Source organism: Mastigoproctus giganteus, chromosome 14 (genome assembly GCF_048544385.1).
Source record: "Mastigoproctus giganteus isolate SK-2022 chromosome 14, ASM4854438v1, whole genome shotgun sequence".
Lineage (NCBI taxonomy): Eukaryota > Metazoa > Arthropoda > Arachnida > Uropygi > Thelyphonidae > Mastigoproctus > Mastigoproctus giganteus.
Genome location: NC_143588.1, coordinates 110,830,364 through 110,902,452, shown reverse-complemented (window position 1 = coordinate 110,902,452; position 72,089 = coordinate 110,830,364). Strand labels below are relative to the sequence as shown.

The following is a 72,089-nucleotide window of genomic DNA, read 5'->3' as shown; positions in this document are numbered from 1 at the left end:
AAGGAAGCCACAGACTTCTGTTGCACTGGCAAAAAAAAACAAGTAGATAAGAAAACAAATTATATGCTTCCCTCCTCACACAGGTAAGTATCCAGTTAGACCTTTGAATTCAAACTGTCAGCCTGAACTTCCCTTGCAGGTAGTTCAGGCTGAACTACCTGCGAGGGCAACTTATTCCAGCTATTAATGACTCGCTTCCTACAACCTAATCTAAACCTCAACCACTGTAATTTTCAATTTATGACCCCTAGTTCTGGAATTTTTTAGAACAGTGAGAATTCCGCCTTCATTCATTTTACTGATCCCGCTCAGATTCAGAGCCTTATTAACCTTAATCAGGTCACCTCTGAGGTTCCTGGTTGCCAAACACTGTATGTAGCCCACGGAGTCTTTCCTCGTATGTAAGTCTCATTATATCCAATATCCAATTAATTAGTTTCTTAAGACTTAAATCTTCTTCAGCCTTAAACCTTCTTCAAAGATCATTCACAAAATCTTTTGTGCATGGATAGACTGGACAACATATTGTTGCTCCCAACCAATGATATCAGAGGAAGCAGCTGGCAAATTTCCCATTTCACATTGGATAAAACTTCACTCAGTAGTTTTTCAGAAATGCACATTTGATGTTCATTGTTTGCATCACGTGCAATCCTAAGGTACAGGAGTCTCGTAAGCACACTGGTGCTGGAGACCTCTTAACACTACTGGCGAAAGTGTATATCTCTTTCTATATATACTGAGCCTCTTCCCCATTAAATAATGGGTTACATGCCTTTCACCTCAAGGACTGGTACTGATTCATATGCCTCATTCCTGAGGCATTCAATCAGGAACTGCATCAAAAAAAAAAATTCCTTTCACCAGTCCTTGAGGTGAAAGGAATTTTTCTTTTTTTTTTTTTTTATGCAGTTCAATCTGCTTTTCATTGTTTGCTTCTTTTTTTAGGTGTATCAGCAATGTACACCATATTCGCCACCAGTTTTTATGTTTGCTGTTATTTTTTGTGAGTTTTTTTTAACTACCTTTTTTGTTTTCCTTTTCCAGAGTCAAAGGAAGACAGGACATTCAGCTTATTCTGATGCATCACTTATACTGGTCTCATCCAATTCATCCTGGAAATGGAAAACATAAAAAATTTATCAAAATTTTAAATAAATAATCCTCATTTCATAATCAATTAAACACTTAAATTTAATGATAGCTTAATATTAATTAGAAAAACCAATGACATCTTAAGATTATATATATATACTGTATATTATTATTTTATTTTTTTTTTGTTTGTTTCAGTTTCCAAGAACAGATGGAGTGGCTGAAAATAACTCTTGATTTGGAAGAGAAATAAAACTCTGTTTTGAGTTCAGTGGATGTTAAACATGTCAGGATTGGACCACCACATGATAGTGGTCATACTACTGTACCTTATTTGACATTGTATAATTTTGGAAGCGTGGTTTATATTTCAACAAATATTGTAAATTAATTCATTTTCACAGTTCAGTGTTGATAGCTATGGCAAATGCAAATTATGAATTTATAATTTTTGACCTTTAGAACAAATGTCCATATATCAGATGGAAACGTGATAGAAAATACTATATTTTATGAGAATCTGCTTAGCCATAAGCAGACTCTTCATATACCAGTACATACAGAAGCCAAAAATATTGAAGGTGGAAGAAAACTTGAATGTTTTTATAAGTGATGAGGCCTTCTCTTTCTGCAATGAAGTTTTAAAGCCTTACAGAGAGAACTAAGAAATGAGAAAATAATTAACTGTAACATAGTTGAAAATGTTTTTGGTAACTTTCCAGATTTATAATATTTTACTCATAGCAGTTTAAATCTAGAAGATTCCAAAGCTGGCATGTCGGATACTACACAGTTTCTTCGAAGTCACAATTCATATATAGCGCCTCCGTAGCCAGGTGGGAAGGATCAGCAGTGCGTAGCACACTCTTCTTGATTAGACCGGGGTTCGAGCCCATCACCACCAAATACGGAGGATGCAGAAAGGTCAGGGAATGACCACCGCATTTTCCGGAGCAATTATTACCTTAGTTGCTAATGCTCCTAAAAACCAAAAAACAAACAAACAATTCATATACCAGTACATGTGCTTACATTGCAAATGAAGGTTTAGATGCAGATGGCTGATTTCATCTGGATTAAGGATGAGAGCCAGCTAACTGAAAAAAGTGGTCAAAACGGAATCCAGGACTCCCAAGGAAACATACGAAGAGAACAGTTTGGTACATATTTCAGAGGAGGAGAAAAAATAACCTGGCAGTACAGAATGTGTAATATTAGTTCTCCAAATGCTGATTGAAATAATATGGTGTGTAAATAATGCAGTATAATTAATAGAAATTATAATAATTTTTATTTGAGGTGTTATTGGCAGATTCACCTTCCTGTAACTATCAGTCACTTCTGAGCATTACTTTGATCAACTGTCTGGTCTCCATAGACTGCATGGAGTTTTCAATGGAGAGATGTAGCTGACTAAGCTCTCGATTTGAATGGGAACTCCATCATACACCATTGCTGGAAACAGCTGTCACTTTGTCAATTCATATCTTCAAATCTAAAAATGCCAGAAAAGTGATATTAAGTGTATTAATGGATAATTGTTAGTACAAGTGTACCTCATAAATTCTTCCCTCTCCCATTTGTATATGCATGTGTGGGTAATTGTGCATTGCTTATTGATCCACTCTTGTAGCTGGAATATTGTTAAAATCAACTGAATTTACAATGAAAATGAATGCTGCAAGGCATTCATATCGAAAACTAAGTGGTGTTTGTATTTGAAGAAAAATCAAACTCAGTAATGGAGAACTGGAAAATTACAATACTCTTGACTTCAGCATGAGACTGGTATTTGGGAGAAGTGCCAAATAGTCTCAATTTTCATCAGGATAATGGAAGGCCACATTGCACCCCATCTACCCTATAGCCTTGACTTTGCCCCATCAGAATTTTTTTTTTTTTTTTGTTTATTTGGTAAACTGAAAGAATACCTGCATGGTAAGGTGCTTGAGAGTGACATGGAACCCATTTCTGACATTAAACATTGGTGTAAATGTGGGCCTTCTGATTTTTAACAAAGTGCATTCATTGCCTTCAAAGAACAGAGAAGAAAATGCAGCAGTTGTGGTGATTCTCACATGTTTTTTTGAATGTGAGCTGTGGATGCAGTACCTCAGATAATAAAGAAGTTACAACTTTATTGCATTACTTATTGATCTGCCTTTGTACAAGTGAATCATTTTCCTATACCTTTAAAACATTCTCTCCCAGCCTCTGGAGAATTAAGTGACAACTAACATGTTTGGCATAGCACAATGCCCCAATCCCATATGACTGAAAGTAATTATCAAAGTGGAGAAAACATAGAAGAATACTGTTGCAAAACCACTCGCACCACAATCCTAATGAATGTGCCTACATTCACGTTACATCTTCCCTCGTGGGTAGCACAGTTGGTAGGATCACAATCCTCCCCACACTGGATAGAAAGACCGACTTCGAGTCCCGTCAATGACGGGAGAATTTTTTTGCAACATGGCTGAGTTAGTCTCAAGCGAGGGTAGCATGGTTTTTCTCCTGGAAAAGCGAGTTTTTCATCCGAAAAACAGAAAATCGACCTCAGAACATGCAATTTACAGTCAATATACACAGCAATGTGATCTTGGTAGCTGATGCTCCTAAAATACAACAGCTACATCTTTCTTCCACAGTATTTTTGAGTTTGTGTGGCTGCCTTTCATCTTGCTCATTCTCACTGAATTGTATGCATGTACTAAGTGACCCACTTTATTAGGTACATCTGATCTTTTTGTAAAAGGCAGTTCTTTAGTAACGTGTTTATATCATGCAAAATAAAGCATTTGTACAGATGTGTAGGGATGCTGTATGTGTAAAATTCAGTGTGAGAATAAACAAGACAAAAGATTTAAGTGACAACGTGGCATGGTAGTTCCCACCAGATGTACTGGTATGATTATTTTGGAAACTGCAATCCAGCTGGGGCTTCATAACTATCTCAGGTGTATTGGATTGATTCAATAAGAGAACATGCCAATAGCAGTTCAACAGTTGCACAGCTTAATATAAGATCCAATTGAAGCTGACAAAACTTGAGCATGGTAACAGAAAGGTTAAACTGTTATGTTAGGGTTATCCAAGAACAACATCCATCCATGGCCATAAATGTAATTTGGTCATAAATTGAGTGTAGTCTCTGGTCTTTTGTTTGTTGAAACACTCGAATTTTCCTGGAGAAAAAACAATTCATCACCTAAGACCAACTAACTTGTCTACAGAGTGAATAAAGCACAAAAGTTTCTGGCATCATTGATGGGACTCAAACCTAGGCCTTTTCCACTTAGTGTGCAGAGGACAGTGATTATGACCACTGTGCCACCTCTGAAAACATACAAAGGTTAGCCAGTCAACCTCATACAACTGGTACCCAATGTGGCATTTCGGAGCACCCAACTTGTATCACCGGTGTAATATCACAGCCAACAACAATTGGGTTTTCCTGTCAGCAAAAAAACAAGTTACAGTTGAATTGGTCTCAGGAACATCAGTGGAAAATCTGAAAAATGTCTGGTCTGACTGAATCCTGATTTTACTGTTTCACAGTGATGAGAAGACCAGAATATGGCTAAAACAGCATGTGTTCATCCTGCCCAGCATCAATGTAAAAGTGAAAGTATTGGGATTTTTTGTGGCACATTGGGGTCCTCTTTAATACTAGTGGAGTATCATTTAGATGCCACAGGTTATCTGGAAATCAGTTCTGACCAGGAGCATCCCTTAATGGCTGCAGTATATCCATCTGGAAATGGATTCTTCCAGCAGGATAATATGCCATATCACATGGCCAGAATTGTACAGAATTAGTAGGTTCCAGGAACACGAGTGAATTCAACTTACTATGGTACCTTCCAAATCCAACTGAGTACCGTAGGATGAGATGAAACAAGCTGGAGTAGAGAATCTCGAACCACCCAATTTACAACTGTGGGAAGCAAGTCAGTGTGGATCAGCATCCTTGTGGCACACTTTCAATGCTTTGAATCCAAGCCACTAGAAACTGCTGTTTTGAGAACAGGGGGAGCTGCTCACTATTATGTGAAGTATCTAATAAACTGCTCACTCAGTGAATAAAGTATCTGTACAGTATTGTACTGCATTTTCTTGCTAATTCCATGCTGTAATAAAAATAAAATATATACAACAATAACATAGTATTCTCTGAGGGCCACACCATCCTACCTACCCTTCTGTAGGAGGTGTCACTTCATTCAGGTTCCTGCTCTTCCTTCAATCTCTTTTCTATCTTCACTGCTTTAACTATTTTGTGCAATCCAGTCCGTTACCAGACCACCTTTGATTTTGTTCTTTTATTATTTTTTAAAAATAATTTCAGTACAATGCCAGGGCCAAAGAGCTAGAGACATTGGGAGGAAATACCTGAGTGGAAATTTAAAAATAAATAGGTATTTAGCAAAGATGTCCAATGAAACAGGTCTGAGTCCTGCAGAATTTATGAAACTGGAAGTGAAAGAAAGCAACACAACTGAAGAATCAGTTGTTAATGTAGAAATGTCTCACTCTGAAGTAACAAGTCAGAGTGACAAGATCATCAGTAACGGAAAAGATCAAGAAAATGACCCAATAAGAGTCAGAGTGAAGAGATAAACAAACGAGACTTTGAGGTAACAGATGTTGACTTAGAAATACTTCAATCTGATAACTAATCAGAGCAAAGAGTCAATCAGGAATCAAGAAAAGGAAGATCTAAACAATTCAAGCCTAGAAGGTCATGACAGATGATCCAATCACTTGGCTAAAACGAATTATCCAATGCGTAAGATACTATTTTGTGAAGAAAGGACCAAAAATTCTTTTGGAAGACTCCACGGAATGAATAGGGAATGCATTTCTCAAAAATTCATTGCCAAAGGAAGTTTCTGAATGTGGAAATCATTCTTTGCCCTTGGACACTGTACTCTGAATCAGCTAACGGTATTTTGTTTGTTCTGTCGCCTTTTTGGAAATGATATGAAAAGTGCCTTGGTTACTGACGGATTTGACGATTGGCCCTATATTCATACAATATTATCAGAGCATGAAAAATCAAAAGGACATTTTGGAGCTATGGTAAATCTGCAGAGAATACTGCTGAAGAAATTATCGACAAAATTGAACAGAAATAGATCGAACAATAAAAAAAAGCGATGGCGTCCAGTTTTTTGAAAAATTAGTGGCTGTTCAATTTTTTATCAGTGTAAGTTCGCTTTTCATCCCTCTGTTGAACAACTGGGAAAGTCCAACAATGAAAATTTTCTTGGTATCATAGGATTATTGGGAAGATTCGACCCTATTATTCAAGAACATCTTCGACGAGTTTCTAACAAAAATGTTAAGGACTACTACCTCAGATAACGAATTCAAAATGAGCTCCTTGGTATCATGGGAGCTGCACTACAAAACAATATTGTTAAGGCGAAAAAAATCGGTCATGTATTTTGCTATTATTCTAGATTGTACACACGATATCAGCCATCAGGAGCAAATGTCCCTGACAATTAGATATGTCTTCGACAGAACATTGCCCAACATGCAGTCGGTGTGTATAAACAGTTCATAAAATTATCAATGTAAAGAGCAGTACTGGAGAAAATTTGTACAATGTGCTGAAACAGGAGCTCAAAATATTAGACAAATAATATCCGAGGTCAAGATTTCGGGCAATGGAGCTAATATGAGGGGAAAAGTGTCAGGTGTTCAGGGATGACTTTTACAGAAAAATTCAAAAGCATTTTTTACACCACGTGCTTGTCACAATTACAGCCTAATTCTAGGGGATATAGCCTAAACCTGTCCTGATGGAAGGACCTTTTTTGGGACACCTTCAACGTCTGTACATGCTCTTTTCAGCATCAACAAAGAGATGGTTAGTTTTCCAAAAAATATGTTAAGGGTCTTTCTGCAAAGCCTCTCTGTGGAACAAGATGGAAGCGATGAATGCAAAGTGTGAAGGCTTTAAGGTATCAAGTTGATTTCTATGATGCACTTTTGGAAATAGGGGAAACACAGAAGATACCCAAACAAGAAGTGAAGCTAAATCACTAGCAAACCCGATCAAGGAATATAAATTTCTTGTTTTATTAGCATTTTGGCATGATTTGTTGTTTCTAGTAAATTTTGTTACTAAAGAACTGCAAAGCGACTCTAAAGATCTTGCTACAGCTCTTTCTTCATTTAAAAAGCTGCGCTGGATTTCCAAGTACAGAGAGACTGGCTCTAAAGAAGTATTAATTGGTTCCACAGGACTTGTAACAGAATTGGAAGTATCTCCAGCATTTCTTCCAAAAAGATTACAAAATAGTAAGAGGCACTTCAATTACGAGTCGGTTAAAGGACCTATAACCAATCTGAAGGAAGCTTACAATCTAAACTACTATATAATGAAATCGTAAACATGGCTTTGCAGTGTTAGAACCTCGTTTAGAACAGTTCGAAAAGCATAATAATTATTTTAGTTTCTTGGGTAAATTTCTAAGAATTCCAAAAGGACGAGTTAAGAAAACACTCTGCAGACTTAGAAATCGCACTTTCAGATTCCAAAGTCATTGACGGCAATGAATTGGTCAAGTCTGTGAAGGCAAAAGATATTGATGGCCGTATTGATGGCTAGTGGAGGAAGTGAAAACACTGAAACAAATTCTTCCAGAATCGTGATTCGCAAATCCTTAAAATATTTTAAAATTATTCGCAAGTAATGAAAGAGCCACTGGATTTCAGAATTTATTCATATGAATATTTTTAACGATTCCAGTGACAAAAAGCTTTTCCCGATTAAAGTTAATTAAAACATATCTGAGGTCGAAAACGTTTCGAGAGAAACTCAACAGCCATGCAATTTTATCCAAAAGTGAAAAGCAAAGAATTTAAATTATGAGATTTTTTCCAATAAAAAAGCAACAAAATATTCTGATTAGTTTTGTTTATATTATCAAAATGTCTGCTCAATTGTTAACAAATATTAATATAAAAATAGTATAGTATAAAAAAATAAAAATAGAAGCAGTGCAAGAATTACTTTCACCTCTCCCAGTGGCTATTGTTAATCCATTAGTCCTTGTATCCCCCAAGCTAGCAGTTTTCCGACCCACCTAACACTGCCTCGATAGCATCAGCAAATATTCTTGCACCCTTTCTATTAAGTGTATCCCATCCCTGTAGAAGCAGTCTCTCCTGTTAACAAGTACAGACCAGGCTGAAAAAAATGCTACCCCTTGAGCCTTGCACAATCTTTCCAGGGCCAAATTGATTGACAAGGCTCTCATCATATACTCCCTCCTATCGTGTCTGGGCAGAATTGTAGACACTTTCAAATTCAACCCTAATTCACGGCTTTTTTTTAACAGTGACCTGTACTTGTTAAGTAATTCTGCCGGTCTCCTACTCTTAATATTATTAGTGCCAACGTGTACAACTATATCACCTTTTGTGCCCTTAAAAGATGATATCTGCTCTACAACGTCATCAACCTTTGCCCATAACAACGCTGAGTTGTCGCCTCATTTCCTCACACTCCTTACATCGCGCGTGCACACAAAGACAACCCCCTTGGCAAATCATGTCCCGTACGTGATTGCTCCACAAACATCAAGCAAGCAGTGTATTTTAAATGGCTGTGATTCAGAGGGCAACTTCCCCCCTCAGTATAAATAAATAAATTTTTATTTGTTTATTTTTTCTATTTTTATTTTTATTTTTTATTTGTTTATTTTTTCTATTTTTATTTTTATTTTTTATTTTTCTATTTTTATCGCCATTAGTGATAAAAATTTCAGTACTATCTATAATTAATGCATCCATTAAAATTTTCTACGCCATCTGTATTTAATTTATCCCTTAAAATTAAGCACCACCTGTAATTAGCGGTTTTCAGGAGGGGATTAATTGGGGAAAATTTTAAGATATTATTCGTTCTGAATTCCCTGATAATTGTAGATATTCTTTTAGGTTTTACGACTTGCTTTGCCCCTCGAGCAACAACACGAGGGGCAAAGTTTGCTTTGTTCAACAAACAAAAAATCGACTTCAGAACACATACATACAATTTACAAATAGTATACACGGAGCAATATGCCTTTGTCGGTTTGGTTTTCAGGCGGATCGGCAATTAACACCATGTTGCTCCATGTACATCGTAAATTGCGTATGTTCTGAGGTCCATTTTCTGTTTGCTGGACAAAAAACCGGAGTTTCCTGAGAAAAAACCATGCTGCCCTGGCCTGAGACCGACTATCTTAGCCACCTTATGAAAAAAAAAAAAACACCACCCATCATCGACGGGATTCGAACTCGGGTCTTTTCCATCCAGTGTATATAGGACTGCGTTCTTACCAACTGTGCTACCCACGAGGGAAATGACCTTTGTACCTGATGATTCTAAAACCCTGTTACAACAACAAGGACTGGTTCTAAATTATCTGTTGCTAACCATGTGTTTTTCCAAGCAAGAAACTATTCCTTTTGCACTGCAGCAGTCCAATCATAGTGATCAGCTGAACTTTTTTTATGCTTTGCAATGATCTAGTGGGTGGGAAAATGAACACGAAAGGTGAGGTGAGGTCAATGAATTAAATGTGCTAATAAATTAATAAATTAGTTCAATGAATTAAATGTGATTACAGGTACTAGTGTGCCATCAGCGCAAGCGCTAGGCACACTAGTACCTGTAAGCATATTTAATAAGAAATAAATACAGTATCAATTTAATTATTGTTGATGCTGTAGTAGGGTTTTAGGAGCATTAGCGACTATGGCCATATCGCTCCGTGTATACTGTTATTTGTAAATTGCGTGTAATCTGAGGTCGATTTTCTGTTTGCTGGAAGAAAAACCCGAGTTTCCAGGAGTGAAAAAAAAAAAAAAAAAACATGCTAGCCTCACCTGAGACCGACTAACTTCACCACGTTGAAAAAAAAAAAAAAATCCTCGTGTTATTGAGTAGATTCGAACAGGGGTCAGTAGTTTCCATGAGAGGACACAAGTCGTATAATTACAGTTGTTTCCACACCGGGTGGGAAGAACTGTAATTATAGTGTTTTATGCACAAATGTTACCAACTGGTAGTTACCCATGATACAGCTAGAAGAGTACAGATTGAGGCTGAAATTACAATTGCATTTTTTTCAGTAAAAACCAGAGAAAATGCTGTTGATAATCTACGATTGTATTTAAAGAGCTCATTACAAATAATTATTCTAAAAATTTTGTCTTTAAAGTTAAAATTTGAGCCTAGGAGAACATAGAGACATATTATTCAGGCACAGCTCATTTAGAATGATCTCCAGAGGACTTGTAATTGATGTCAGGGAAGTTCCTGGGGAATGTGGTGCCCGGGTAAAAATCGCAATTTTGTGCTTCCTTTAAATTTTTTTCATATGTGTAAGTTTCAGGTTTTCAGGCACCCCTTGAACGTTGGCGCCTGGGTGTAGTGCACCCCTGGCACCCTTGGGATGACACTCCCCTGGTTGACATAGTGTGACTGTACACTAATTACAATTGTGGGTTGCTCATGTGCTGATACGTGCCTTCAGCTAATAAAAGCCAGGCTTGTACCTCACACACCAGAAAGGTGGGTTTTAAAATTGAATCTGGAGATATATTTTTATTAGTATATGCACCTTGTTCTAGCAGTACTTATGTGCATCATTGCAGTGTGTTGAATTGATGGAGGTTGTTTGCAGGGCCGACGCTAGGGGTACGCAACTGATGCACTTGCCACAGGCGCTGCTAGATGCGCTACTGCATATATATGAGTGTTAAGGTATGAGTTAAGTGCCATGAAAAGGTTTTGCGCCAAGTGCCACAACTTTCCCAATCCCCTACCAATTCTCATACTTCTCCAACCTAAATACCTTTTCTATTCTTCTTTTATTGCATTTGCTTGTGACTTGTCCTAGGTAGACGCAGCAAGACGATAATCGAACCTGGCCGCCTCCACGTGGCGGGGATGGGGGTGGTATGCGGTGGCCAGGTGTTGCTGCTTTCCACCGGCTAAGAGCCAGGTGCCAGCCAACAACAGAATATATCATACACTTACACACCCAACACAAGCTTCTTCACAAGATGTACAACAGCAGCTAATGGGAGAACCCCCCCCCAGGCGCCACAAACACTAGTGTCGGCCCTGGATGTTTGACGGAAACATGTTTCTGAGAATAGCGAAGCTGTTTAGGCTATTGTGCAATGAGAAATGTAGGTTATCACTTGTTCTCCCTTCTGTCTTAAGTCTGGCGATTATGATTGAGATTTGAGCGCATTTATAAAGAGTTAAGGGAGGGTGCACAATTTTCTGAGTTCCATTTTCTGTCTCTTAAGGTAACAACTAGGTTCGTTTCAAGCGGATGATTCTTTGTAGGGTTCTCTTGCCATGTTCTGTTAGCTTCGGAGGTCTTGTGGATTGTTTTATTACGATTTCAGAACAAACCCGTTTCTATTTGCTGAGCACATCACCAATTGTCGACCTACGGGTCTTTAATGACGTTGAACAGTTAATTCAATTAACTGTTCAACAATTAATGGCAAAAATAAAATCATTAGGGCCACCGAGAACGCTCTCATGTGTATTATGTCCATCAATTGAGTATGCTCTCTAGTTGAAGTGCATAAAACTATTTTGCATCATTGACTGGATTCGAACCCAGGTGTTTTCCACGCGGTGTGAAAAAGACCGAGGTTATACCAACTGTTCCCCCAATTAGGCTTTTGTCTCAGAGATGTTATTGTTTACACAGACAATGCAATATATGCATCGTGTTTGCTGTTTTTAAAGATAATATATGCTGCGCAATATGGTCTAAGTCGCTGATGCGACTACAACGACGACAACAAAAAAAGCATTATTTGAAAATATTTTAATTAATTCTAAACATTGGTTGTAAACATAGATTCCAAAGTACATTTCGAAGAACCTGACTGGCTACCAGTTGCACAGAATGATCACAAAAGTCATCATTTGATGTCATTATCGGAGTACCGAAATTACACAATCACCATACTTTATAGTAGAGTATAATACAGTGCACCAAAAGAGAAATTTAATTTGAAATGCTTTTCCTTTATTTAATATAAACGTGTATTTAAATTTATACATACTGCACAATTTTATGTCCGTTTTTTTCTTCTTTGGAAAGTGTTTCTAAATCTTTCTTCGTATTATAGGTTATGTGCTTTTACTTCTGTTGTGCGTGTATATTTCAAATTGAAGTGTACATTGTGATATGACCCCTCCAACCAGCCCCATTTCTCCTCCAGATTACCCCTCCATCCAGCCCCGTTTCTCCTCCTGCCTTCTGTTCTCAAGAAACATGACGCTCAAGAAACCAAGAAACATGGTTGGTTCCATGAGGCAACCTTGGTTCCAGAAAACGGAAAGCCATTCAGCCCCTCCACCAGCCCACAATTCCGGCAGCCAGCTTCATGCCAATTGCGAATCTCTCAATTGATCAAAAGATCAACTGGCTAGACTAGCCTGGCAACTCTTTATATACAATAGCCAACAGTTCAATAGTAACAATACTACAGTTCATCATTCAGACACTTCATGGCTGCAGTAGCAACAGTATGTAGTGGTCTCTTGATATCCTGTAGTTGAGATGTACATAATGAAAACAATGGAAAAGAGTTATCATTTCCTTCATTGTGTAGACAATGGAAAATATTTATCATTTAGCAAAATACAGAAACTCATGTAGCACAGTTGGTAGGATCGTCATCCTTCCCATACCAGGTTGAAAAAGACCTGACATTGAGTCCCTTCGATAAAGGGAGGAATTTTTATGGTCTTTTTCACAACGTGGCTGAGTTGATCGATATCACTAGGGAGGAGCCTGTTTTTTTCTCTCCGAAACTCGGCTTTTTTGTCTAGCAAACAGAAAATCGACTACAGAACGTCGCTGACGCTCCTAAAACCCTATAACAACAAAACAACGCTTCGTTATATCAAGAAGGGCTTACCATGAACAGCATATTAAACTTAAGCGGATCATTTATTACTGTTTCTGCAAAGGAATATTTATTTTCACTAATTACAAGTACACCAGGGTTTTCGTCCTAAAGGAGTATACAATTCGCTGTTTCTTTTATGAAAATTAGAGCAAATATTCGCTGCTTTCCCCCTTTTTTCCTTCCACGAAATAATCGTGTTATTGCTTAGTGCTGGAATGGTGAATAATCGTTGACCATTCCATTAAAGTCTACATCCAAGGATGGACGTAAGATTTTAATGGAATAGTGAGTTTGAATTTGATAGCTTGGGAATGCAAGCATTTTCGAGTGTGGTTGTTTGATGAGGTGTGCTAGGACTGGTGAGGTGAGTTTATTAGCAATTCTTTGTTATTGCACGTGAAATAGTCTAGTAATGTACGCGCGAGAAGAATCAGTGGTTGTATGTGGTGTTAATTTTTGCTAGTTGTTTAAAACAAATTGCCGTTTCTTTTTCTTTATTTCAGCTCCGACATATGATGTCACATGACATCCCCCAGTAACGTTCAGGCGAGGAGGAGAGGGAGAAAGCAGTGAGTGGGAGGAATCTCCAGCGTCACTCATAGCCTTCTTCCTTTTCTTGCCGATAGCCTGGCGTGTGCACCCTGTTCGGAATTTTACCAAGGAGTTAAGTGCTTTCTATAAAATTTGAAGTTTTCTTTATAAATGAGATAGTTGACTTCCATAAAGTGCCTGAAGTGCCACTTATGACAACTGGCACAAATACTCATTTCATTTAATTCAGATTGAAAGAGATCGAAAATTACGAATATTTGAAAATATTCCAGTTAAACATAACAGCATTAAAATTACGAATATTTAAATAAAATTATTGCGTATATTTAGTGCTGTAATTTTTGTGCTTTTAGTAAATTCAGTTCTGCTTGTTATAAAATAGGTTCAAAATGATGTTTTACCCAATTTTTTTACAAAAAAAAAAAAAAAGTTATTTGTTAGCCTACCTTAAATAAATGTAAGCATTAATTTTTTTTTCTATTACGGTAAAAATTTACAAAATTAGCGTTAGCAAAAAAAATTTTGGTCACTAAACCACCCAATGTTTTTACTATGTAAGAGTTACGGGGGGGGGGATATTGATTCCAGTAACCCATGAATATGCACATAGGTGGCACGCAATGCACTTTCAAAAATGTAGCAGGCAGCAAAAGATTGGCCACTACTGGTTTGCATATCCAAGAAAGGTGTTTCACTTCTCACTAAAATTCGTCCTGCCTTTCCATACAAAACAAAATAAATTTTTAAAAAACTTCTTTCTAGAAACTTTCTGGAAAGGATTACCCTTCAACATACATCAATTATTTCCACCCTCCCTTGCCCTGCTGACACCTACATGTCCAACAACAAACATTCTGATTAGTCTGAATTACTCATATTAGCAATCATTTGACTGACCTTATTCATGTTATGCATTTTGGGCAGTACCATAGTACTGCCCAAAATGCATAATTTTGTAGTTTTGATTAAATGGATAAAATAAATAAAATTTTTCTGTTTATATTCCAGGACGACCAAACGATCAGAGCAGTTCACAAGATAGAATACAAGAAACAACACCGTATTCAGTAGTCACGGGCTTGAACCCCGGTTACTCAAGGCAAGTGTACTTATGCACCCGCACGCCTGAGGTTTTTGTACACTGCTGACAGCAAATTGAAGGAAAATTATGACAAAGAACATGGAAATAGGGCAGTTGCAAGCTGTTTCAGTGCTCCTAACTAAGAAAATGTTATGCTTACTTGCGAATTTATTTCAAACATATGCAGTGAAATGTTTTTTTCAAAAACTCCTAAAATCTGGGTGCATCTTATTGTTCAGCAAATATGATTTAAATTCTTGAAAGATGAGACTGCTACATATTTCTTAACAGCCAAGATGTATGATGGACGTGAAACGGAACAGTCCACATTTAAGGACACCTATGGAAATTGGCTTTGTTCCCATCTAATCTGTGTTTCAACTGTTTAGCCATTACTCAAGAAATTTGAAAGATTTATCTGAGATTCAAATTTTCTCTTTAGTCTCCAGACATCCTGGAGACTAGGCACCTGCAAGATCTGATTGAGGTATTTATGGCTTTGAATGGATTGAGTAAGCTACATGTTGATGGTGTTTATCCTCTTGCTGAGACCACACATCATGAGAGAGAATAAATTCAAATTGAGGAAGGATAATTACAGGGTAGAAAATTCTTGGAGGGAATAGATGGGTGAGGTGGATAGTTTTCTTTTTTTTGCTGATGTTCTATAAGATTGCTTTCTTGCATCATTTGCACTACTAATTCTAAAATGTCACCAAATTTTCAGTATACATTGTTAGTAGCAGTTTCAGGTACAAATCCAATTTCATAACAAACCCTCCCCCCTTTTCCTCCATACATAACTACACAGAAATATTGTAACAAATCTGGCTCAGTAGTTCTGATCCTTTTAAACATTTAAACACCATTACAATATTCTTCAGAACTTTTTTGTTAAATATAATGTAAATACGTTAACCCATGCACCATTTCCACTCCTCTTAAAAAGAGAACTGTTGCGGAAATTGCATCTTGCAGCTATTCATCACGAACATCATGTGGCAAAGGGAAAACTGAATTCCTGGCACTCTGGCCAGAATCACAAGTGCCCCATGTGATCTTTAACAACTACAGTATATTAAACCAGCTGTTGTATCCCTCCCCTCCTCTCCCAGTGATGGACCTTGTGGTATGGTAGTTTTGACACTGTCAGGTGGTTAGATTTTCATACACTTCCAAAATACAATATAGACATTTTTACTCCCTCAGGTAAAGTTATTTGATAATTGAAGGCACTTAAAATGTAAATCAATGCATATATTACCTGTCTGGTTTAGGCACATCTGCATATGTATAAAGTGTCTGTTATCTTCCATGTTTGTCCATACATACAAAGGGTACTAGGAAAGTTTTGCAATATGACGCAACAATGAATCACAGGAAGCTGCTTGTTGCTGCATGTTTAGACATGTTCATACGTGCATAGTAGCCGCCATGCCAAGTCGATGGGCTCAGTTATTCATTAGTAGTGAGAGTGTAAAGTGCTTGCGATGGCATCGTGGTCACAAAATGAGATAAGGACAGTTTTGCGGTATAATTTCGTGCGTGGTTTAACCATAGACCAGTGCTTAGAAGAAATGACTCTTGCACTAGATGATTGTCCACATCGTACAACGATATTCAGGTGGTATAGAGAATTCCAAAGGGGAAATTTCACTCTGGAGGATTCTGAGAGGCCGGGAAGGCCACGAACGTCAGTTACGGAGGAAAACGTTACTGCTGTGAGGAAAATGCTTGACGAAAACAGGCGAGTGACCTACCAACAGATAGAGGATACTTTGGGCCTAAATGCACCAGCAATTCGTTCGATTCTGCAAGATCATTTGCACGTGAAGAAACTTTGTTCTCTCTGGGTGCCGCATCAACTGACTGAAGAGCAGATGACACGTGTGACTTGGTGCCGGGAGATGTTAAAAAAGTTTGATAAGGGACAATCTCGGTATGTGAACGTGACGAGACTTGGCTGTACTATTACAATCTGCCGACCAAGGCTCAAAACAAAGTTTGGGTCTTTGATGATGACGACACACCCGTAATTGTCAGAAAATCCCTATCTGTAAAGAAGAAAATGATAGCTGTATTTTTCAAATCGAGTGGAATTGTGGAACGTGTCGTTTTGGACACGCAGAAGACAGTCACAGCTAAGTGGTATACTGAACAATGCCTGCCTAAAGTCATTGGATCTATGAAGAACCTGCGGCCAAAGTCAAGAATGGACACCTGGTACCTCCATCACGAAAATGCTCCAGCTCACCGCGCCAAAGCCTGCACCGAATATTTGACCACGACAGGACTGAAACTTCTCGAGCACCCTCCCTACAGTCCAGACCTTGCTCCCTGCGACTTTGCACTGTTCCTGCATGTGAAAATGAAGCTAAAAGGGAGGCGGTTTTCCAGTGATGAGGACCTTCTACGGGCTTGGGACAACGAGTGTGCTTTACTCCCTAATGAAACTTGGCAGAACTGGTTTAAAGATTGGTTTCGGAGGATGGAGAGGTGTATTGAATGTAGAGGAAATTGCTTTGAAAAAATTAAATAAACAAAGCTGTATTGCAAAACTTTCCTAGTACCCTTTGTAACAACATGGCCTACCATTGAACATAATTTTGTCAAATTTTGTCAATTGAGTCACTCCAAATGTCACTAAAATCAGAGTAATTTAAATTTCAATGTTTTTAGATGTTCTGGTATTGCTCAACAAGGGAAAGTCAATTTGGTACCATATTCTCAGAATATGCTCTTTTAATTCTTTGGAAAGTTCATGTGAGGTTGTTGTGTTCTTGAGTAGAATATAGAAGTTGGAATTCTTTTAACTTTGTTAATTAATAATCAAATACACCTGAAACATAACTTAATGCACACATTACCTAACTTGTTTTGTGTTGATTTCAAATATGGGAGAAAACTTTCCAGCACCAGTGTGAAATTTTTAGCTTTGTTTTTCATAAAAATACAGAATTATGAAATTGAATATTACTCTTCAGAAAGGAATATCTCATAAACGTTTGGAAGATAACCGATTTGAAAGGAACGTACATTGTTGGTACAGAGTGTAAATTTTTGTACCTATTTTTTCTACAGATTTCAATGCTGTAAAATACCAAAAATTTTTTAATGTACCTTCAACTTTATTCATGACTTATTAAACCCTTTTCAAGAGGATTTTTTTGTTTTATTTTTTGTTAAAATCAAAACCAGTCGAAGTTTCTCCATCATTCAAATTTTGACAATCAAAATCTAAATTCCTAATCAGTCGATTATATCCTTATCACTAATTGCTAGGATGAAGTACAGTATTATTCCATTCTCTGAAGTAAACACCTGAGAAAATGGAATTGGAATATAGAATTCTGAGGTACTTTTCTCATGGTTCTAAGTCCTATGCATAACTCGATCCTACTGTCTCTTGAGCCAATGCCTTTGCAATTTCTCTCAATATGTGTATTCACCATTAACATCCTATGGATCATTATTGATGGCCTACCTGGTTTAGGATAATGGTCACATTACCTTCATTTCTCCATTGGCCATGTTGCTTCTGCTGATTTTGGGTGTATGCAGTGACATCTTTATATAAGGGTGGATCCCCAGTACTGAGAATTCTTGAAGAACTGCACCTCAATACTGTTGATATATGTATGGTAGTGTCATTTTTGAGGGCCCTCATTATGTCTCCCCACTCTACAGCATATCACTTGGGTGCATAAGAGGGCAACTAGATTAAAAAAAAAGGAGGGGAGACCATGCGAGATTATGCAGTATGCATATGAATCACAAACATGTTTTTCAAACATATTCTATGCTCTGATACATTGCTTTTGTGCATTACAAACTTGTGTCTATTGGGAACAGATATAAACCTTAGATCAGTAACCCTTATTTTATTATTTTCAAGAAATGTCGCATCTAAAGAATGGCGGGAGAGTCATAACAAACCCTCCCACCCTTCTTCAGATACAGCCAGAGGCGGACTGGTCATATGACTTAGCAGGGTAACCCCAGTGGGCCAGGGGCCAGTGTGGTTTTTAATATTACACTCTGACCTCCAATACATTCTATTTGTTTTCGCTGGTAAGAATTTTTGACCCAGTCTGTCTCTGGATACAGCCTCAGACATTGATACATATTTATGTGTTGTCTCACACTTTTACAGAAAGGAGGCATAATGATCTCTCTCTCTCTCTGTGTGTGTGTGTGTGTGTGTACTTACAAAAATCCAATAAATGAACATGCTCTTCGTGCAGCTTGTTTACACTGCACATTGAACTTCACATTTTCTCTATTGTAATTCCCAAATCTTTCTCATCCTGCAAACCCTTTAATTCCCCTTCTTATAATCTATACTACTCCTGTGTTTCCATTGACCAAGTGCAATACCTTGCTTTTGGCATCATTAAATTTTAGCTGCCATTTTTCAGACTACACTTGCAATCAGTCCAAATTCTTTTGAATCCTTGAATGGTTTGGATTGTTAAACCATCCTGGCAACCTAAAAGGTTGCCAGGATGGTAAAGTCATTAGTAAACTTTGACAGCTTCTCGTGTATTCCACTGTGAATATCATTTAAGAAGAACCAGAAAGATTCAGTGCTACATGTCCAAGCAAAAGGGCTATATTGGGAGCCCCAGAAGTTCTCCCAAGATCAAACAAGTGTTGCCAACGTTCAAATTTCTTGATACACACAAATAATATGTGATAAACATCAGTGTGCATCACTTTGTCCTGCACTATCCTGATTGCTCGGCACATCAAAAAATCATCCAAACGGTGCTTTGTGATATTTTCACAATAATAGCTATCTCAATATCAATAGTGTGCACAATAAATAGGGAACACATTTCCAGAATCAAGATCTTTTTTATCTGGTCACTTTATTTACATATTGTAATGGGTCATGAAGAAATATTTAACATCTCATTTTAGAGATAGGGAGTATTTGTTTCTCTATGTATTTAAAAATATACAAGTTTTTGTGGTAGTTCCTTCACTTTTGAGCTCCAGTGTATTCTAATGTAATACAAGTAAATTTTTGATAATTCCAACTAAAAGAACAAGAGCCAACTCAGATTACTTTGAATTATGAAATGATAAACTAAAAATTTAATTTAGTTTACCTGTTTAAATTTAATTTAACTGTAATAAATGAAATTGAATTGTAATTTCATTTATTACAGTTAATAAAAAAACTAATGAAAGTAATGGCAAACCTTGTAAATCACGTAATTAAAGAAAAAAAAAAAAATTCTTAAATATGCATTAAAATTTTTTTTGAAAATGGTTCAACACGTGGCTGCCAGAGCTGAGTGGTTAAGTACAGGATATAAGTTCATGTGCCTCAAGTGACCAGGGTTCAAGCCCATGACCGTTACATACAGTGCTGTTTCTTGTACTCTTTCTATTTTGTGAACTCCCCTGACCATGTGGTTGTCCACAAGTACACACAGAAAACTTATTTATTTTACTTATTTACTATGAAACTAATTTACCAAGATTCAAATAATCAATGTATTATTATACACAGGCAAAATTTCTTACGTATACACTCAGTGTACTAAAATATACACAAAAATATAAACAAAAATTTGAGGTGTATAAGGCCTTGAATGGGTTGAGCACGCTGAATTCTGATGGGATCCTTCCACTTGTTCAGATTACGAACCTAAGGGGGCATAAATTCAAATTAAGAAAGCACAGATGTAGAACAGATGTGCGGAAATTTGCCTTTAGCCAGCAGGTGGTTAATTGCTGGAACAAACTTCTATTTGTCGTGGAAGTTGATAGGTTGAATAAATTTAAGGAGGAACTGGACAGGCATTTGGAGGGAATGGTGTGATTTTTTTTTTTTTTTTTTGGCTGATGCTGCATAAGCTGATATTCTTGCTTTCTTGCATCACATGCCACTACTACTACTACTATTACTATATTCCATGTTGGAAACACTTTGGCAAATACTTTACACGAAACTTCTTCTGAAAGCAAATTAGCTAATGGAATTTTAAGTAATATGTTTTACAAGCAAAGGGCTTTTCATGGATAGGAATCACTCCCACCCTCAATTTAACAAAGATACTCAAGTGGTCTGTGTGATATCCCTTTTTTGTTTTAATTATAAAAAAATTATCTTTTTAACTAAAATGAAAACAATCATTTGGTTTTCGAGCAGTTCGCAGTATTAAAAATTAGGCAACGAGAAGAACAACATGATTATTTTCTGAGCAAATTATTTAAAAGTACTTTCCCAGGGAACAGAATTTTGAAAGACACACTGGCGATAATGAATAACTTTGTGGTTGGTTTAATCGAAGCCCTGGGGGCAGAAGCAGCCCTTAGTGCCAGGCATAGTGAAAGAATTACAATGAACGTAATGGATGTAGCAGTCGGGACAAGAGCTTTATTACCAGGTACTCTTTTAGCCGAGACAGTATCTGAATCTTTAACCGCTATTACGAAATGTAAGGAAAGCACTCAGAGAATGTAAAGACTTAAGTCTTCAAGCAGATCTTTGGATGAGCTGGATATATAAGCTCTTGATTTTAGTTGTTTCATAAAAAATAACCATACCTCCGATTTCTAGTTTGCTTAAACATATGACTTGAGGCACTACACATATCCAATAGGAGAAATTTCTTACATATACACTCAGTGTACTCAAATATACACAAAAATATTCCATGTCAGAAAGACTCTTTGGCAAATACTTTTCACAAAATCATGTACACGCACCATTCATCGTGTACATGGTCTTGCGTTACTATCACAAGACATATGATTCATGATCATGCCCAGTCAACTTATATTATTATTCCAAGTATATATGCCATTCACTATTCAGCTGAAGAAGGGACACCTTGCCATGACACCTCGCCCCGTTTTGTTTTGCTTTTATTTTACATCAGTTTTATGTATTTGTTTTAATAATAAAGTTATCTAAACCAGTTTATCGGTTGTGGCAGAAATAAATGGTGATTATGCAACCTGAAGCTTAAAACCTTTTCTAATTATCTATTAGTTATGATATGCTATACACATATACACTCAGTGTACATGATTTAAAAAAATGAATGAAAATAAACAAAGAGGTAATCTGCAGCCATTATCAATCCACTGCAGGATGAGGAAGCCTCCTCAACAATTCATGTTGAGTGAAATGGACAATAATCTGTCCTGCTGGTCAAGTGTGGGTTGGCAGATCGACTGTATTTAGCAGTCAGGGGCTTGAACCCCGCTCTGCTCAAAGAGCATTTGCTACTACACTCCCGCTCCTGACCACTCAACTATGGAGGCTATGAAAATAAACAAAGGAAACTAATAATTTTTTTTTTTTTTAAAGAATTTAAGGTCATTGATCTCCTAGACACAATGTGAACATCTATAATTTGTATTTTATCAATTTTTTGCATTTCACTTGAAAAATCAAAGCTCTGTGGCAAGATTTGACACCTGTGACTCACAGATGACACGTGAGAATGAGAACTGACTAGAAAAAAGATAACCATTTTGCTTACCTGGTATCTATTAAACACCACACGAAAGATTAATGTCTTGTAATTCATAGTAAATTGAAATGAAAACAGAAAATACTGGATAACCAGTTAGGGAATATTGGTAGGCAAAGGCACGTAGGAGGACTGATTTAATTTACAATTTTTTTTAAAAAAAGAAAAATTTTAAAAACTGATATGTCAGATGACATACTACCAACAAAAGGTTAATAAATGCCTTTTCATATTAATTGATGATCAATGTCTTATCACAATTTTTCACCTGGAAAGGGTTTCTCCTGGGTATGGACTCTTAAATGTCGTTTGAGGTCCCATGATCTGACAAATGCTTTCAAACATTTTTCACAAGAGAAGGGTTTTTCTTGAGAATGAACTCTTAAATGTTTTTCTAGATTATTTGATTCAGAAAATGTCTTGTCACATAATTTACAAATGAAGGGTTTCTTCAGAGCATGAACTAAGATATGTTTTTTCAGCTGTACTGATCGTAAAAATTTCTTCTCACATATTTCACAAATGAAAGATTTCTCCCGAGTGTGAATCAAGAAATGTGTTTTTAAATTACTTGATTGCGAAAATGCCCTGTGACATATTTTACAAGTGAAGGGTTTTTTTTGAGTGTGAACTAATGTGTGAGCTTTCAGATTACTTGATTGCGAAAATGCCTTACGACATATTTCACAAATGAAGGGTTTCTCTTTAGTATGTACTAATAAATGTGTTTTCAGGTTACTAGCACTTATAAATTGCTTTCCACAGGTATCACACTGGAACGGTTTCAAGCCATTGTGAGCTAACACGTGTTTTCTTAGAGCGTCCGACCTGGAAAATGCATCCCCACATGTTTCGCACAGAAATGGTTTTTCATGACTGTGAACTGGCAAATGTCTTTTGAGATTATGAATTCCAGAAAATGTCTTTGCACAGGTTTCACATTTAGGATTCTGCTCATTTTGAGCAGTTTCTATTGCAGAACAGTTATCCTTTGATAACAGCTTTCTGCAATTCCTCTTTTCGAGAATGTCTTTTTCAACAATGTTGTTTTGGTTATTTGTATCCAGGGCATTTGAATCTTCTGATTTGACTATTTTGTATATGAACAGATGCTCTTCTTTGAAATCAGCCTCCATGTTAATTTCACAAGCAGACATCTGTAGATTAGTGATGAAAGTACAGACTCTGATATGGTTTCTTTCCCAACAGATATTTTCTGTTCATTGTACTTTCTTTTTAATTTAAACCATTATCATGGAAATGTAAATCAGTTCTGCTGTTGAATCTGAAACAAAGTAAAAAATGAATATATATAATGACCAGAATCTAAATAATAAAAGTTTAGACAATCTTATTCAAATTTAAAAATGGCAAGCTACAAATAAAAATGAAACACTTGAATAAAATTACTCGCAGAAAAATGTTTTAGCAGTTACATTTATATTTACAACCTTGACTGAAAATAACATCATAACCTTTGCAAAATAATTAACAGAAACTGTAAAATAAAACTCTGTGTAACAAAATGTTAAGCATTTTTTTTAAATTCTTACTTTACGATTATATCCATATACAAAGATTCTGAATAGGACATTAGTATTTTCATAGCACACCCAGCTTTTCCAGAAGGAATGCAAGAAATTTTTTTCTTGAATGCAAGAATATTTTGTCAATACATTCACAGCTCACACAGTGATAAGATCTTAAAGAAGAAAATATGAAAATAATGAGTTTCATTTAATCTTCCTACTGTGGTTTAAAATTTTTGTTACACTTATTCTTCTTGGATAAATACAACCAACCACAAATTAAAAACTGTACTACCCATGAGGTAGTGGACTTAAGTGTTTTCACTATATAAATTATATTACAAGCATTCCATATAATATAATAATTCCTTGCCTGTTACCCAAAATTGTCTGAAAAAGACCAAGTGAGGTTTCAAATAGCACATCTTTTTCCAGACATAACCTGTCTTTGGAAACTTATTTTTCTTACTGTTCAATCATATTTTCAACCTATTCTTTGTAGTTATCACCATCTGACTTAGTAACCCACACACTACAAATCTTAATGACTGACAGTTATTCTGTTCAACAGAAGTCATTTGTCTTCTAACATTCAAGAAATTTAGAGAAAATGCCTCATGCTATTAGTGAGCTATAAAATACAGTTGTGGTTTCAGTTGTAAACTGAAACCACAACTGTATTTTATGGGCATAGTTTCAGTTGTAAACTAAGTTTGCTACTAAGTGCAATTTCATATTGTAGAGTCCCTTCAAACTATGAGCTCCATTCATATTGCACCCATACATTTGATCAATAAAAAAGTGCTGCTCAAATGGAAAAGTATACTGCTATATTACTTCATTTTGGACAGAGGTAGCTAAAAAGAACTTAATTAAAAATTAAGCCCTTTTCAGCTACATCTTAATTTCTCTCAAATCCCTTTTGATTTCAACCCCCCTGGGCATACTTTCTACCAGCTTCCAGGGGGTTTTAGCCAGAATTTGCCTGTGTTCCTCTTACAAAGAAACTCCACAATGCTACTTTAGGAAGCCATTTTGGCAGCAGCCTAATCTGGCATTCCAATCCAATCCAGAAGTGGTCAGTGGGTTGATTTCCAGGCTCCAAGGTAGCTAGTCCAACTTTTCAACATCATTTTGTAAATACCAGTCCCATACAACCCTTCCTGTATGACATGGACTGTTACCATGCAAGTAATGACACAGCTCACTGCCATACTACAATCACAACATAGGTAGCACATAACTTTCGAAAACATCGATATACATTATGGACTTCATGATTTCAGGCTAACACAAACAGACCAATTTCAAACCAGCTGATATATCCTCACACCATCAGACAGTGTACTTCATGGACACAATGATACACCAGGACAGGAAGCACGGGGCAATCTCTACACTCAAACACATTTTCACTGGAACAAAACATCATATAGCAAGATTCTCACTCGATCTCACCTCTTGCCACTGTTTTAGAGTTCGTGAATATTGTAAACAACCCTACTCCAAATACCATTTCACATTGGTGAAGGTGATATTGGATTTATATGCAGCTGTTCTACCACTAAAGGCAAGGCTATTTAGTATCTTGTGACGAATGATGTACTAACAAGTGATCTTGTAGCCTTTTGGACTTTGTCCGTGATGTTTACCATATAAGATATTCAGGAGGCATGGTACAAACCTCCCTCTTTATGGTCAACAACAACATTCTGAGTATGAGGCCATCCAGAATTCTTTTTTTTCTTATTGTGATATTACTCGTCTGAGCCTACACTCTTCTATTTTTTAATGAGGCGCCTCTGTAGCCAGGTGGGCAGGAGCAGCAGTGCATAGCACACGCTTCTTGATCAGACCGGAGTTCGAGCCCGTGCCCACCAAATACGGAGGATGTGGAAAGGTCAGGGAATGACCACCGCATATCCCCGGAGCAATATGGCCCTAGTTGCTAATGCTCCTAAAAACCAAATAACAAACAATAACAAAACTCTTCTATTTTTGAATGACGTCTACCAGAGAATTCTGGGAAGTCCACATGAGTTATAGTTACATAAATAAAAAGGAGACTGAGGTAGTATGCAACCATCACCTCACATCTAAATTCTGTTCAATTATCCACAATGGTTGCTAATGCACTTCTGCACAGGAATACTTAAAATATTTATAATGGTATGTCTGTCTGAGCTATATGCAAGTTACAGCAGAGCACACAATATTTGCAGATAGCCACCAAAAACGAACTATAGACACAATGGAAGCATTTGAAGAACATTCAATTAATATCAGATGTCATTTGGTATAATACGAACATGATAATTACCACTAAATACTCATTGCAAAATCAAATGATGGATAAACTTTTTTAAAGAATTCTACTATAAATTCGCTTTCCATAAAATCGGTCCATTAAAAGTAAAATCCCTCATCTTCTTTATCTTCCCATGACAGACAACTAGTCCAATTGGGGTTATCAACCATTTCTAATTTAAAAACAGTTGCTAACTTTTCAATTGGGCTCAAATCAAAAACCAAAAAAGTTTCTGAAAAAAAAAAACAAAAAAAAAAACAGAAATTCCCAAGACCAATTAAATTGGCCACTGCATGCAGTAACTTAAAATTAGTAAAGTAGCATTTTACAAATGAGTTACAAATGGTTTAATATGTCTTATATATACCAAAAGGACAAAATTTATGGGATACCTAGTTACTGGGCAAGCACGACGCTGTCACCCATCTCACTAGTGGATGAACCCACTGCTTGTCAGGTATATAGGTACACTGCATTCATGCAGATGGTAATTCAATGTCAGTATGGATAAATGTCGTGAGTTATCTGACTTTGAAAGAGGGATGATAGTGGGTGCCCAACGCATGGGTCACTCTATCACGGAGGTGGTACAGAAAGTGCATCATCCTTGTTTGACAGTATCAAGAGCATATCGGGAATATGCCATTTCCAGAATAACATCTCATCGCGGGCAGGGTACAGTGGTGGATGTACGTTACCACTGACATCTATCTTGCATTGTTTCAGGCAACCAGAGAGTGACAGGGGCACAAATCACTGCTGACTTCAACGACAAAGGTGCCAGAAACGTCTCCACTAAGACCATCAGGTGATCATTAGCCGCAATAGGTTATGGGAGCCGCCGACCCATCAAAGTCCCACTGCTAACACCACAACACAGGACTCTATGCCTCAATTGGGCAAAAGAACATCGACACTGGACCTTGGGTGATTGGAGACAGGTCTCCTAGTCTGATGAGTCCAGTTTCCAGTTATTTTGCGAGGACAGGAGGGTGCATATCTGGCAGAAACCGCACAAAGCTATGCTCCTGTCATGTCAACAAGGAACTATTCAGGAAGGTGGACAGTCAGTAATAGTCTGGGGTGTGTTCCACTGGCACACATTTGGACCTCTGAAACATCTAGATGCATCTCTGAATGGTCCATCCTTGCAGACCATCTGCATCCCTTCATCATCATCATGCACTCACAGGGCAATGAACTCTTCCAGCAGGACAATATGCCACCCCACAGAGCCGTGGTGACAAGAACATGGTTCAAAGAGCATTCTGCAGATTTTACCACAATAGGATGGCCTCTCCATTCACAAGACATGAACCCTGTGGAAAGGTCCATTTGAGCTTTGGATCCTCCACCAAGGAATGTGACGGAATTATGGACAGCAGTGCAGCAAGCATGGATGGAAATACTTGTGGAAAGTTTTCGTCAACAAGTGGACTCAATGCCTCGCCGTGTCACTGACCTTATCCTGGTGAAAGGTGGGCCTACCCATTACTAGGTAGTTATACCATGATTTCTGTCTGCTCAGTGTACAAGCAGTATAAATTAATCATATATCCTACAGTCTACATCCCACACATATGGACTTGTGGGATACTCATTAACTCAGCCACTGTATAGCATTTAAATTATTTACAAAATCAACTGCCTAAAATGGGTTACAATGGTTTACATATGAATTGTTTAAAATGGTTTATATACAAATGGTATAAATTGATCTATATCTTACAGCCCACATTCTGCATATATGGGCGGTGGGATACAGGAATGAACTTTTACAGCAAATAAGATTGTAACCTAATAAAATGATAAGAACACTTAGTAATTTTAATCTGTTGTTCTTTATATGACACATGAAAATTGTTAACTTAGTTTCAGCTTAATTTTAGTGAAAAAAATTCACCATCACTGTTAGTGGTGTGGAGTACAACAAAGAATACAAAGCCTTAGGCAAAAATTTTGGGATGGGGAGGATTTCGTTTATTAATTTAAAAATATAAAACAGTTATAAAAGGAGGAAGTGCCCAGAACAGTTAGCAACCCTAAGTCAAACTGGATGAAACCCCAAGAGATAGTAAAAATATTCCCTTAATCGTCAGAATCTATACAAACAGTGAACTGCCCCCGGGATCCTTAAGAGGTAAACAGTTAAAATATAGTTATAAATAACTTATCGAATAGTCACTATGCAATATAAAATAACTAATATATAAAAATATGAAACCATTAATATTTGCTGCAATGTCTTAAAGTTCTTAGGAACTAAAAAAATTTTGGTTTTTTATATGATGATGAATTACAAAAATATAGAAATGCAACACTGTAGTGTAATATCATTATGTTTGTATTTCTGCATATATTTCTTATAATTATTTAAAATAGTAATAAATTTAAAATATTGTTTTATAAAGTTACTATAATACGAAGGCTTAAAAAGATTGGACTGACTTGGCAGTGGATGGCCATAATAAAAAAATTTTAAAAATATAGCGAATTAAGACTAATAAAATATCAATTGTCACAAAGGTAAGTTTAAGAAATTTTCCTGGACAGAGAGGGTGTTTGAATAGGTCAAGTAGCAATGGTATATAATGTTATAGAATGTTATACTTCATGCAAATAGGCCAACAACTTGAATAGTTTGAAATTGCACCTCTAAGGTCCCAAAGTATGTCAAGTGGTATAAAATCTGCATAATTTGAGAAGGCTGTGTTAAGTACTGGACGTATAGTACAACAATAGCTTCATTCAAACAAAATTTGAAAATGCCTGTTAGTAACAGGAGCCTAAAATTTTGGAATTAAACATTGCGCCCTATTAGGGGCCCAGCGGCTAAATGACCAGAGGAACAATGGTACACGATACTACACACATACAAAATCCATACAACTTTAAACCTCTGGCATTGACAACGTTCTGTTTCACACCCACAACGTATGTTATGGGGGGGGAAACCCTGGTGCCATTTGACACTAAACACACTCTGCACACCACCTCTTCTGTTCGTACAACTATGACGACAAAAAACAAAAAAAATGGATACATAAGATGAAACCAACTACTGTTTAAGATTTCTTTTACGATTTTAGATACTTGCATTCTCCCATAAGCATACTGTCTACCGACTGGAGGGGGTTGGCAGCCTGTGGTTCTTAATGGTGCCCTGCGACTTCCTCGACTGCTTATCGATTGAAGAACTCTAAAAGAGCATGCAATCATACTTATTCCCTGACACCAAAACAATGAATCATAGGTAAAAGCATAGGAATGGAAATTGCTATTTCATAGGAATAGGCTTACCATCCAATAGGAGTTTAACTTCATGGAGCACGTCACCATCCAGCAGATGTGACTTTTTCAGTACTTCGCAATCTCCAACACATGCTTCCACACACACATAGGCTTAAAACTCAAGTTGCACTCCTCTCCATTGTTACATTTGCATGCAAAAAAAACTGACTCATTTCATTTCGCCTTATTGCCTCCTAGTAACATCTGTTCAAAGGGACAACGAGCAGTTGGCTGGCATACTTTAACTAGAGTGGATACTTGCTTAGTTATTCAAGTTTTGGAAATAAGTTGAGATAACATTTCCCTTGAAGTGACACAAGAGAATATTAAGACTTTAGAACACAATAAAAAAACTCAGGGTTCAATCAATAAAGCATCAATAAGGTGTTTTTTGAAGTTATGCAGGTAGGCACACCCACCTACTCAAAACTGATTGTAACCTATGAACGAAAGGCATCAAATCCTGTTGAGAAACCTTGGCAACACCCAAGGATCACCATGCAACTCACTGACACCTATGCACCATGGGTGCACAAGTAAAATATACTTCCCAAAACAGCAAGGACAAGTGCGAATTTCAACATAGTAGTTTTTTCCCACCAAATGTGCATAACATTCCTATCCTTAAATAATAAAAATTTCATTTACATTAAACGAAAGAAAAAGAGGGGGGGGAGATTTGATACAGTTGCTTTGCAACATCCCTCCATTTGCCAAACTTTCAAAACCAGTAAGTGGATTTGAAAACCCTCCCTCCTACAAGGAGACGTATATGCTCCTCTTCTGTAATTTTGACCAAGAGAAATGTTTTATCAATATTACCGTCTGAAAAGAGGTAAGGTGCATGCAGTCATTGACTATGGTCATGTGACCATAGAAATAAAACTTTTGGGGGTAACCAGGATTGTGCCAATTCTCGTTTAGATAATAAAAGCTTTAAAGTCTGATCAGTTATAAGTGCAAATCAATTATTACAAATAAACTGTAAACGTTATTATATATCATTGCTAAAATATATCATCATTGTAAAGAGTAAATACTGGAGATTAACCTACTTCTACAATAGATCATATTGTGGAGTGATCCAAATAACATCATGTAGAACATAAATATGTTCTTTCAAAATAAATCATTATTATTCTTTTTTAAGTTCCATTAAATACAATAGAGTTCAAATAACAATATGCAAGTAATCATACATAAATATGTGAGGGGGGTCGAAAATTAGATTCTAACTATCTAACATACTTGAATGTTAACTTTAAAAAGTGTACATATCTTATGGTATACTTATCTTATATTGAAAATTAAAGGACTGAACTCATTCACAGATACATGAAGAATACAAGTAACATTTGGATAGTATTTGTCGATTGTTATATATAAGCATTGATGACATTACTCATCATCCATTACTATATCAATCTTTGTACTTAAGTAGGTCTTCTATATGCTTCATTGCTATACTCAACTTAATAAGTGTTGGCTACATAAATACAATATTTAAGTATGGTTCACATACAAATAATCTTGGTGCCAAAAAAATAATCTTAAATTAATACATTACTGACACACTGATACCAATATTGGAATTACAACTAGTTTTGAACATTCCTTAAGTTTCACACTGCATTTCCAGATTTCAATCTAATTCAAATGGGTCCTCAATGGCCACCAGTGGGGAATTCCATTCTGGCTTAGCTCTTCTAAAGTATGTGGTACCCCCTTTTTATTGACACTATCACTTTCAGGTAATCAAACTCGTAGTCTATATAATACAGTAACAATTTAAGCTATAGTTCACCAGCTCTATTTTGGTTTTTCCTTCACCCTGACCAAATACTGGAAATTTTTCCCACATCATGTTGGAAGCAGGTTGGCTGCCCCTCTATCCAACATTCTCTTGTCACCGCAGACAGTTCTTGCAACACTGGGATGACTGTAGGATTAATACTTTGTAAAAAAATTAATTACCATCAAAGAAATGCCATGAGGATATGGCATTCCTTCCAGCTCCTTCAATTTGGAGTTCTCTTGTCAGGTACTTCAGATTTAAGATAAGGATCCTTACTCTTCCATCTATTTGAGAGTAAATACACGAGTCACTGATGGCATCCGCAAATGGATCATTTACACAAATGTCTGCTGGGATTCTCTCTCTCCGTGGTCCACAGTTTTTATAAACCAGCTTAACAATCGGTACCCTCACACAAACAACCCCATCTGCCTTTATGCAGAGGATCCATCTCTGCAAGCCAACACATATTTCTTCTATCATTTTTCCTACTGAGATTTGCTGAGCCTCGGGTCTGAGAACCAAAATATTGACATTAATATCCAAATCCAAATTCCAAGTATCCAGTTGTGTGGTTGATGAGCCAATAATTGATACTATGGACTCAGTATACATTTTATGTAGGTGTTCTCTAATTGTATATGAATAACACTTATTTTTCCTTCCACTCGTCCCTAGTGGAGCACAGTTTTTCAGCTCGGTAGTTACATAAGGCAGTAAGACCTTGTAGGCACAATGGATTACTCAAGGCTTGTCTTACCCATTCCTGTCACAGACCATGAGAGCGGATGGTTGAGGGCAGAGATAACACTCTTTGACTTGGTGCATCTCTATTCTCAGATTGGCAGATGTCTGCTGGAGTTCATCCAGATTCAGCTCCTCCAATTGCCATAATAATATCCTTCTTGTGAGCTTGGATAGTTCTAATAACTTTATTCCCTGCAAGATGATGGGCTCATCTTAGATAGTGTGGTTAACAATGTTAATGACAAATGATACTTTTTCAAAATTATATATTTTTTGTTTGTATTAAAATAAAACAAATATGTTTTCTTTTTCTTTCTTTTCTCTTCTACAAATAAAGAGAAAGAAGTCACAACTATGTATGGTTCCTCCCTTTTCTCATCCCATTTCTTTATATTTTGTAAAAAAAGGAAAAAACATATAGAGGCCTAAACTTCTTTCACTAAATTTTGGTATATTACCCAAATGGTATAGTTCTATTCAATACTCAAAATTCCTAGAGTTCATCATCGATGCATTGATTACAAAGAAAAAAATTCAAATTTTGTTTTTCTCCTTTTTTTTAATGTTTCTGTTGGACACACAATTTTGAGCATATACTGTATAATGTTTTTTTAAAACTTACTCCATCCACTTTATACAGTTTTCTAACTTCCTGTGCTTCTCCTGTACAAGCTCTACCATTAGAGCTAGGTTATTCAGGTTCTGATAGAGCCATTTTTATTTTGATATTTTAAATTTAATCTGTCCATCTTTTGTCTCCTTAAATGATGTTACTGCATCTCGGGGTAACTGTCCTTCATTATCTTCCACGTCTGATATTCCTTTCATTGTCAATGGTCTACTTCCTCTAAGATCATCGTCAGTCTCAACATTGTCAGTTGTGTCATCTTTTTTCAGTTGCAGATATTTCTAACCCATGAGTTGCCTCATCTGTGGATAGTGACACCTCACACTCTATCGGGGTTTCCTTCTCTTGACTTAAGAAGATAACTGTGAGCTTTTGCCTTTCATCAATACTTTTAATATCTGCTGTTTCTGTTTGTTTGTTCTGGTAATCTCTGCTTCTTAGATTTGAGTTGGATGTGGGCCTATCTGAAGATGTTCCTGAGTGTGGAAAACAATTGTGGGTCACGCTGTAATGCCTGTTGCCTTTCCTCTGATGACAGTGACCGCTTAATTAACCTGTGTGGCTAAACTGCTGTTCTTGGTGTTAGTCTTGTCTGCAGATACACTCTATCCATATGACTCAGAAGTGCATCCCACCAAATTTCTTGGTCTTTCTCTCCTTCCTCTTGTTTCAGCTGAGGTTCGCCACGGGCTTGTGTCTGTTCACATTTGCTCCTCTATTTCAGTTCTTATTTCCAAAAATTGTTTTCAGTAACCTTCATTAGTCTATCAACATGTACCATCGGTCCTTAGGCTTATACAGATGCTGGATCTCATAGTTTACAGATGCCTGCTGATGACACAATATGGTCCAACATTTTGACATGTTGGTTTGTGTGTGAACTCTCTTTTTACTCAAGGCACATACATACCACACTCCCGAATAAGTGTGAGCAAAGTTGGGCCTCAGCAGGGATCCAGCAGCTAAATGGCCAGATGAACAATGATACACAACACTACACATATCAAAATCCACACACTTTTAAATCTTTGGTCTTCCCAGCAAACTGGTACACCAACAATGAAAGCAACAGAGCTGGGGGAAATGCCCGGTGCCACAAGACATCAATACACTTTACATTTTACTTTTACACTCCCAACTCAAATCGAGAGTTTAGGCATGTGTATGTGTAGTATCGCTTTTACAGTTAGCTCTTGGATTATTCTTTTGGCAACAAGATTAGTGAATGGAGCAAAACGGGGTGCTCTTACGAAGAAAGGCTTAAGTTTTGCAAATTACAGTGTCTGGAGACTAGGCACCTGCGAGGTGATCTGATTGAGGTGTATAAGGCCTTGAAGGTTTGAGCATACTCAATGCTGATGGAATTCTTCCTCTTGCTCAGAATAATCGCCTGAGAGGGCATAAATTCAAATTGAGGAAAGACAGTTGCAGAATAGATGTACAGAAGTTTGCCTTTAGCCAGCAGATAGCTGATTGCAGGAACAGACTTCCATCTGTTGTTTTGGAAGTTGATAGCTTAAATAAATTTAAGGCTGAACTAGACAAACATTTGGAGTGACTGGATGGGTGAAATGGGAAGGTTTTTTTTTTTTTTTTTTGCCTGATGCTGTATAAGCTTGCTTTCTTACATCGTATGCTAATGCTAAAATCCTGATGCTAGAAATATATTAAGGTAAACAGACCCATTTCTCAGATTACTTTTTAGAACAAACCAGCATATAGGATTTCAAATAAGCTAACCTTGAAAATGCATTACCACACATTTCACAAAGGAAATGCCTCTCATTTGTGTCGGTCAATAAATGACTTTTTAGATGCCCTGACTGAAGAAATGCTTTTCTACATATTTTGCATGTAAAGCGTTTCTCCTTTTCATACTATGTGATGTTGACAGTGCCTGACCACATGTCTCCTGTGTATGAATCACAAAATGACCTTTTAGATTTCTTAAGTTGGAAAATGTTTTGCCACATATTTTGCATGGTAGGGTTTCTCACCAGTGTGAACTTTTAAATGTGATTTCAGATATGTTAATGAAAATGTCTCCCCACATATTTCACAAGAGAAAGGTTTCTCTTGTGTATGAACCTTTAAATGCCATTTCAGACAACTTGATTCTGAAAATGCCGTCACACAGTTTATAAAAGAAGGGTTCCAAGAATCATGAATTAAGAAATATTCTTTCAGCTCTGCTAACTGTGAAAATACTTCATGACATATTTCACAAAGGAAAGACTTTTTCCAAGGATGAAGCAACACGTGTTTTTAAAGCATCTGACCTTGAAAATACTTTCCCATGTTTCACACAGAAATGGTTTCACCTGGCTGTGAATATTCATGTCTTTTGGGGTTACAATTACCTGAAAATGTCTTTCTGCAGGTTCTGCATGTATAGTTGAGCTTACTTCCAGTTTTTATTCCTGTTATACTACATTTATCCTCTGATAATAGCTTTCTGTGATTCTTCCTTTTAAGAATTCCTTTTTGTACAATAACATTTTGCTTATTTGTATCGATATACATTGAGCTTTCTTATGATTCCTCTTTTGTATGGTAGAGGATTTTCTTCTTGTTATTTTATTTAATTAATTTCTGATGATATTACTGATTACTCACTTTGATGTGGATATGGTTACTTGCCAAAGAGATGTTGATTGCTTCTTTGTTGCTCTGTTTCCTTTCACAATTTCTTAGATTTAAGCAAGTTATTTTTGGTATTGAATCTAAAATAAAAAAAAAAGATAATTGAATACATAAATTTTACATAATTAAAATATATTATAAAAAATAAGAAAATGAGATTCATTCTACCCTTCATACTTTATTCAAATTTTAGCTACATTATTTTATTTAGAGATGGCTACCGCTAGTTCTCTGTGATAATTACCTTTTATAAAGAGCTTCGTGTACTGGAATCCATACTGGTCACTTGATCACGAGCACAACTCTGAGTGATTGGGATATCCAGGCAAGTAAGAGAAGAAAGATAATGCTGTAAGAGTGACTGACTGCTGACTGGTCTATCAGAGAAACCAAGTAACCTATCCTACACTTTAAGGATCAAATCTCCAATAAAAATATAATAAAGAGTAATCTGTGGGGGGGGGAGAGAAATGAGATGCATTATGGACATCTTTTGGCAACAGAATATAAGTTTATAATGAAAAATTTGCCTATTTTTAACTCAGAGTATAAAATTCATGTACATAAATACAAGACAATTGACCTTTGTGTGAAAGATAAGTTACTCAGTCTACCTGATGGACCAGTCAGAGGGGAAATTGCTCTTATGTTATCACCTCCCTTCTATTACTTTCCTGGACATCCTGATCACTCAGAGGTGTATGTGATCAAGGGTCTGGTGCTCATGGAGTAACAGCAGTTTAAATGTTTTAGTCTCACTTGCCATAATGGTCACTTGCCATAATCACATATGCCCTAATGGTGACCTGCCGTAATCACATCCCAATGGCAAGGGGGGGGTGCTACTATCAGTTACCCTAAGCAAGTATATAATTGCATACCTGCAATCCCTTTCACTCTAATGACCCTTTACAGGAGGTTGATGAGCAAGTGAGGTAATGCCCCCCCCCCAGTGTTTCCATCTGTGTTTGTCGACCTAAGAATTCGTTGAAATAGTAGCCAAACATCAGCATGACATTTGCTCTTTACAGCAGGGATAATACCTATTAAGGTTATTATATTATAATTATAATATAATTACAGTAGATATAATATATTATATTATATCTACAGTAATATAATATAATTACAGTAAAAAAACAAGCTAACTTTAAGAGAATACTAGGATTAGTAAATGTTGGAAATCTTCCACCTCATAAAAACTGTAACTACAAGAGTATTAACAAGAAATTAATAAAATTAACAACAGATAGACAAAACGGGGACATTGATTTACACACTTTTGTGCAAGCAGTCAGTTACTTTCTTCCACTAAATGATTAGTATAATTTAAAACTAATAATTTGCATTTGTATTTTAAGCTTGTGGTTATTTCCTTAATTTGATATCAAAACATTTATGCATAAAGAAAAATAAATTGTTTATTAACAAAACAATAATTTTTTATTTTGATGTTATTTTTGTTTATTTCTTTCATGCCTTTAAAGTCCATTTTTATATTTTTATTGCTCTGAAAAAATAGGATACGGTTACATACACACAATAGAAATGTGATTGGGGCAAGCGGGACATAGGGCATATACTTTTAGGGCAAGTGCAAAACAGAGCAAGTAGGATAATGCCTTCTAAATTGTAGTTATCTCATAATGGAAATTAGCATTAGCAGAGGCAAATGATGCAAGAAAGCAAGCTTATGCAGAATCAGCCAAAAAAAAAAAAAAAAAAAAATCACTCCCATTTCAACCCTCTGTTCGTTCAAAATATCTGTCCAGCTGAGCCTTAAATTTATTTAGGCTATCAACTTCCAAAACAAGGGATGGAAGTCTGTTCCACCAACCAACTACCTGCTGGCTAAAGGCAAATTTCTGCACATCTATCCTACATCTGTGTTTCCTCAATTTGAATTTATGCCCTCTCAGGTGATTATTCTGAGCAAGAGGAAGAATCCCATCAGTATAGAGCATGCTCAAACCATTCAAGGCTTTACACACCTCTCTCAGATCACCTCGCCGGTGCCTAGTCTCCAGACACTGTAATTTACAAAACTTAGCCTTTCCTTGTAAGAGCAACCCTTTGTTCCATTCACTAATCTTGTTGCCCTTCTCTATACTCGTTCTAGCAGCTCTACACTTCTTGAAAAGAGGCCTCCAGACCTGTATACAGTACTCAAGGTGTGGCCTGATACAAGGGGATAATCACCTCCTTATCTCTGCTAGAAAAATTCCTGTATATCATTGACAAGACACCATGAGCTACTCTTGCAGCCTGTCTGCACTGCAAATAACCCATTATGAGATAACTACAGTTTCATCATTACTTCTTTACTTGTTCAAAGTATGATTTGGGATTTTTTTTTTTTTTTTTTTTTTGGGGAAATATGAGGCATTTCAAAGCAATACCGTTAGCAAAAATTTTAAAATTTTCAGTTTACCTTCCTTTTATTTATTAATTTATTTAATCAATTTACATAAATTAAGGCTTTACTTGTGAACAGCTTTCAGCTACAAGATGTACTTATAAACATACACTACTCTTAACTGTTATTTACATTTATTATTACTATTTGCTATTATTATTTTCATTTGAACAGATACGAGTATTTATGGTTTGAAAGTGCAAGGCTTTGACGGTGGTATCCTCTTGTTTCTTCTCAATTCTGTATTTGCTAAGTACAAGTATAAAATTACTTTTTTCATGTTGTCAAGGTGTAACTTATGGAAAGAAAACATGCTCTTTTACCAAAAAACATCCACAAATCATAGGTGAACATCAAATCCTTTGAATAACTACCAGTAAAGATCTAATTGTGTTTCTTTGAAATCACAGAAATCTAAATAATTTTGACCTCATACACTTAGATTTCAGTAAAGCTGCTGATAGTGTTGAACATAAATAACCGTTGCATAAACTGGAGTAATGTGGCATTGGAGACAAGATAAAGGTATGGAAAAGTGGCAGAAGACAGGGGTAATAATTCATTGACTAATGTTATTAGTCGAGTACCTCTGGGTTTAGTGCTGGGCTCTTTACTGTTTACAATATTTGTTTAACAATATTGATGAAGGCATATCAAACTTAATGTCCAAGGTTGCAGATGATAAAAAGGTTAGAAGGGTGGTTAATGACAGGAATCATGGCAAACAACTGCAACAATAACTAGAAAAATTAGGCAGCTGAGCTGAGAAGCGGTAATTCAGGTTTAACACTGATAAATGCAAGGAATTGCATATGAAAAGCAGTAATCCTAATGTACCACTCGACTAACGTTACACTCAGCGTGGTGGTGGTGAATGAAAGAGACTCGTGGGTACATTCAAATGTGAGGTTCTCTTAAAAGTGGAGACAGGCTGCTTGGACAATCTGGGGGTTTTGTCAATCATATGTGGAATTTTGCAAGCAGCAAGAAGGAGGTTGTATCCAGTTGTATAAGGCAATAGTTAGGCTGAACCTCCAGTGCTGTATACAGGTCCGGAAGCCTCATTTTAAGAAGAATGTGGATCTGTTGGAATGGGTGCAGAGAAGAGCAATAAGATTAGTTAGGAACATAAAAGGGTAGTCTCACCAATAAAGACTGCAGTTCTGCAAATTGAAGCACCACGAATTAAGTGTCTGCAAGGAGACTTAATGACAGGAATCATAACTGATTTAAGCATTTATGGCTTTACACGGGATATAAATTTAAATGGTTGAAGGACATGCAAAAACTGCACTCAGCTGGAGAGTAACCCATTATCGGAACAAATGTCTAATTGGTATCGTGAAGGTTGACAGTTTGAAATTGAAAGATTAGACAAATAAAATTATTAGAGGGAAGAATAGAGGATGCAACTATATATATATATATATTTTTTTTTTTTTTACTGGCACTGTATAAGTTTGTTTCCTTGCATAATTTGCACCTACTAATACTAAGATATAGACAAACTGGACAGGTAGGCTGAGAAATGGCAACTGAGGTTTGACATTTAAAAATGCAAATTACTGCATTGAGTTCATGTACATGATGAACTAATTGAGGTAATCAGAAAGTAACTGATTTGTTAGTTGTTGTTGTTTTTTTAGGAGCATTAGCAACTAAGGCCATATTGCTCCGTGATATGCAGTGGTCATTCCCTGACCTTTCCGCATCCTCCGCATTTGGTGGTCACGGGCTCGAACCCCGGTCTAATCAAGAAGCGTGTGCTACACACTGCTGCTCCTGCCCACCCAGCTATGGAGGCGCCCCCTGATTGTCGGAATAAGCTCCCACTAGTATTGTGGAAGTGGGTAAGCTGAATAAATTTAAAGAAGGTTTAGACAAATTATTAGAAGAAATAAGAAGATGAAGTGGTTAAGAACGTTTTTTTGCATTATATGCTCTGAAAAGCTTAGTGCTTCCCGAAATACACTGTACAAGTATTGTTTCCTTGCATCATTTTGCCCATACCAATGCCAATCTTCCTTTTCACCATATGTCTTTCACCTCTAAAGTAAGATCAGGAAGTAAAATCTTCAATGAGATCTCAGATATTTCTTCAACCTTTAATCTTTTCATACACCAAAATGACCGTCATACAAAAGAAGCATTCTTTGTGGTGATCAATGGTTTCTCTTCAAGTTTCATTATAAGATGGCAATGTCATAGCAGAAAGTATGTGGACTGTCAGCTACTACCTTGCCATCCTTTTAAATGAAAGATGGTCACAGCTATCACAGTAAATGTTATGTACCCATGAGTTGAATTGGTCTCCATTAGAATTCTGATAAATGCATTATATGGTGTGCAAACGTTAGTGCTTCCAAAATATTTTACTTGACCTGTTTCAGATCAGTATGGTAACAGCCACAGACATAGCAGAAGTATTTTGAAGAAAATTACGACCTTGAAGGAACTGGCAGCCATAACATACTATATACATGCAAACACTAGACACATGACATAATTTTTATTTTTATTTTCAAACTGCCCCTTATTCCATTTTGTACACTTTAACTGATTCCAACACTAGACATGCAATGAGCGTCATTTCAGAAAATGATCTGAATCACTCAGCAGACGGAATTATACAACACAAAATTAGATGCATCGCGAAAATCAAGTCTCCATATTTTGCAAATACTGTTGCATGGCCATTGTAGGTCAGAGAGGGTCACATTTACAATTATTTTACCATGAATGGAAATACAGTACAGTATTCAAAAAATTGCGTACCTGATCTTGAAAATTTTACGCAACACTCTTCAATACACAATTGTCTCATGAGATGCATTTTCACTGTTTTCTTACATTATTTATTGTTATGGGCACATTTAACTGAATCGCGGCCAAAACAAACATTTTCATAACACGTTTAATTGATAATTATACCAAACACTTCTTCTATGTTGAAAATCGGTAAACGCTGGATCAGAAGTAAACTTCCCAGCACGCCTGCGCACTTCGCCCAACTGCACAGAGTAGAAACATATTACTTCTCTCTGCCCCACAGAACCTAGAATGGTGTTCCTTCACCTAAGATCACAAAACAGCTTAAACAGTTGCTGATGTTCAATGTGAAATCAAATATATTCCACCTTCCAAGAGAAGACGACACTCGACGTAATTAGCGTTGCTCTGGCAACGGATCGTTCTATATACTAGCAGGTAAATGTAGTTATATTCTGAACACGTAAAATCAGAGCTGCCATGTGAGGAGGTGCAGACTGTGTACTGCACGACTATTATATTTAGGCCACCCGAATAATTAAATTCATCTGCCGTGCTGTCTTATGTCTGTTAATTGCGTGTGTTCTTGGTCGATTTGTCTGTTTTGCTGAACGAAAAACCTCTGTTTCTGAGAGGAAAAAACCTTGCTATTACGCCTCAGACCGACTAACTCAGCCACGGAGTGAAAAAAGCCCATTAAAGTTCCTCGCGTTATCGACGGGATTCTAACTCGGGCCTTTTCCACGCGGTGTGGGGAGGATGCTAACGATATCACTGTGCTACTCGCGCAGACTGTATTAATTCTTATTTATGAAACAAATGTTACATCTATATGAAATTGTGCGTTATTTGTTGCAACGGTATTTCCCTCGTGGTTAGCGCAGTTAGTAGAATAGCCGTCGTCCCCTCACCGTGTAGAAAAGACCTGAGCTCGAGTCGCGTCGATTACTTGAGGAATTTTTATGGACCTTTTTCGAAACGTGGCTGAGTTAGTCGGACTGAGGCTGGGGCAGAATGGTTTTTCTCCGGTAACTCGGATTTTCATCCAGCAAACAGAAAATCGACCATAGAACATCCAAAATTTACAGTAGCCTTATGAGAATCAAATTGCATTTAGCTAATGGTGCAACAATAAATGTAGATGATGTCTACAAAGTATGGACTTCTACAAAGAACAGAATAGAAAAATTCCAAGAAAAACAAATAACTATAAAGTTAAACTTATTCTTAACATTTTTTTAAATTATCATGTATGTCCCTACTTATAAATAAAACAATTTGTAAAAATATTGCACATATTTAATCTTGTCCGAAATTTTTTTACTCAGGTGCATTTCTGCACCGCGCAGCTATGATGCGACTACAACAACGACAACAAAAAAGCATTATTTGAGAATATTTTAATTCTAAACATTGGTTGTAAACATCGATTTCAAAGTACATTTCGAAGAAGCTGACTGACTACCAGGAGTTGAACAGAATGATCACCAAAGTCATCATTTGATGTCATTATCGGAGTACCGAAATTACACAATCACCATACTTTATAGTAGAGTATAATACAGTGCACCTGAAGAGAAATTTAATTTGAAATGCTTTTCCTTTATTTAGTGTAAACGTGTATTTAAATTTTCACAATTTTATGTCCGTTTTTCCTTCTTTGGAAAGTATTTCTAAATCTTTCTTCGTATTGTAGGTTATGTGCTTTTACTTCTGTTGTGCGTGTATATTTCAAATTGAAGTGTACATTGTGATATGACCCCTCCAACCAGCCCCATTTCTCCTCCAGATTACCCCTCCATCCAGCCCCGTTTCTCCTCCTGCTTTCTGTTCTCAAGAAACATGACGCTCAAGAAACCAAGAAACATGGTTGGTTCCATGAGGCAACCTTGGTTCCAGAAAACGGAAAGCCATTCAGCCCCTCCACCAGCCCACAATTCCGGCAGCCAGCTTCATGCCAACTGCGAATCTCTCAATTGATCAAAAGATCAACTGGTTGGACTGGCCTGTCAACTCTTTATATACAATAGCCAACAGTTGAACAGTAACAATACTACAGTTCATTATTCAGACAACACTTTATCGCTGCTGTAGCAATAATATGTGATGGTCACTTACTCGATATCCTGTAGTTGGGATGTACATAATGAAGACAATGGAAAAGAGTTATCATTTTCTTTATTGTGCAGACAATGGAAAATATTTACCATTTAGCAAAATACAGAAATTGAGCACTCACTGCCTCACAGTTGGTAGGATCGCCATCCTTCCCACAGCAGGTTGAAAAGACCTGAGATTGAGTCCCGTCGATAACGGGAGGAATTTTTATGGTCTTTTTCACAACGTGGCTGAGTTAATCGATCTCAGGAGGGAGCAGCCCGGTTTTTTTCTCTCAGAAACTCGGGTTTTTCGTCTAGCAAACAGAAAATTGACCACAGAACGTCGCTGATGCTGCTAAAACCCTATCACAACAAAACAACAACGCATCGTCATATCAACAAGGGCTTACCATGAACAGCATATTAAACTTAAATGGATCATTTATTACTGTTTCTGCAAAGGAATATTTATTTTCACTAATTGCAAGTACACCAGAGTTTTATCCTAAAGGAGTATGCAATTCGTTGTTTCTTTTAATGAAAATAAGACAAATATTTACAAATATTCGCTGCTTTCCCCCTCTTACATCCAAAGTTGGATGAAATATTGTAATGGAACAGTTTACGTGTCTGAATTTGATAGCTTCGGAATACAAGCATTTTGAGTGTGGATGTTTGATGAAGTGTGCCAGGACTGATGATGTGAGTTTGTTAGAAATTCTTTGTTATTGCACATGAAATCGTCTAGAAATATACGGGCGAGAGGAATCAGTGGTTGTATGTTGTGTTAATTTTTGTTAGTTGTTTAAAACAAATTGCCGTTTCTTTTTCTTTATTTCAGCTCCTACATATGGTGATGTCACATGACATCCCCCTGTAACGTTCAGGCTAGGAGGAGAGGGAGAAAGCAATGAGTGTGAGGAGTCTCCACTACCACTCATTGCCTTCTTCCTTTTCTTGCCGATAGCCTGGAGTATGCACCCTGTTCTGAATTTTACCAATTTCTTCCTATAAAATCAGAAGTTATCTTTATAAATGAGATAGTGACTTCCATTAAGTGCCTGAAGTGCCAGTGATGACAACTGACACAAATACACATTTCATTCTTAGACGACTACGGAGGTCTGAGACATTATTTAAATTCTATACGGTGACACCAACTGATGATATTACCAGCAGCAAATTCAAAATGGGAAGCATTCAAAGAATTAATCTTGGAAGTTACTAGGCGTTACTTACCAACTAAGAAATATTGTTCAAGGTTTAGGCTTAAATGGATGTCAGATGAACTAATGAGACATATGGCAGAGAAGAAAAATGTATGGGATACTTATAAATTAATGGGTGATATGGAAGCCTACGTTAGATATAAGCTGGTCTGTAATCAAGCACAAAGAAGGTTTGGCAGGCGAAGGTAGATTATGAGAAATCTTTGGCAAAGGACGCAAAGAAAAACAGCAATGAGTTCTTTACGTATATAAACTCTAGAAGGAAGGGGTTGAATCAGATTGGTCCACTGGATATCAATAATTCAACTGTTAATGATCCTGCTCAGGTGGCTAACAAACTAAATGAGTATTTTGCATCTACATTCACACATGAGGAGTTATTCAGGGAGGAGAATGCCAAAGGTGAACTAAACTCGGGCAGGGAGCTAGATGATTTTGTAATAACTGAAAGGAATATTGAGGAGAAATTATTGTAGATAAGCATAAGAAAGGCAGCTGGGGTGGATGGGATCTATCCAGTTATATTAAAGGAGGCAGCAATGGAAGTAAGCAAACCCTTAGCCATAATTATGAGAGCTTCCTTGGACTCAAGGAAGGTACCCATGGACTGGAGATGTGCAAATGCGACCCCAATTTATAAAGGAGGATCAAAGGGCGACACAAGTAATTATAGACCTGTTAGTTTAACTTGTGTTCCAGGGAAATTAATGGAGTCACTGGTTAAAGAAGCACTGCAGGATCATCTAGATAAGACTTCAGTTATATCTCGGACACAGCATGGGTTTGTTAAGGGGAGGGAAGTCTGGTCTGACCAATTTGATTGGATACTATGATGTGGTCACAAAGCAACTGGATACAGGAAAGAACTTTGATATCGTATATTTATCCCCAGGGGATCACGTCCGGTGAGTATGGGCTTGGCACACCCAGGGTCATGAGCTGGATATCATCATTCTACTGTTTATTGATTTCCTTCTACTTCTCTCTCTCTCTCTCTCTCTCTCTCTCTCTCTCTCTCTCTCTCTCTCTCTCTCTCTCAGGGTAACTCGGGAATTTTTTTTGGCTGGTGCAGCATAAATCTCAGGCTTCCTTGCACCATATAGCTAATAATAATAATAATAATATGGATCTTAGAAAAGCTTTTGATACTGTTGCACATGGCAGACTGCTGCACAAATTGGAGCAGTGCAGCATTGGACGTAAATTGCTGCTATGGATAAAGGGATGGTTGAGTGGAAGAAGACAGGGAGTGGTAATCAATGGACACTGCTCTTCATGGACTAATGTTATTAGTAGAGTCTCTCAAGGTTCAGTGTTGGGTCCATTGCTGTTTTCTCTATTTACAAATGATATTGATGATGGTATATCAGAGTTAATGTCCAAGTTTGTAGACTATACGAAGGTTGGCAGGGATGTTAATGACACTGACAGTACGCTGCTGCAACAGGATCTAGAAAAGTTGAACAGATGGGCTGAGAGGTGGCAAACGAAGTTTAACATTGACAAATGTAAAGTACTACATATGGGAAGCAGTAATCCCAGAGTAACGTATCAACTCTGTGGTATTACACTGGCAGTGGTAGAGAATGAAAAGTACCTGTGGATAATTGTGCAGGCAGATATGAAGTTTTCTGAGCAATGCAGACGGTCTGGTAGAGTACGTCATGGTGTCTTGTCAACGATATAGAGGAATTTTTCTAGCAGAGATAAGTAGGTGATTATCCCCTTGTACAAGGCGATGGTCAGGCCACACCTTGAGTACTGTATACAGGTCTGGAGGCCTCATTTTAAGAATGTAGAGCTGTTAGAACGAGTACAGAGAAGGGCAACAAGATTAGTGAATGTAACAAAGGGATGGTCTTACGAATAAAGGCTTAAGTTTTGCAGATTACAGTGTTTGGAGACTAGACACTTGCGAAGTGATTTGATTGAGGTGTATAAAGCCTTGAATGGTTTGAGCATGCTCAATGCTGATGGGATTCTTCTCTTGCTCAGGATAGTCACCTGAGAGGGCATAAATTTAAGGCTGAGCTGGATAGGAATTTGCAACGAACGGAGGGATGAAATCGGAGCGGTTTTTTTTTTTTTTTTCTTTTGGCTGATGCTGCATAAGGTTGCTTTCTTGGATGGTATGCTCTACTAATGCTAATGCTGTAAGCTTGCTTTCCTGCATCATTTGTCTCTAGTAATAACAATACTGTCTTTAGCCAGATGTAAGTTTTGTTAAATAGTAGTAGTAGATGCTAGAAAGCAAGTGTAAGAGCTTATGCAGCATCAGTAAAAAAAAAAAAAAAAAAAAATCAACCATTCCCTCCAAGTGCCTGTCCAGTTCCTCCTTAAATTTATTTAACCTATCAACTTCCACAACGACAGATAGAAGTTTGTTCCAGCAATTAACCACCCGCTGGCTAAAAGAAAATTTCCGAACATCTATTCTATGTCTTTCTTTCTTAATTTGAATTTATGCCCCCTTAGGTTCGTAATCTGAACAAGTGGAAAGATGCCATCAGAATTCAGCGTGCTCAACCCATTCAAGGCCTTATACACCTCAATCAGATCACCGTGCAGGTGCCTAGTCTCCAGCCACTGCAATTTGCAGAACTTAAGCCTCTCTTGGTAAGAGGATCCCTTCATTCCCCTCACCAATCTTGTTTCCCTTCTCTGTACACGCTCAAGCAAATCTACATCCTTCCTAAAATGAGGCCTCCAGACCTGTATGCAGTACTCAAGGTGTGGCCTGACCATTGCCTTATACAGAGGGACAATCACCTCCTTTTCCCTGCTAGCAAAATTCCTATATATCATTGATAAAACTCCATGACCTGCTCTGGCAGCCTGTCTGCATTGCTCAGAAAACTTCATATCTAATGGTGTTTGATGAATTTCTTTATTTTTGAATCGAAGTAGAATGGTCAATAATTAAGATGGATATGCTATCTTTTTTTTAGGAACTGGCTGGATTGAGCAAATTTCTGTGCAAAAGGAAAACGATAGCGAAATAGTGGAATACAAAAATGCAACATAAAACAGGAGCAAATGTTAAATCTTACATTTATGAATAATATCCCGTTTTGACATATCACATGCTTCAGAAAAAGCAGGATGAATGCTGTTGTTGGGCTTTAGGCACATCAGCAATTTAGGGTTATATTGCCCTGTATTGGCCGTAAATTGTGTATGTTTTGTGCTCGATTTGCTGGATGATAAACCTGAGGTTCCAGAAGGAAAAAAACCATGCTACCTTCACCTGAGATCGACTTACCCAGTCACATTGTGAAAAAAGACCCATAAATATTTCTCACATCATCGACAGGAATTCGAACTCTTAAGACCAGATTTCCACCTGGTGAGAGACTGGTGATAATACCACCTGTGCTACCCACGAAGGCAGATGAATGCGCTTACAGTAGGACCAGAGTGCTATGATGATCCATAGAATATCAGATGCTCAAAGAAAAAAAAAAGAAAAAAAAATGTGGTAGGACAGCTGACAGGTTCGAATTTTTTAAATTTCTCCAAGATTTCTTTTTGTAATTCTGCTTAGGCAATACCAAATATTTCATTTTTCTTTACTTTAATTTTTTTAATAAATTAAATATTTAAAAATTGTTTTTACAGCTTTTTATTTAAAAAATATAAAATATTAATTTTGCTGAAAATTAAAAAAAAAAAATTCAGTCATAATACATAAACATGTATCTATTAGTCTTTCATCTTCCAGTTTCAAATCCTGTTAAGTGCATAAAATTTCAGAGCATATATTTCTGCTTATTATGTATATAGTTTGGAGGCTTCACTTTAGGTCTGGGGACATCGCTTTAGAATATAGATCTGCTGGAACAGGCGCAAAGAAGGGAAAGCAGATTGGTGAAGGTAACAAAAGGGTGCTTTTACCAAGAAAAGGCTTGTTCTACAAATTGCAGTCTGGAAACTAGGCACCTGCAGGGAGACCTGATAACGCCTTGAATGGATTGAGTATGCTAAATGTTGATGGAATTCTTCCTCTTGCTCAGACTACACACAGGAGGAAGCAAAAATTCAAATTGAGGAAGAATGGTTTCAGGATAGAAGTACCAAAGTCAGCCAGTGGATGATTGATTGTGGGAAAAAAAATTTCCATCTGTTGTTATGGAAGTGGGTGGTTTGAATAAATTCAACAACTAGACAAATTGTGGGAGGGTATGGATGGGTGAAGTGTGTAGGTTTTTTTTCCCCGCTGATGCTTTATAAGCTTGTGTTTTGCATCATTTTCCATTACTAATATTAAACATTTTTAAAAAATTAAATAATTCTGTTTATGCACAAACTCAGAGGTTTCTGGATTGCTGTGTAGGTCTAGTGTCTCCTGAGCTCCTAGAATGTTCTGTTGTCCATTGTTGAAAGTTTTGATGATTTCCTGAAATACCAATTTGAGTTTTACACACAAGACAGCCAGACACCTGTGCTAATGGACCTCTGCTCTTGGCCAGTCTCCTTGTTGTTACATAGTAACCAATAACTGAAACTCAAACACAGGTGCATAGATACATAGGTGTATTCCATTACTGCCTACAACAATCCTTCAGTACAAGTAACTATGATCATGATGCTATTGAGATCATCTGCCTTTCCCATGGTTTACCTTCACTATCTCTACTCTGGGGCACTATAACTCTTCTTGCAGGTTTCTCATATAATATAACCCTACACATCAGAGGCTATTTCCACCAACAAGATGTGTGGGATACTGGAATGAAAGTTTAATAAATTTATAAAGCAATGTATATTTGTGTATCTACTTACTTACTTACTGGGCCTACAGAAAACTGTGAATAAGCAAGACAGAATGATACCTGTAGAAGACTATTATAATGGAATATACAGCATTGCTCTTTGAGATCCCATAATGCAGAAAAACAAAGCGAGTCATGGACTGGAAGATTTCCTAAAGACCTCTTCAATTAGAGTAATAGTAAACTGATCTCAATGGGAGGAGGTATTACTTTCCATCTAAGCTGTTCCAAGTTTTTCAGCTGCCATAACATACAAATCATCCTATGAGCACATACTTATATATATATATATATATAAACAAATGATAAAGATCACATGTAGGACCATGTGAATTTGGTGACGATTGTGTGCCAATCGTCACCAAATTCACCAAAGTCAACACACCAAGAAATTTCTAAATCATGACCTAACCGAAGTATGGCTCACCTATAAGAGAATATTAAACTTAACATAACATTAGCAGGTGAGAGCAATGACATTTTTTAAAAACATTTTATTAAACTAAACATATCTCAAGCATAAACACGATAAATGTGTGTTAACATAATAATTTCATTAATAAAATAAATTAAAAGAATAAAACTTCTCTTTCAAAAGGAACATATGAAAGCATATAGCTGCATCCTTATAATTCACGCAAACTGACAGATAAGTCTACTTCAAAACAAATTGTTGAGGGTTTAACTGCTTCACCTTAGCAGTTATATGTTATGATAATTATATATGAAGATGGGAAAACGGAGTTGCTAAGTGTGTCCAATGATTTCAATTTTCTTTGGTACAAAAAAATTGCCTCTGTAGCCAAGTGGTCAGGAGTGCAATAGTAAACACTCTTTGAGTAGACCAGGGTTCAAGTTCCTGACTGCTAAATACGGTCCATCTCCCAACCCACACTGGACCAGCTTGGCAGATTATGGTCCATTTCCCTCAATGTGAATTGTTTGAGGAGACTTCCATCCTGTAGTGGATTGATAATGGCTGCTGCTTACATCTTACCTTACAGGGGTAATAAGCTCTTTATTGTAATCGCCATCTTCATTGCTCTCATCCACCAGGTAAGCCTCAATGACGTTTTTGGCGGTTTGTTCCCTGCTAGTGACAAGATCATGGTTCGTAAACAAAGTGATCAAAAGCTGCTAGAGCAGAGGTTACCAAAGTGTAGAGTGATTCATTTTTATGAAGCATTTTAAATAAAATATGGACAAACCATCCCACTGATCCTGATATGAAGTATTTTATTTAAACTTTGGGATTAAATGCACTGAAGTATAATTTAATTTATAAAAGTAAAGCATACATATCAACTTAAATTTTATACAAATTTTATCAATTCTGTTTATTTGCCTTTGTTCTGGAAGATGGCGGTGGAACACAGGAGGATAAATGCAATGATAAATGGCTACACACTGAGCTGTAAAGAGTAGACCTTCTTCCTTAAAAGCTCAGTATTAGCTGTAGTTTTAATTAAACAAATGTTGCCTGCACTAGAAATCATTTCTATGAAGAAACTGATCCTTAAACAATTTCTTTGTAAAATAATAAGAGAAGTTTACCTCAATATAGTACATAGAACACTTCCGTATGATATTCTCCAGAAATTAAAACGAAAAAATCGAAAATAAATAAATTTTTCTGTTTATACTCTGGGACGACCAAACGGTCAGAGGAGTTCACAAGATAGACAGAATACAAGAAACATTACTCTATTCAGTAGTCACGGGCTTGAACCCCGGTGACTCAAGGCACGTGTACCTATGCATCCGCATGCCTGACCATTAGGGCTTTGCCTGTAGCCTAGTAAAATTAATTAAAAATCAATTTAACACAATAAAACTCAATTTAACACAATTAAAAATCAATTTAACGCAATTAAAAATAAGAAAATTAACGAAAAAAATTGCAAAACGATTTTCCTTCCTTTTCGAATTTTTTTCGTTAATTTTCTTATTTTTAATTGTGTTAAATTGAGTTTTATTGTGTTAAATTGAATTTTATTGTGTTAAATTGATTTTTAATTATTTGTTCCTCTAATGTAAGTTTTTCGATTTTTTCGTTTTAATTCCTGGAGAGTATCATACGGAAGTGTTCTACGTGCTATACTGAGGTAAACTTCTCTTATTATTTTACAAATATTGATATCAACGTAGAACGTATTGAGCATTACAGCTCTGGGTCATGCTATCTAATAAACAATTTCTAGAATTTAGTCTCTATAACCCCTTCCCCAAACCCAAAAGATAGAGTGACATTTCCAGGTTTATTCCTTTTTTGAGACTTTAAAGAAAAAATTATAAAAGCATTATTTAAAACGCTCTTTTTAAATATATTTTTAACATTTAAATGTTAAAAATATATGCATCTTCCTATGACTGCCAGAATAAAAGTATTAAAGGCAATAGAGCATATAAGCAGGATTATGAGAGTAATCAACCCAGAAAACAAATTCTCAGTCATTTCTCATCAACCAGGGCTACCAACCAAATCACAAGTTGGCACAAGATACACATGAACCAATACATTATAACCTCCCGTCTTTATGAGTAGATGCATCCGAAAGCACCCAAGAGGTGATGTCACTGACTGGTACAGCATACGCAGCAATAGCACAAGTAGCATCTGTGAGTTCATCAGTACAAAGCCCATGCAACGGGGAAAGAAATGGACCTGATGGAGTTTGAACATTGCAGTGCTATGAAGGCTAGCATCTCAGCAACTACAGGCATTGTTGGCTACCATAGTAAAGATGTGGCACACATGGTCCAAAGAGGGACATACAACCACCCAACATGCTAGGTTGGGGAGACACTGACTGAGAGCTGAGTTGGCGTGTGCTGTCCAGGATGATAGATGGCTAATGATCCTTCAATTATTGGCAGATTACATACAACCAGGGTGCTCAGAGAAACAATCCCAAGCATATCCAGCAGCAACTCTTGCAGATGGGTCTATGGAGTAGGAACCTGCTCATGTGTCCATGTTTACCAACCATACTAACAACTCTGCCTGCAGTGAACGCAGGAGCACCTGACATTGGATGCCTGGTCTGATAAATAAAGATTCCAGAATGCTGATGGACAGGTATGTGTTCCACAATGAGCAGGTGAACTGCAACCAGACTGCACAGTTAAACAAAAACAAAACAGGCCAACAGTGGTATCATGGTTTGCGAGATACTTTTATGGACATTGAGTCCCCCCTCATCCCTATCGAACACACACTCACGGCCAGATCCTACCTCAGCACTGTTTAGAATTAAGTTTTAGCCTACATGATGACTGTATATCCAGATGGCCTCTCTCAGAAAGGCAATGTATCACAAGGCCCACACTTTGCAGGAATGGCTCAAGGATTTCATGTGCTTCCCTGGATGTACATACTCCCCTAACATCAATCCCATCAAATAAAAAAAAAATGCCATTAGCAACTATATTAAAAAGGTTAATAATACACTGTTCAAAACAATGAGGAATGAACACATGCAAATGATTTTTGTGTAATTAGGATGACATAGCCAATGAAGACAAGTGCTGATCACATTATGCTTAAAATGTTCAAAGCAACTCCAGAGTTAGTGGAAACTATGGCTTTATTGGTACATGAAAACTGTTGTTCAACTTGTAGATAGATGTTTTTGTCGCCACTGTGATTGATATTGTGCACTGACAATGAGTTCAGTATAATTCTCAACAAGTTCCAGGCATATATATTTAACACCTATAATGCACTGATAAAACCAAGGTATCAGAGTTTTTGCAGGATCAGTGGCACCCCTATATAAGTGTTGTGTGCAGCTATTTATAGTCACTGGACAATCAAGAACATCCTGAAATAAGTTTTCCTAGAGCAACTTTTATAAAAGGCAGGCTAAATAAAATGTCTGTGAGGTACATGCAAGGCAATTTTTTTTAGCTTTCAACAATTTTTAGGATTATTAAAATGGTGTATAATGAAAAAATTGTCATAAACAGTTTTATGTCATTTATTGTAATATTGATACATACACATACATAAAATTAATTTTAATAAGATAAGTGAAATACAAATTAAAGATAAAATTACACAAATACAATTATAGTAACAAAATAGAAATACAATTCCAGTAACCAAAAGTGCAATATTTTATTTTTATAATATTTAATGAGAGATTTGATACTGTTTATTTTTATCAGTGAATCAATATCTGGATCAATATTTGCTGTAGTAAGGCACAGAGTATTTTATAAATTTATGTCAGAAATTCCACTAATTCAAAAATATATATATAATAAACAGCAGGCCATTCATTATATATACAGTGGATTCCAGTTATTTGGGACACATGGGACTAGTGCACTTTGGCACGATTAAATGGCTGCCCCAATTATGCAGTTTCACATAAATAGTTAAAAAGATATAAAAAAAACACGCTACCATTTCGAGCAACAAATTATTTATTCAAATAAATTAGAGCCAAATATTTTATATTTAAATATTCTTCATGCAGAACTTTCCATTTTCACTCATCGTCAATATCAACATCATTAATGACCTGTCCGAGGATAAGTACGTTGTCCTTCAAGTCCTTCTATGTAATCCTATTAAAGCAAAATACACAACAAATTAGAGAAAAATATTTGATATTTAAACATTTAATTTATATAACAAACATGCACATACTTGCAACTTTTAGTTCCTAATTGTCACTGATGGAGGAATTTATCCAGTGTACCTTGCAATGTTCTTTTGATTGACTGTAAGTGAACAAAATCAGCATAGACATCCACTTCAGATAATGGACTGTCTTTGTTGCTTTCCTGCATGAAGTATCATCATAACCCTTCAGTCAATTTCCTGACATCCTGTGTAGTCACTTGTTCAAGTTCAGATGTGTCACCTTCATCACATTCCTTGTCTTCTGATTACTTGTCTTGGTGTTTTGATAGAATGGTTTCAACAATTGCATCTTGATCTTCATTTTTGTTGTAACATTCAATATTCAATAATACCTACCAATTTTTCATAGTTCCTAACTTTTTTGAGTTCTAAAACAGCTTTGTATTCACTTTTGACTGTTTCTGGCATCTCCAAGCCTGAAAGTTTAAAACTGCAGTGAGAAAAACAGTTCTGAATTGTCTTACTGCTTATTTCTCACCAACTATCGGCAACAAACTGTATCACCTGAAGATTAACCTTTGCACTCACTTCCTTGGCTGTGGAAGATGATGTCAGTAGATCTTCTTCAGTAGCTTCTAGGATGCAGTTCACTTTCAGCAGTACATCTTAAAATCTTTTATGATTCCCATATCCATTGCCTGCACCAAAGATGTTGTGTTGGCAGGCAGAAATTTCAGCTGAATGTTTTTCAAACACCCCGAACACAGAGTGTGCTGCACAATTGTAAAGAATCAGAACTTTTTTTGATTTCGCTGTAATTCCAACATCCCACCTCGTTAACCATTCCATAAAAATTTCGGAAGTTATCCATGCATTCTTATTAGCATAGTACTCAACTGGTAAACTGTCCATTCTTAGTTCCTTAAAGCATCAAGGCTTAGCACCTTTCCCAATAACTAACAGCTTCTTTTTATCAGGTCCTGACATGCTTGAACAACATAACACAGTTATGCAATCCATTGATTTTTTTTGAACTCAACAGAGTTACATGACTGTAGAACCATACAGAACCATCTAGCGTGGCACAATAAAACAGGCCTGTTTCATCTGCACAAAAATTTTTGAAGTAAGATGGGTAGTTTCTTGGATTTCCATTCTTCTGCACTTACAGTATCAGCACTATCTTTTTCATCTTGTGCATTCTTGAATTTAATCTCATGACTACATTTCCATCGAGATAACCAACCATCTGTTGCTTTAAAATCATCATAACCCAGTTTCTTAGCTAGCTCCTCTTGACTTCTTTTTCAACATTGGACCACTGATGCACACTCCTCATCCAGTTACAATGGAGGACCACTGATTTAGGGCATCCTCGACTTCAGGATCCTTATCTTGACATTTGTGTTTTTGCATGATCCTTATCTTGACATTTATGTTTTTACATACTCTCAACCACTGAATGTCCATTCTCACAGTTTATCTTGCTGGTGTATTAAGCATGCAACTATATATTTCTGTACCCCAGTTATTTCTGCCAAATGACAATGACTAATATTGGGCAAGTGGTCCTTTATTTGGTAAGGCAATTTTTTCAGCTAGTGACTATTCTTTACGTGGCATCTTGTTAAGGGTCTGAAATTTTATAAAATTAGATTTAAAAAATTATCAAAAATCACAGCACTAAAAAATCTCTACATTTCCTGATTCAGCGTTGGATCAGTATGAATGATTGCACAAGTGCACACAACTGATACTAATTAGAGACTCTACACTTTAAGAAGGAAACAAAAGAGTGAGACAAGGGATGAGTCACTGATGTGCGACAACTAGAAAGGTTGGGGGAGAAAAAAAGTGAAAGGAAAAAGAAGAATACGCAAAACCAGGCTTCCTGTCTGCCACGGTTCTGTACATGTACCTTGGGAGGGGTGTAATCTCGAGTGCTGCAATCTCCTGCCCCGATTAAATGGCATATTGTCCCAAATAAATGGTTGCTCCAATTAAAAGGTGGCTCAAATAACCAGAATCCACTGTGTTTTGAAAACGACTGTGGGTCAGCTTACGCATGTTTGCAGGCCAGAGGTTGCCCACCCCTATCCTAGGGCATTGTGCTCTACTGCATTTCAGTTGAGGGAGTAGGCAGGCTAATCTATATGGACAATACCATCACTTCTAACATACTCTCAACTAATTGTGCCTGTGGAGTCAAGTGCTGTCATCTATCAGAAGGAATTCTTACCTAAAACCATCACTACCACTAATGATGATGTAGAGGCCTGTGTCTACCATCACAACTACCTGTACCAGTAACTCACCTCTACTAAACTGAATTACAATGCATTATAATTAATTTTAAGTTGCTCTTTACATTCTGATAATTATTATTCATTGTTATATTTTATTTATATTTCTTTTATTTTGTCATTCTTTAGAAACACCCTAGAATTGTGGTGATGGAGAGTCAAATTCCATTGAATTAATCAGAAATAGGAATATTTAAATTTTTAATAAGAATTTTAATTAATTTTAATTAGAAATAAGAGAATCTGTCTCTCATCTGAAAAAATGTAGAGATGTGAGACAGTGCTTTGGTTAAAAAAAAAAAAAAAGACAGAAAGAGACAAACATACAATGATAAAAATGCCACCACAAACTACTTGACAATGACTCATAACACATTACTTTAAGGCAATTAGAAGATCTCAGAACATGCAAATGATGATAATATGATTGCATACCTCATGATGTATTTGATACCAATTTCTTATCAGATTATGCTGAAAATATTCAAGGCAACCCCAGACCCAAAGCAAATGGCAACTGTGGCTTTACTGGAACACAGCACATCGTACAAGTTGTTGTACAAAGATGAAACTATAAATTGCGGGCCTTCCTACCAGACTGTGGAATGACCCCCAAATGATCTTTAATAGCCATACTAAACCAGTCATCAGACTCCTTGAAGTAGGAAACATGGTAGCATGGTAGTTTCCTCACTGGTTGAATAGCTTGCAGATACAGTTTTTGTCACCAGCAACTGCCACGTTTTGCACCTGAAATACATCGATAAAATCAAGGTATCAATGAACTGCTGCAGGATCAGAGGCTATACTTGTGTAAGATTTGTTTCCAATAATCCAGATGTATGACCCCACAGGGCACAACTGGTTGACAGGCACTGTTCTTGTTTATACAGTCAGTCCTCGTATAGCACGATAGTTGTGTTCCTAGAAACCCTTGTGCAATGCAAAATCGTGCAATATAAACAACAGACCCTATGTGAAAAATAGGGTTAGGTGCCGACCACCCAAGATTGAACACACATTTGTAACCAAAACATTACCAAACACAATAAATAATCGTAATAAAATACGTAAGTATTTTATTACGATTATTTATTATTATATGTAATATGTAAGCATTTTAATTACTTAAGTATTTTAAGTAATACGTAAGTATTTTATTACGAGTATTACGTAATAAAATATTGCTAATGCGTTTGCTTCTATCGTAAGCAAACTTTTTAATTTGATTTTTTTATCCAGATGACAGCCGTTCCATCTCTTCCAATTCTTTGTGTCTTAATCTAATGGATTTTAATTACACTTTGAGTTGTTCCTGCTATGAAAGTTGTTTTTATTTTCTCTGCATTCTTTGTAATTCTCGACATTGCCTCATTTAGGTCTGTAGCACGTGCAATATCATATGGGTCTTTCATTTCGCTCAAAGCATTTCACAATTTCATATTTTTTCTCTATCGACAGAAGTGGACTGGCCATAAGCCTTACCGGGGAAACCCCGGTGAGCCGGAGGCCGGTGTGATTTTTGCCATAACCATAGTATGAGGCCACTATAAATTTTCCCGTGTTAGAATTTTTAACCCAGTCCGCCTCTGTTTATCGATATTGCTTTTCTTTCTCTCTCTCTCTCTCTCTCTCTCTCTCTCTCTCTCTCTCTCTCTGAATCTGCAGTGTCTTCACCAGGACGGTTCGTTTTCACACCTTTTAAGTATTTTACTCATTTGTAGGGAATAAAGAACAATTACAAAACGAGGCATGCTTGATACACATAAAGCTGCATGCGCGTAGCAACTGAATAAACAACACCGTAAAGGCAGAGATACACTATTAACACCTCACATTTCTAGGGGTTACTGCCATAAAACAATAAAAATCCAGTTGCATTTCTGCTAGTGGAATCTGTATAAACTGGTAGTAAACTCGATCTAATTGCATTTGCGATTATACCGATAGTTGTAATTGTGTTGCTTTTTACGTTATTATGGTGAAATGTGTTTTCCCCTTCACTGATATAAAAAACAAATACATTTTCAGAATCTCCTCTTCATTCCTATCGTGTTGCGTTCAGTTGGGGTGATTCCGCGTTCGACTGCCATTTCTTGTAAACACAAAGGCGAATCGTGCATAAGCGAATTCGGTTTGTGTTGTATAATATATCGTTCCCCTATTTATGAATCGTGTATGATCGAATTCGTGTAGTGTAAACACGTGTTATACGAGGACTGACTGTACTCCAGCACGACTACCATGTTACCCAGACAATGTGGACAACCTGCAATAAGTCTTCTTAGGGCATCACGCTTGATGGCATTCAAGTTAAGGAAACAGGCAAGCTAATCCAGATGTATGACCCCCACAGGGCACAACTGGTTGACAGGCACTGTTCTTGTTTATACTCCACCACGACTACCAGGTCAGAAGCGTTTACAATAAATCCCAAATACAATTTAATCATATTTAGCAGTCACTAGCTTGAACTTACTTGGCTATGTCAGGCCTAAAAAAAAAAAAAAAAAAAAAAACATTCTTGTTTATATTCGGGAATGACCAGCAGGTCAGAGGAGTTTACAATAAATCATGAATACAATTGTTAATCATATTTAGCAGCCACCAGCTTGAACTACGGTACACTCAAAGAGCATGTGCTACTGCACTCCCGATCCTGACCATTCAGCTACATCAGGCCTTAAGAATGAACAATTTGCCTACATCACTAGCATCAGCAATGAACATGGATCACATCTCTACACAAGAATCCAGTTGGGATGCCATTCCTATATGAACAGTGTCAGAACTAATGCCTAACCATACCAGTAACCCACCTACACCAAACTAGATAAGTTCTCATTCATAAAGACAGATCCAACTCAGGTTGTAAAGAGCACAGTGCTTTCTACGTCAGTCCACTTATGACATTCAAGAACCCACCTTCATATGGCTCTACAATATTGAGCACCCAAGGGAACAAATAAATGCAGGTCTTCACACAAAGTCCATGTCTGTACAGATATTTCTTGATGTTTTGAATTGATACTCATGTTCTTGCTGCTACTGTAGAGCATCCAAGTAGTGGATAGCATTAAAATGTCAAATGTGATGGGCAAGATGAAAGAAATAGTAATCTTTCTTTGGTGTTATAGATGATCTAATTCCCTAACGTAGACATGTATGAATAGTCTGGGTTTCTTGGAACCAATCCACAACCAGCTAATGACACTTTGTATCCCTGGTGGCTCTCCAAGCAGCAGACACAGGAAAATCAGTGACATAACATATTTACGATGTTGTCACACTGTGGCATTAGACTAGGTGTGTTGTTTCTGCAGTTGTACTTCACAAATGAGATGCATCTATAATACTGTTCAGAATTTAAAAAAAGTCACATGACAGAACCTGCACGTTCTTGGCTATCTAAGAAATAGTGAACATGCCAAATCAGCATATTCCAGTATTTGTCAGATAACCAAGTATTTTACATCTATGTGTCACATCTGTTGACTACTGTCACTGCAGCCATGATACACATCAATAATACTCTTACTACAAGTTACTTACTACTCTTACTTCAAATATTCAAGTATTATCATTCTTGCAAGAAATTAAATTTCTTACATATATACTCACAGCAAAAATATATACACGAATATCCATGTCACAAAGGCTTCTCTTGAGATTTCACCAATTCAAGTGTTTATAAACTGATCAAAGAGACACTGCTAGCACTCACTTTTTGGATATTTCTCATGGCATCATTTTCACCACAGAACAAACTAACGAATGGGTTTTTAAATTAACCAATTTTAAAAATCCTTTGCCACATATTTCACAAAGGAAAGGTTTCTCAGTAGAGTGAATTAATAAATGGCTTTTCAGATATCCTAATGCTGAAAATGCTTTGCCACATACTTTACATGAAAAAGGCTTGTCCTGGGCATGAACTAACATATGCCTTTTCATATTACCGAATGTTGGAAATGCTTGGCCACATACTTCGCAAGTAAAGGGTTTCTCTCCAGTGTGAACCAACAAATGTCGTTTTAGGCAACTGAAGGTGAAAAATGCCTTGTTACAAATTTCACAAACAAAGCGTTTCACACCAGTATGAATTGATAAATGGATTTTTAGATAGCTTGAATCTGAAAATGCTTTTCCACATATTTCACAAGTGAAGGGTTTTTCACAAGTGTGAGCTTGTATATGTCTTTTTAGTATACTTGAGCTTGGAAATACCATGCCACATAATTTACAAGAGAACGGTTTCTCCTGAGTGTGAATTAACAAATGTGATTTCAACTCTGATGATCGCAGAAACGTCCTTTCACATATCTTACATTCAAAAGATTTCTCTTGGGTGTGAATCAACAAATGTGATTTCAGCTCTGATGATCGCAAAAACATCCTCTCACATATCTCACACACGAAAGACTTCTCTTTGGTGTGAACTAGCAAATGTGTTTTCAGATTACTTGATTGTGAAAATGCCTTGCCACAAATTTCACAAGTGAAGGGTTTCTCTTGAGTGTGAACCAATGAATGTGTTTTCAGATTACCTGCTGTTCTAAACTGCTTTCCACATGTGTCACATGAAAACAATTTCCTGTCAGTGTGAAGTAATGCATGTGTTTTCAGAGCACCGAATTGCGAAAATACTTTTCCACATGTTTCACACAGGAATGGTTTCTCTTGAGTATGAACTAGCAAATGCCTTCGGAGAGTATAAGCATCAAAGAATATCTTTGCACAAATTCCGCATGTACGGTTCTGCATACTTTGGGTATTTATTCCTGTTGTAACACATTTATCTTTTGATAATAGATTTTTGTGGTTGCTTCTTTCAAGAATTCCTTTTTGGATAATGGAATCTTGATTATATATTTCCACAGACTTTGAGTTTTCTTGTGATTTGGCTATTTTGTATGAGAGAGGATTTTCTTCTTGAAAAACATCTTTGTTATTTTCATAATCATACATTTTTAGAATGTTGATCTGCGATAAAATCACTAACTACTCATTTCAATATCGTTACATGTCAAATAAACATCACTAGCTCCTCGTACCTGCTACTTTACCTGATTATGCAATTTATTTTTGTTGTCAAACCTGAAAGAAAAGAAATATATAAATTTAATATTTAAGCTAGTAACAATGAAAATATCTTTAAATAAAATAAAACAAGAGCTTAATTTTAATCTTCCCAATGTGTCGAAATTTTAGCCACTCATTTTGCTTGGGTCAATGTGTCCTGAATGTAAAAATAACAACCTTCATTCAATATTCAGAATTATTATAATACAGGTCTCGACAAATTTGTCAATAGCTACTCACCACCTGTTAAAACTGGTTGCAAGGTGTAACACTTCGCAACTATACTGAAAAACAATTATCTAAGATAGCTGTTGTGCAGAAAACTTTCCTCCTCATGTAATTTGACTAGTTGAAAATACCTGTGTTTACCTTTTTTTAGCATTAAATTAACAAAATGTTAACTTCCCAAAATAGCTGATATCAAATTCATGCTATGATATTGGAGGGTCTGTTGATGATTAAAATCTGTGAAAATTAAAAGCCTTTAAATTTTAAGTGATTAACTTTGATTTATAGGCTTAATTATAAATGATAAATTATTACTAGCATATAAAAGACAAATCAAAAAACCTCAATATGATAAATTACTGGGTTATCCCATAATGATGACCATCATGTATGTGAACCAAGCTCCATAATATAAACAGTATAATGTTTACATGAATGAAAACAATCTTTGAATATTTATATATTCCCCCCAATCAAATACAAGTGGATAAATCCTTTTGATAGTTTAGCTAAGGCTCTACCTTACTGTACCTTTATGGAAAGTTATGCCAATCATTGGTAAGATAGAGAAAACAGTAACTAAAAAACAAAGAACTTGGAGCTCGACCTCGTAACTGCTAGATTTATCTGCAAAATGCTATTCATCAAGTTGAGTTTCTTAATCTTCAATGGCAGGCGGGAGGCCAGGTGTTGAGCCCAGAGATAATACATTTTTTAAAAAAACTTCCAATATATAATGAAACAGTGCTTTATTAAATTGAAAATTAGATACATAAAAACATTTTTAGTTATTACATTTCTGACTATAGTAATATACATGAATTTTGCAAAAGTATCTGGTGTAATTTATCAATACTTCATTATCTTTATTAGAGTGAAAATAAAATTCACCTGCTTCATTTATTTATAGTTCAGTTACTTCCAGAAAACTTTTAAAAGGTTCCAGCAATCGGACAATTCCTGTATTATACATATTCTCTGTAAAATGCTCTTATCTGCAACTAAATACATTAGCTGTTCATTACTTAATTTTGTCCACGTCTCATGTAATAACTACTCTCACTGGATTTATCAAGCCGACACAAATTATATTAAAATTAGACCAACATAAAATTTGCCATTTTTTAATGAAATCAAGGTTATCCGTATATACTATATTGCTAAAAACTATTCAGATATTGCTGAAATTTTTTGAAAAATGAATCATATCTGCCACTCACATGGTGCATTGTACTTAATGGCTTATGACCAGACGTCATCATTGAATGTCGTATTATAAATCAATATATCCATGCCACTGCAGCAAAACTGCAAGACTCTAGTGGCTGACATAATTATCAAATAAAAAATCCATGGTGCTACTCCAGGCATTAAACTGAACATATCAGATAAACTCACTTCAGTTGAAGAGTAATCAACCTAGTTTGGAATTACAAGAATGAAAATGGGATGATCTGCGAGATTTCTTTTCTTCTTTCCCTTGGTTAGATTACTGTTTCAAATCTTCTGATGTCAATGTTTGCTCAGATCATGTCAGTGAAATTATTCTTGTGAGTCACCAAGAAATCCAACAGCACTGGTCAATAAACTTGCTACGGGCATGCAAAGACTTAATCAGTTAAGAAATCTCTCAACTTTAGTACAATTGCATCAATTTCTAAAATAGATGCTAACTCACCTTGGGATATAAAGAACACATTAAAAACTCCAAAATAAAGACCCTTATGTCCAAAACATAATAAAACATCTACAATAAAATGAGAAGTCTTTTTTAAACTGATAACCAAGGATCATTCAGAATCAGAAGAAATATTAAGGCTTTTAGACAGACACTACTGTAGTTCCCATTTCTATAAGAAACTAAATATGCAAGATGCATCACAGTAGCAACTTTGTACGGCATTTTGGTGCAGATAAAACAATCAACAGAGTTGATGAAAGATTCATTTGGCTTACTCAAAATCAAGGTGTTGTTTTACCTGTATCAAGATGTCCTTTGCAGGGTACCTTGGTGAGATAAAAGGCTCTTATTTGCACCTCTTTAACATGAGCTTTTCAGTCTGTATCTGTTAATACAGTGGGTCCCTTGCCAACACTGGAACAATGATTGCCATGTGATACACTGGCATTCTGGCTCATCTCACACAGCAATAGCAGCATTCAGGAGGGCCCATTTCATGCAGAGATGCAGTCAATTAGCACTTAATATGGAGATGATTATCATCAATAATACTGAACACCATTGGGATGAAGTGGAACTTTGGACCAGACCAATGCTTGCCCACACTCAGTAGTTGAATTGACCACTAAGGAATAAACCAAAATATTGTCTTCCTGTTATCAAAAACTCGTTCAGAGTTAGTATTAGTATTAGTATTAGCAATGGCCACGTTGTGCAAGGAAGCCTATGGCTTATGCTGCACCAGCCAAAAAAAAAAAAAAATAAATAAATAATAATAAATAAATAAATAACAAAAAATTAAATTAAATAAAATGATAAGAATAAAAAAAAATAAAAAAAACAATAATAAGAAGAAGAAAATAAAAAAAAAATTTTTAAATAATACTAATAAGAAGAAAATAAAATAATAATTCACTGATAAGGATACAGTGTGCAATTAAGGTGATCTGAACTGACAAAAAAAAAAGGATTCTTTGAGATATACAGATGTACCTTACTTCTGGCAATATAGTGTGTACAGATAAACTTACCCAAACACACACACACACACACACACTCTCTCTCTCTCTCTCTCTCTCTCTTCTCTCTCTCTCTCTCTCTCTCTCTCTCTCTCTCTCTCTCTCTCTCTCTCTCTCTCTCTCTCTCTCTCTCTCTCTCTCTCTCTCTCTCTCTCTCTCTCTCTCTCTCTCTCTCTCTCTCTCTCTCTCTCTCTCTCACACACACACACACACACACTTCTAAGTGCATGGTCGAGATGAGTGGTCCTCTAGGCACCTCATTGGTGATGGTCTCTTCTGCAATGGAGCCTTTCCCTTGCGGCCAATCTCAACCTTGTGTTGTTTGGCATTACAAGAATGAAAATGGAATGATCTGTGAGATTTCTTAACTTCTTTCCTTTGGTTAGGTTACTGTTTCAAATCTTCTGATGTCAATGTTTGCTCAGACCATGTCAGTGAAATTATTCTTGTAGAGATGAAATCCTTTATTCCACATTCCACCTTAAAATCTCATCCTTTATCGAAACCTTGGTTTTTCAATAAATATGCTAAGGCTGTTCAAGATAAGAATGTTGCTTATCACAACTGGCTTGCATCCAAATCTCCAGGTTCATTTTCTGCCTACATGAAAGCTCGCAACAATTGTAAAGCAGTTATTAATCAGTCTAAACTAGATTTTAAAGAAGCTAAGAGTAGAAAACTTGTAGTTGGCATTCTGATCTCTTGCCAAAGCTATTGGCTACAAATTTTGCCTATCTCTATTCTCATCTCTGTCAAAACTGGCTGGTTCTATTGCCATCACAGCTAAAGATAAAGCTGACCTTTTAGCACCCTACTTTTCTTCAAACTCATGTATTGATGATCTTAGTAAACAACCTCCTACCATTCCCAGTACACTCCATTCATTGCTTCCTGTGGTCTTCCATAAAAAGTATGTCAAAAGAATTATGAACAGTCTTTCTTAATACCAAGAAAGCACCAGGTCTTGATGGTATTTCTCCACTTATTCTCAAAACCTGCTCCTGAGCTTACTCATGTTCAATGTTGCCTTTTTACACTTTCTTATTCCACTGGTGTTTTCCCTACTGCTTGGAAATTTGTTCATATCCAGCCAGTTCCTAAAAAGGGTGACAAATCGCTCCCATCCAATTACTGTCCCGCTGCACATATATCCATGTACTTCTACTCCTAAAGAAATGGAAAAATCTCTTAACTGCCAACTCTTAAACCATCTAGAAACCATCCATCTGATCAACGTGTATGGATTCCATCAGTGTCAATCCACTGGTGATATATTGGCTTATGTTACTCATCTATAGAAAAATTCAATGGAAAAGTTTGGTGAAACTCAAGCAATTACTCTTGACATTTCAAAGGCTTTTATTTTGGCAAAAAAAAGCTTCTAAATAAGATTCCATCTTATGATTTGCCAAGAGTTTGTTGTAATTGGGTATCCAGTTTTCTCTCTGACATCTCACTGCAGGTGATGGTAGATGGTTGTTTTCTAACTTCTAGGCCAAAGCAGGTGTTCACCAAGTTTCAGTTCTTTCTCCCACTATTTTGCTCTTGTATATTAATAACCTTCTTCCATTGACCAGAAATCCTATCCACAGTTTTGCCGATGATCGTACACTGCATTCCACCTTACAGTTTGAGACTCCTTGCCCTACACAAACAGCTTCAACTTCTCAAATATCCACTACCAATTCCTTAAATGCTGATCTCCAAGTAATTCTCCAGTGGGACAAAGATAACTTAGATGATTTCAATCCTTATAAAGCTCAGTCCTGTCTTATATCACACAAAAAGGATTCTTCTGCTGCTATGCTTATCTTTGATGACAGTCAGATTTCTAGATAAGATCATATATCTCTAGTAGGGATTACCCTGACTTTTAATCTCTTTTAGCATAAGCACATCACAAATATTGCTTTCTCTGCATCTAAAAAAACTACATTTTCTTTTTTGCTCTCATCGTTACTTTTCTTCAAAAGCTGTTCACCCTGTACAAATCAAAATCCACCCTAGCATGATTGTTCCCACATCTGGTGAGGTGTCCCCAAAACCTCTCTCAGGCTTCTAGATTCCATTCAAAAGAATGGCAGTTAGGTTAATTAATAACTCATCTCTAACAAAGTCTCTCCACTCTTGTCTCATAAACACTCTGTTTCTGCTGCATGCCTTTTCAATAGATACTTCTATGGGCACTGTTATTCTGAATTGGCTTCTATAATTCCCACTGTCTCTTTCAAACCAATCCAAATATGTGCCGCAACCAGTCAGTATCCTTTTACTGTACAACTTCAAATTCACAGAACTAACTTTTCTTCTTCCTCTTTAATTCCTTCAACTTCTGTTTTCTGGAACAACCTTTCTTCATATGTATTTCTTGTCATACATATGTCAACCAGTATCTTCTTTCATCTTCTCAAACTTCAACCCATTCACAGTACTAAGTACTATAGGTCCTCCTTGGGGTCATAAAAAAAAAAAAATTATATATATAGGCTCCTCTGTAGCCAGGTGGAAAGGAGCAGCAGTGCATAGCACATGCTTCTTGATTAGACCATGGTTCGAGCCCGTCACCACCAAATACGGAGAATGCGGAAAGGTCAGGGAATGACCACCGCATATCCCGGAGCAATATGTCCTTAGTTGCTAATGCTCCTAAAATCCAATAACAAATAAACAAACATATATATATATATGGAAGTACCTTGTACATTTGGAAATGTGGTCATTACTTGAGAACCCAAATATGTTCTGTTAGTCCCTGGCAAGGTTATTAAGATCAATTCCAATTCCATGCTAATCCCCATTCCAAAAAAATTTATATCTATAAATGAAAGTATGTTTCAAGTATTAATTGAGTTATTTGAGAAGAAAAAATTGGATTCAGACCAAAACTTTCAGTATATGTTTTGTTGGTCTCTGGAAAGGTGTTTTTATGTCCAATTCTGTTCTTGTAGCCCCCTCCCCACCACACAAACATTAAAAGGAAATAGCAGCTCCAATCCATTTCAAAATTTGAGGAATTATATAGAATATTTTTACAAATCATTGCATCATATTTCATTTTGGTTTACCTGTTTTTGCTTGTGCACCTGTCTCCCCTATACACATTCACATCATAGCTACCCATCATGTGGTAATATTTAGCTAAACACTTCTTGACTTGAATACATAACAGAAGTATATTTGATAATCAAAATGTGTGCAAAACATAAAACAAAGTGTACATTACTTAATTTGTTTTACTCAGACAGAAATTCTTACTCTCTCAAATATGCATTTCTAAGTTTATTTCACCGTAGAATGACAACTTTTGTCCATAATAAAGTACAGATGACAAAAGTGCAATAGTTTTGAAAATAACTGATATTAATAAATCAATTAAATTGGATACTGAATTACATTATGGTATGCCACAACCATTACACTGGTGAGTTTATCAGTAAAATATGTTATTTCTAAAATAGGCAAATCAGCTTATGCATACCTGAAAATGATTATCCAGTAGATAAGGTTATCAGCCTTAGTAGGCAGTATGATCACCAATAGCAGGGAGGCCTCCGTAGCCGAGTGGGCAGGAGCAGGAGTGCAGTAGCACACGCTCTTTGAATAGACTGGGGTTCAAGCCCCTGACTGCTGAATACGGTCGATCTGCCAACCCGCACTGGACCAGCGTGGCAGATTATGGTCCATTTCCCTCAGCATGAATTGTTGAGGAGGCTTCCATTCTGCAGTGGGTTGATAATGGCTGCACTTTACTTTTTAGCCAGGGAACACTCAGAACAGGCTGTCTTGGAACAAATTAACATCAGCACTCAAATTTGTTTGAATCATTTTCTTCATCCATATCTAGGTTTTAAACTGCCTATTTTTCAATTATAGAATAAAGAACACATATCAAGATTTAATTTTCTTTTCCTTTAAAAAAGAATTTGAAAGTTTGTATCCTACACTTGTTTATAAAGACAAAATTTCTCTTCTAAAAGGATAGAAAAAAAAAAGAATATAATCAATTTCAGATATTTTTTAAATGCAGGCAACCAATACATACAAAATTTGGTAGGTATGAGCATAAGTATGGAATGTCTAAGCTGTTATTCCAATGCACATATTCCTTGATATAACATTCATCTTATCAACCTTTTTTTTTTAATAGCATTCAGTACTGTAGCTACTCTTATGACTGTTGTTTGTTATAGGAAACCTCTCATTTTCCCTATATATCTGATTCACAACAGATGATTTACAACAGATAATTTTTCCCTTTCTAACCCTTCAATTCAGAGAGTTTTGGGCCAAGTCGCTTAGGTACAAGAGCATTAAATGGATCCAATATTTCCAATGCTAATGAAACTTGCTGTATCAAATCTAAGTGGGCAAACAAGCAGTATATGGAAGAAGATTTCAAATTAGTTATGTGTTCTGAAGTACACATAACTCTTGTAATGTGTTTAAATGTTAGTGTTCTTCCATACACTGCTTGGTTGCCCACTTAGATTTGATCAAGCCTAGCATATGTTTACTAATCAAGGTGACCAGTTATCTGATGAGAAACCAATGGTTTTAAACAATTATCATGATAATGCTATTAAGCCCACATAAACCTGTGGCTTTGATGGCCAATTTTTAGCTGACATCACTGGAGGGCCTTAATTTGAAATTTTTATGCAAATTTAAAACTACATTAATGCTTATGCTCAAATATAACCTTACAATCTTTACTACTAAGCTAAGCTTTTTTTTTTAATTCTGTCAATTATTTCTAATACTTTTCAGAAAGCATCCAAGATCAAACTGCAAATAAAAAAAAAAGTATGGACAAACCAGATGAATTAATAACAGCTTTATATAATAAAAGATGAGGAATAAACATATTAATCATTTAAAAGTTAATACTGTTGTTCTCTCTTTCTGATAAATAAAACTTCAAATCTTATTGTATAAGGGTATTTTTAAATTATCTGAAATAAACAAAATCCTCTTAATTTAGATATCACTAATATAGTAATAAAAAAATATTATTATAAATAGATAATGCTAATGTAATTTGAAACAAATGAACAGATTTTGCAGTAGCCAAATCATTACAACTAATAGCTCTTATTCTATTGCAACTCTGGAATTCTAACAGATAGATCAATATAAATTTCAGTTGAAAGCAGGGGTACCTTGCTTTTTATTGTTAAATTGATTCTTTTCTCATATTTCTTTAAAATTTTCTGACACACCTTTGGACTAAACAGTAATTAAATGGATTAAATAAACCAGAATGTACATTTTTTTTTTTTTTTAATAATTCTTGTTAAAGTAACAAAACAGGAAACAAGTTTTGCTCTTCAATGTTGTTTCTTCTGAATTCTGTTGTCTTTATAATGAAGTGGCTTACAGTTGCCATGAATATGTAAATATGTGATTTTCACAAAGCCTTCAATCATTCTGTTATCAATAATCTGATGTTACACATGGAAAACAGGACACTAACCCCATGGAGAAAACATGAAATAAATTTTAAATTGTACGGAATGCAGTATGAACTATTTGATCAGATACTTAAAATTAGCTAGGCATGACCCTAGTAACACAGGGACTTCATTGGTGATTTCTTCTGCATATCCCTTTTACATGAAAATTTGGCTTGCTTACTATGAGAGGAGTTATTGGCCCTCCACATCATACTGCCACATGCTGATGCTTGTAAAGGCCACCAATGTGGTATGTACTAGCCGTTCTCGCAACAAAATTTATGGATGCACCACTGTTCCTTTTGAGCACAATCTCATGCATAAAAATACTCTTTCATTTGGCTACAAGTGTATGTGGTCACAAACTGCCTAATACTACATCTCGGATTCACTGTCATCATCAGTATGGGAGATCACTTCTTCGCCTAATGCATCAATAACTCTTCCCCCTCCCAGGTCTTTTTCAAATGGCTGAATTAGTCGGTCTCAGGCGGGGGTGGACTGGCCACAAGACTTGTCGCGGAAACCCAGGTGGGCCGGAGGCCGGTGTGATTTTGGCCATAAACGCTAGTATGAGGCTGCAACAAGTTTTCCCCCGGCAAGAAATTTTGAACCAGTCCGCCTCTGGTTTCAGGAGAGGGTAGCATGGGTTTTTCCACTAGCAAACAGAAAATCGACCTCAGAATACATGAAATTTAGAAAGATTATACGAGGTCGCTGATGCCCCTAAAACTATCCTACAAAAACAAGCCCCCCCCCCTCTCTTTTTAGTGTTTAAAATTTCAAAATAAACTTGAAAATCTCCCTCTGAACAACGTGTCTGCGTGAGTCATTTTCGGAATAGATCACGGGTAAAATGTATGTGAAATCTAAACCCGAACTCACCAATGTTGAATGATCAAGACTACTTTCAGCTGCTAAGGAGAGATGTTTACAATAAGCAACAGTAATAAAATATTTAGTTTCTACTCTCACCGTACAACACGGATAATACAAGATAAATTATTTTTTATTTATTAATAAAGGCGGTTTCAGGCAATCTATAATAACTCCCCCTTCCTTTACAGATAACTTAGCAAAAAAAAAAAAAAAAAAAAAAAAAAAAAAAGAGTTAAAATATTTATTAGAGATTACCTTGACGTCCTCTGGTGGATATATTTATCTCTGCACATTTTTTTTTTTTTTTTTTTTTTTTTAATATGACACTCTTGTCCAACGAAAAGCTACGCCAGCAACTCTATAGACTACTGCTGGCAAATCTAAAAAAAAGTTATGTAAGCAGGAACATTGATATATATACTTCCCGCCTAAAAGTTTGGAATTAGTTATGACAATGGTAGGTTTAATATATATATATAACACACTACAAAGTAATTTAAGATTTCTTATTAAGCATTAAAAATTTTACAGCAAAAAATATTGAAATGATTAATATTGACAACTATACTGATTTTTCAAAATCTCCACGAGATTTTATCGCTACCTAACAGAAACGGGCATTCTGGCAATAAATTTTATAATAGATTCTTGACTAACATTATTCCAGGTAATCTGCAAGATTTCCCATAAATTTTGTGAAGATAGTAGTAGTGGCGGCATGTGATGCAAGAAAGCAAATGTATGAGTTTATGCAGCATCAGCCAAAAAAAAAAAAAAAAAAATCACACCATTTCCTCCAAATGCCTGTCCAGTTCCTCTTTAAATTTATTCAACCTATCAACTTCCACAACGACAGATGGAAGTTTGTTCCAGCAATTAACCACCCGCTGGCTAAAGGCAAATTTCCGCACATCTATTCTACATCTGTCTTTTCTTAATTTGAATTTATGCCCCCTTAGGTTCGTAATCTGAACAAGTGGAAGGATCCCATCAGAATTCAGCGTGCTCAACCCATTCAAGGCCTTATATACCTCAATCAGATCACCGCACAGGTGCCTAGTCTCCAGCCACTGCAATTTGCAGAACTTAAGCCTCTCTTGATAAGAGGATCCATTCATTCCCCTCACCAATCTTGTTGCCCTTCTCTGTACACGCTCAAGTAAATCTACATCCTTCCTAAAATGAGGCCTCCAGACCTGTACGCAGTACTCAAGGCGTGGCCTGACCATTGCCTTATACAGAGAGATAATCACCTCCTTTTCCCTGCTAGCAAAATTCCTATATATCATTGACAAAACCCCATGATCTCCATGGCAGCCTGTCTGCATTGCTCAGAGAACTTCATATCTGACTGCACAATTACTCCCAGGTCTTTTTCATTTTCTACCACCTTAAGTGTAGTACCACACAGTTGGTACGTTTCTCTTGGGTTACTTCTACCCATATGCAGTACTTTGCATTTGTCAAGGTTAAACTTCAGTTGCCACTTCTTAGCCCATCTGCCCAAATTATCTAGATCCTGTTGCAGTAGCACACTGCCATTACTGTCATTAACAACCCTGCCAACCTTTGTATCATCTGCAAACTTCGACACTAAGCCTGATATACCTTCATCAATATCATTGATAAATATACAAAACAACAGTGGACCTAACACCGAACCCTGTGGGACTCCACTAATAACATTAGTCCAAGACGAGCAGCACCCATTGATTACCACCCTCTGTCTTCTCGCACTTAACCATCCTTTTATCCATTGTAGCAACTTACCCTTAATACCATTCTGCTCCAATTTGTACAATAGTCTTCCATGCGCAACAGTGTCAAAAGCTTTCCTGAAATCCAAATATATGATATCAAAATTATTTTTTGCATCCAGTTCCTTTGTAACCACATCATAATATCCTATCAAATTTGTAAGACAAGACTTTCCCTTAACAAACCCATGCTGTGTCTGAATTATTGCTGCAGTCTTGTCTAGATGATCCTGCAATGCATCTTTAACCAGCGACTCCATTATTTTACCCGGAAGAGAAGTTAAACCAACTCGTCTGTAATTACTCGTGTCACCCTTCGTTCCCCCTTTGTGAATTGGGGATACATTTGCACATCTCCAGTCCGTGGGAACCTCCCCTGAGTCCAAGGATACTCTCATAATTATGGCTAAGGGTTTGCTTAGTTGCTTTGCCGCCTCCTTTAATATAACTGGATAGATCCCATCCACCCCAGGTGCTTTTCTTACGTTTAACTTCAACAATTTCTCTTCCACTTTGCTCTCAGTTATTACAAGATCATTAAGCACCCTGCTACAATTTGATAACCTTCTGCCATTTTCAAACCTTAATAATTCCTCACGTGTGAATGTAGATGCAAAATACTCATTTAGTTTGTTTGCCATCTGAGCAGGATCATCAACAGTCGAACCATCCATGTCAAGTGGACCAA

At 36.5% G+C, this 72,089-nt stretch overlaps 1 long non-coding RNA gene across 1 annotated transcript; it reads right to left on the bottom strand.

Annotated features, from left to right (window-relative positions):
* Positions 1–22,911: 22,911 nt before the first annotated feature.
* Positions 22,912–40,440, bottom strand: LOC150075554 (uncharacterized). The gene is made up of 3 exons (XR_016547906.1): positions 40,312–40,440; positions 35,094–35,200; positions 22,912–23,464 (listed from the first exon to the last, which is right to left on the bottom strand). It is a non-coding gene; the product is annotated as an uncharacterized LOC150075554 (long non-coding RNA).
* Positions 40,441–72,089: the final 31,649 nt, after the last annotated feature.